The 72,089-nt window shown below is 34.6% G+C and overlaps 3 long non-coding RNA genes across 10 annotated transcripts; 1 reads left to right on the forward strand and 2 right to left on the reverse strand.

The window, feature by feature from the left end:
• Positions 1 to 32,225: 32,225 nt before the first annotated feature.
• Positions 32,226 to 37,191, forward strand: LOC132630646 (uncharacterized). 5 transcript variants are annotated; one of them, XR_009578642.1, is made up of 3 exons: positions 32,248 to 33,315; positions 33,601 to 35,926; positions 36,839 to 37,191. It is a non-coding gene; the product is annotated as an uncharacterized LOC132630646 (long non-coding RNA). The 5 variants fall into 5 exon arrangements; XR_009578644.1 differs by having other exon boundaries at positions 32,249 to 32,668; positions 33,826 to 35,926; XR_009578641.1 differs by having other exon boundaries at positions 32,283 to 32,393; positions 35,718 to 35,926.
• A 15,172-nt stretch (positions 37,192 to 52,363) lies between these two features.
• On the reverse strand, positions 52,364 to 59,873 carry LOC132630647 (uncharacterized). 4 transcript variants are annotated; one of them, XR_009578648.1, is made up of 4 exons: positions 59,158 to 59,645; positions 56,371 to 56,512; positions 52,706 to 52,798; positions 52,364 to 52,620 (listed from the first exon to the last, which is right to left on the reverse strand). It is a non-coding gene; the product is annotated as an uncharacterized LOC132630647 (long non-coding RNA). The 4 variants fall into 4 exon arrangements; XR_009578646.1 differs by lacking the exons at positions 52,364 to 52,620; positions 52,706 to 52,798 and adding an exon at positions 59,652 to 59,873 and having other exon boundaries at positions 56,240 to 56,512; positions 59,158 to 59,198; XR_009578647.1 differs by lacking the exons at positions 52,364 to 52,620; positions 52,706 to 52,798 and adding an exon at positions 59,703 to 59,871 and having other exon boundaries at positions 56,240 to 56,512; positions 59,158 to 59,198.
• Positions 59,874 to 64,009: 4,136 nt separating this feature from the next.
• Positions 64,010 to 67,760, reverse strand: LOC132633789 (uncharacterized). The gene is made up of 3 exons (XR_009579812.1): positions 67,436 to 67,760; positions 65,044 to 67,042; positions 64,010 to 64,961 (listed from the first exon to the last, which is right to left on the reverse strand). It is a non-coding gene; the product is annotated as an uncharacterized LOC132633789 (long non-coding RNA).
• Between the last annotated feature and the right edge of the window lie 4,329 nt (positions 67,761 to 72,089).

Below are 72,089 nucleotides of genomic sequence, written 5' to 3' on the forward strand. Positions count from 1 at the left end.
TGATATTCGAAAGGTATTTGATACGACTATTGCCCTGATTTTCAAATGGCAATTCGTGTTGATTATTCTATTGAGTCTTCGAAAATGTTTTTAAATTACATATAATTGCTCACTACTCTGCTCGTGCGTGCCTCAATATGTCTTTCACTGAGTCCCGGGCCAGGACACGTTTTCGTGCACAGTTTCACTGCATTGTTCACCGAGTCCATCACTAGAGGGCCGGGACACGTTATATATATATATATATATATATATGATGTGATGATATGTTATGGCGGCCAAGAGGGCATATGATGACTTTATTCACCGAGTCCATCACTAGAGGGACGGGACACGTTATATATATGATATATGATATTGATATGCATGATTTTCATTTCATAAGGCAAGTATAATGATGTTTTAAAAGTCATACTTGTTTCTGGTAATCCCTATTTCAGTTATGATCCTTTTACTGTATTTCATGCATTATATACTCAGTACATATTCCGTACTGACCCCCTTTCTTCGGGGGGGCTGCGTTTCATGCCCGCAGGTACAGATAGTCGGTTTGGTGACCCTTCAGCATAGGACTTCTACTCAGCTATTTTGGAGAGCCCCGTTGTTCCAGAGTCTAGACTTTTGGTTCAGATCTTATAATGTATATGTATATGTTTATCCAGGGGTACGGCAGGGCCCTGTCCCGTCATATTTCACCGCTGATACTCTTAGAGGTCTGTAGACATATGTGTGGGTTATGTATGGGTTCTGTTCAGCTGTGTCTATACGATGTGCTGTGGTATGATGTTCGTCTCTAGTAGCAGCCTTGTCGGCTTGCATACGATATTGATATGTGATGGCAGCCTTGTCGGTTTGTGTATTATTTCATGATATGATTAGTTGTGACTCCTCAGGAGACCGTTGATCTGGAAGTATATACATATGATGATGTTACGAACTTTGGAGTTCCTTTATGAGTTTCCGTATGTCGTAGTTTCAGTTTGATGTTATATGTAACAGGTTGGTATACGGGTGCCCAGTTCGGGCACCAGTCACGATCTACGGATGCTGCTCTCTAGAAAGATCACGCATCTACTGTTCAAAGTTTTGAATAGCCGCTGAGTGAGAAACCACTGTCAAATAATGTCTTTTCAGTATTTGTCTGACTTACCAACACTTTTTCAAGCATTGACTCCAACCTCGAACTACCTTGATCATTAGACTTCCCTTTTGGTGGAATGTACGAGTTGCAACTTCTGTTTTCGATGTTACCATTATTTTTATTGTATCTAACCTTGGTTCGCTCCACCATAGTTGTTATTGTAGCTCCCTTGGTTATTGTTGTAGTTCCCCTGGTTGTTGTTGTATGCACCCTGCCCTTGTTGAGGTCTCCAGTATCTTTGATTTGGCCCAGGAGCATCCCCTTTTGCTACATAGTATGCATATTAAACATTCTCAACTGGCTGAGAAGGGCCCTCTTGATATAGACCCTCATGGCATTGGTACATTCCAGGCGGCATGCCTGAGATATCTTCACACAAGTTCACCTTTTTCGCCTCTCTATCATCCAATCTCTTCGTCAGTAAAGAGATATTAGTGGCCAGGTGTACCAATGTCTGTTGTGTCTCCTGGATATCCTTCAAAATATTTTGGATCAATGATGTCCCAAGTGATAACCTATCGGAATTACTCGAGTGCCATGCTTGACTGTGTGTAGTCAATCGATGAAGTATATCAGTAATATTACCATGGGACTTATTCATGAAACACCCGCTAGCAGCATTATTGGCTATTGCTTGGGTCATAGGATCCAACCCTCTGTAGAACTTCTCCTTTAGAATCTAATCAGGGAAACCATGGTTCGGACTCCAGTCCAAATATTCTTTGTACCTCTCCAAGCTTTAAAAATTTGTTCCCCATGACGTTATTTGAACTCGTAAATCTGATCACGAATTTCAGCTCTTTTACTCGAGGGGTACCACTTCCTGAGAAACACTTTGACCGCCTCTTCCTATATAGAAATAGAGTTTTGGGGCAGCTTTGTTAACTATTTCCTCGCTTCTTCAGCTAACAAATACTTGAAGTGTTTCATCCGAACAGCTTCTTGAGTCACACCCCGTTGGATATTTTGAGAGCATATCTCCAGAAAGTTTTTTATATGTAAGTGAGGGTCATCATCGACTGCATTCCGAAAGTATCCATCTTATTTGAGAATATGATAGTGGGATTGATCAAACTTAATAGTAGTAGCAGTCACCCTCGGATGAATTACTGCAGATGCAGAGTCTTCCCCTGCTTCTGACTCATCAGCAAAATTATTGTCCACTGGAAGTTCATTGTTAGCGATAATCACCTGGTTTACAAGATAGCATACAAGGTGTGTTGGAATATGACAAAGCCTTTAAGAAGAGTAAACACTATTTAGTAATTTCAAAATCGTATTCCCCGGCAACGGCGTCAAAATTTGATACGCTCAAATTACACCTTTTAATAGCGTAAAGGGGACGATGTCAAATATAGTAACCCAACAAGGTTGGGGTCCAATCCCACAGAGAATATGATGTGAAAAGTTTACTAAATAAGTATTATCCTAATCTTGTGGCCCTGGTGTATTCCAGAAAAAGGGTTTTTATAGGAGATTTGGTTTGTGAACTAATTTAAAGTGACTAGAAATTTAGAGTTGTAAATATATGATTAAAAAGAACCAAGGTTGTGTTCCCGTCAGATAAAGTGTATGATCATGGATATCGATCTTGATATACTTCTAATGGATCGTTTGTATAGATGCACTTAATCTCTATGTGAATACAAACTATTTCCCAATAAGAAAAGATTATTTCTTTCTATGTTTTTTCCAAAGATAAGAAAGTATGCATGAAGAACGGTTAATTATGCCAAGTAAATTTCTCTTATTCCTAAGTAAATTTATTGAAAAAGGTTTAAAGCCTTGAGTTCTTGTTATTTGTTCTTACTAACCCCTAGTTATTTTCCCAAATAAACTAAAGTTTATGGCGTTAGTTAATGTTTGCAACCACTATATGATGAAAACGAAGAACAAATAAACCCTAACAATCCATTATGCATCTATCAATCACAATCCCAATCACAAGACACCCATCCTTGGGTTCACAACCTTAGTAAAGGTATTTAGCTACTCAGGGCAACAAGAAAACAATAACAGATTGAAGATTTCATAATTGAATTTTGTATTGAACTTACGAATAAAACTTGAAAGTAAACGAAGGCAATTGTCTGGAAAATATTCAATTGTACTAAAAACTCAAAAGTAACTACTACAAGTCTAAAACTCCAGATGTCTGAAAAATAAAACCTAAACAGGTATTTATACAAGTTAAACTTGGAATAATTAATCCCAATCCTGTTCCAGGTCGGTTTGTAACCCGACGGGTCGACTTTGCGCTTCGACTGTCGTCAACATGTTGACGTGCATAACGATGACCTGATAACAGAATTTCACTTTCCAGGACTTCAACCGTCTTTGCACTTCGACGACCGTCGATCATGTGGACGGTGCAACTCGACGGTCTAATGACACTTTACACTTTGCAGGATCTATGTTCTCGAGGTAACTCAATGGACTGTCGAATATGTTGACGGCCCGTTAATCTTCTAGCTCTGCATGTTGTGGATCTTCTTTAGCTGTAGGAACTCTCCTTGCAATTCTACGACCAAAATGATGGACTATCGACATGTTGACGGTCCGTACTTAGTGCACACCAGTACAGAACACTTGATTTCCTTATTTTCACTTGCCGAGCATTCTAACTTCGAAATACCTGCATAACACACAAAACACATCAAACTAACATAAACTTACTCGAAAACAAGTAAAACTTAGAGTTAAAAACCATTAGATGTGCCATAATATCACGGCACATCACCTGGTGCCTTTTGATTAAGAATATGAAATAGACAAAGCATTACAACACTTATCTAATTTAGAAACTGAGAAATGATTTGGCAGTCGTCCTGACACATAAAGACCCTTGTCAGCTTTACCAAGGACCATGATGCTCTTCATGGAAGGGCCTTGCATGAAACAATGAGAAGAATTGAACAATGGCCAATAGTTGAACTATGGACATAGTTTATGAACTAAAAGAAGATTGCAATGGAAACTAGGAATGACCAAAACTATATGTATGATGACCTAAGTGAATAGTTTTACTGATCCTGCATGAGTTACTCCACTGATAATTTGGAAGCTTAACTGAGATAGGTTTAGGTAGATGATAGAAATATATTATTACACCTCGAAAACAAAAATTGCGTCGTTTGCGTTGTAAGTAAAATAACGTAAGCTCAGAGAGATCATGGAACCCTTATAAGGCTAATGAATACTCTTAACAAGTGTTAAGCAAGTATCTAAAGATTCCGGGATCAAGCGTTTGTCGAAAATTTGGAAAAAGTTGACAGAATATTGGGTCAAATTTGGAGGGGTATATCTCCTAGTATATTAGGAGTTATAAGGTGTTTCAAAAGCTAAAATGAAGTTTGTCGAGTCTAGTTTCCAACGCAACAAACCTCTTATCGATACGACATCGGAATAGAGAATTATAGACGTTACAAGTTAGGCTGACAGAGTAGAAACGCGCGCTACAGTAGTCGCGCTGCTACAGTGCCGCCAACTTTACCTACCTATAAAAGGGTCAAGACCCCAATTTTTTCACCAAAAATCCGATCAAAGGTTTAGCGCACACAAAGGACAATTATGTCATAAAAAGTTGAGGGTTTGAAGTGATTTTGGTTAACTGCGACTCAGGTAGCGTATAGTTATGGTTCTAGTGTTGTTTTTCAGTGGATTTTGGCGTGAATTCAAAGTGGATATTGAATATATTGTTGTCTTAACAAGAATAAGGTATGAATCTCCTCTTATTAATATTACTTTTGATTTATTCACGAAGATAGAGTGATTAAATAGTCGTATACTAAAGTTGTCGGTGAAGAAATCGGATAAAAATCATATAAGATGTCTTGTGGCGTATTTTGCTATTGATGATGCTATGGTTGATGTTAATATTGTTGTTGTTGTTGTTGGTTGTTGGATTGTGATTTTGAGCTAGGGATATAAACAGGCGAGATGCTGCCCAAATTTCGACAACTCTAGAAAGATTTATTTGAAGGATTAAGACAAGCGTATAAATTGGAGTTTAACAATAGTATAAATTTTCTTGAATATAGATTTACGAGCCGAAGAGAACAAGCGTTGAGTAGTTAAAGTTAAGGCGACCAAAAAGGTATGTTAAGGCCAGTCCGTTTCTTTCAAAAGGCATGATTCCTACATTATGATTCCATATATGTTTTCATAACCTTCTTACTTCCAAAAGTTAGAAGTTCATGAATCTTAAAGCTTCTTATGATGTTAAAGATGAGAATGTTTCTATGATGATTATGATGATTTTATGTTTAAAGGTCCCAAGCTTATGATTTTAATGTTATTATGAGATTATTGAGCTTATTTCCTTATTTCCTTGATTTTATTCATTATTGTTCATCTCAGCTTATGATAATTGTTACTTCAAGGTGGGATATAGCGATGATGATTGTTCCATAATATAATCGGAGGTTACTGATCTTATGTCACTCCGCTAGAGTTGTAGCTTTTAATTGGGCTCTCATGCATGCTTATTATTATGTATGATTACACTAGGCCTAATTGGTCGGGCAGACACCACTACGCTGGGCGTAGTGGGTGGCTTATAGATAATGATAACACCGTGTCTATATGGCACAGGCAGACACCACTAGTGGGCGGCGAGTGATGTTTACTCCGGACGCGGGCTAATGATTATGCTATGTATATGTATATGAGAATTGTTTCTTAAATTTAAGCATGCATGGTATCCGCCTTAAGAGGCAATCAGATGCACAGGTTATTCCCTTATCTCATGTTATGCTCTATATTTTTCATTATGTTATTTACCATGTTCGGTATCTCTTACTATATTACTATTCATTCCATATATGTTTTCATAACCTTCTTACTTCCAAAAGTTAGAAGTTCATGAATCTTAAAGCTTCTTATGATGTTAAAAATGAGAATATTTCTATGATTATTATGATGGTGATGATGATTTTATGTTTGAAAGTCCCAAGCTTATGATTTTAATGCTATTATGAGATTATTGAGCTTATTTCATGATTTCTTTGATTTTATTCATTATTGTTGATCTCACTTTATGATGATTGTTCCTTCAAGGTGGGATATAGCGATGATGATTGTTTCATAATATAATCGGAGGTTATCGATCTTACGTCACTCCGATAGAGTTGTAACTTTTAATTGGGCTCTCATGCATGCTTATTATTATGTATGATTACACTGGGCCTAGTTGGCTGGGCATAGTGGGTGGCTTATAGATAATGATAACACCGTGTCTATATAGCACGGGCAGACACCACTAGTGGGCGGCGAGTGATTTTTACCCCAGACGCAGGAGGCCGGACGTGGGCTAATGATTATGCTATGTATATGTATATGAGAATTGTTTCTTAAAGTTAAGCATGCATGGTATCTGCCTTAAGAGGCAATCAGATGCACAGGTTATTCCCTTATCTCATGTTATGCTCTATATTTTTCATTATGTTATTTTTAATGTTCGGTATTTCTTACTATGTTACTATTCATACCTTACATACACTGTTCGTAGTGACGTCCTTTCTTGTGGAAGTTGTGTTCATGCCCGCAGGTTCAGATAGCCAACCAAGTGAGCCAGACCTGTAAGACCTCTCCTCCGTGTCAGCCAGCGAGCTTCAGCCCCTTTTTGGTATGCTATCTTGCTATGTACATATATGGGTATGGCAGGGCCTTGTCATGTCCTTTCTACAGTCTGTATTCCATAGAGGTCTATAGACAGTTGTGTATAGTGCGGATGTCATGTGGCTTTGGTTGTTTCTCACTTTTAGGATACAGTGTAAATATTGAATGAGTCAGTCTGCGTCGCCATCTTTGTTTGTATGCTTATATATGTGGATATTCACATGCATGATTTATGGGACTCTGAGCTAAAGTTTATCGTATAAATGTTATAGCAGATGGTATCGATCGAATATCAGTTGAAATGGGCCACCATGTTACCTTATATGGAGTAAGAACGAGTTTAGGGGTGCTTGATCCGTAGTGGTCGGGCACTTGTCACGGTCCACGGGTTTGGGTCGTGACATATATGAAGAATTTATTGTTAAAACTCATGTGCTCAGTGCCACCTGATTCAATAATCCATGAATTGTTGTTTAAGAATTTATTTGGACTGTTAGAATTGAAAGAGAAGGATATAGATTTTATACCATCTCCATTAGGTTCGTTTGTTGTTTCATCATTCTGATCAATGACCTTCATTTGACTCGGCATTTGAGCAATTTGTTAAAACTGCTCCTGATTCAGTTGTTTGCTAGCATCACCATACTCATTGTCATAGAAGAACCGCTCAGTATCTCCTTCATTTTTCACTACTGCATTTCCTTATACAAGACTAGGATTATTTCTTCCTTTGGTAAACTTGAAGTTAGATGGGAAACCTTTGATCCTATAGCATTTTTCAATGGTGTGTTCATTCTTTTATCAGTATCTGCATCCAAGTGTTGACTTCTTGTTGACAAAATTTCCTTTAGGACCCTTGTCCTCATTGAAATAAGGTCTCTGAGTACCTTGTCCAGCAGCAAGGAATGATGATGAATCACCTAGAAACTTAGGGGTAGCATGCATATCTTTTTGTTTTTCCTCTTGCATTAGAAGTGCATAGGCATTAGCAACAAAAGGAAGAAGAGAGATCATCAAAATATTACCTCTAGCACCACAATAAATGTCATTAAGTCCCATGAGGAACTTCACCAGCTTCTCAAGAGATTCTCATCTTGCTTGGCCTTGACCATTTTTCCTTTTGCTTCACAGGTACACACATAGCCACAAGTGATGGATGAATCTAGGCTGTCAAGTTCATCCCAAAGCCTCTTCATCCTTGTGTAGTAAGTAGCTATGTCACTTGAACCCTATGTCAAATCATTTAGTTCCTTTTGGAGTTAGAACAACTTTGTTTCACTACTCTGATACCATATTAGAAAAAGACAAAGAATTTTATGTCTATTGATGGATATTTCCAATCTGTACAAGGGTTGCTATAAATAGCAAAGAATTGAAAATGACTCCTAACAAACTGTATACATGTCCTTTTATTATTTGTTTACTCGCTAACAAAGTCTAAATATCTGTACCTAGGAATATACACGTATACACATTCTAGATAGTACTATATATGGTATGTTATGTGTGTATATCCTTCTAGTATGAGCCAACATCATATGTTCTGAAAACTCTTTTGTGTGCTCTGGCCAAATAGTGTAGAAAAGGCCCAATGTTTCTGAATAAGGAGTTTGTCCCAATATGTGTTTAAGTCAAAGCTCATCAACCTTCTTTCATTTCTAGAAGAGTCTGTCAACTCTGCATCTTTATTCTTTGTTGTCACCGGTCGTTCACCGGAGAAATCATCAGATAAATCCTCTCCAACATATGTAGCTTTTCTTATAATTAAATTTGTTCAAGTTTGCATTTTTATTACAATTCTAAATCTGGTCATTGATCGTTACAATAGAAAGGATGGTTTCACGCGAATTATCTTGTGGAGGTTTTTAATCTTTTTCCCCTCGAATCACCGGTCTTTAATTTTTGCCCGTCGGTACTTTAAGTAACACAAAAGTGGTTGAAAATATTCCTTACATCATAAAAAAAATTGTTCTACCCTTATATATGACCTAATTTCGCAAGGTAAAGTTTCTATAAAATTATGCCGAGCAAATTAGTTACTAAACAATTTATGCTGGATAACTTCCTTTCTATAGAATTTATGTCAGATAAGGCAAAGTTTCCATGCCTGGAAAGGTAAAGTTTTCCTTTCGAATTTCTTTTTCCGATTCTGATGGGGTTCGAACCCAAAATCTCTAATTTCGTAGACCAACGAATAAAAGTATTTTGACCCAAAAATTTCATTAAATGAGAAGCAGGGAAAAAAAATTAAAGACCAGCGGATTAAGGGGCAAAATTAAATACCAGAGTCTCAGTCTATATGGAGGCCAATCCTTGCAAAAAATTGAACTTGAAAGTTGCGAGTTCGTGGTTCTTAATCTGGACTAGTTTGATGGGCCTAGCCCATGTAATTACTATAGGGCAATTTGTAGGATTGTCCTTCGTTGGGGGTGGTCTTTAATTTTTGCCCCTCAAATTGATGGTCCTTAATTTTTGTCCTTCGCTAAAAATTTCTTAGTTTCGGGTTCGAATCCTGCTCCGTCAAAAAAAATCGCAAGATAGAGTTTTAATTTGTAAGGCAGAGTTTTGCACCTTAAGGTAGAGTTTTGCATGCTTCAGGCAGAGTTTTGAAGGAAAAAGTTTGTCATGTGAATCCAAACCTCTGCCTTGCAAAATTTCTTCTTTTTATTACTGAGTTGAGGTTCGAGCCCAGAACTCGGGGTATTAGGTGAAGGGAAAATTAAAGACCACCCAAAAGAAGGTCAATCCGCGCAAAAAAAATGATTTCTACATAGGGATATCCCATTTTATGTGCAGATTCCTTCAAAGGCGATGGTCTTTAATTTTTGCCCCTCAAATTGTAGATCTTTGATTTTTGCCTTTTGCTTAAAAGATGACGGAAAATACCCTGAGGTTCCATATTCGAACTCCCGCTTAGTCAAAAATTAAAAAAATCTGCAAACTTAGCCTTGAGAACTTTTTTTAATTTTTGACTATGCGAGAATTCAAACTTGGAACCCAGGAATTTTTAGGCGAAGGGAAACAATTAAAGACCAGAAATTTGAGGGAAAAAATTAAAGACCACCCCTGAATAAGGCCAATCGTGCAAATTGCCCTAGATAACCCACTATTGGCCAATCATTTAGCTCCCGTTTGGCCATAGATTCTGGGAGCATATTTTGAAGATTTGTTTTCAAATCTTTGTTTGGTCATAAAATCTTGACAGATTTTGAAGACAAATCTTCAAACCTGTTTTTGGGTCAAGATCTATGTTTTGGCCTTTTCAAAACTTTTAAAAACTATCCCAAACTTTTATATTTTATATTAAAAAAAATTATAAAAAAAAATCTATTTATGATCCAACTAATTTTATCTACCATGTTCCTCTATTAAAGTTGTATCTACCATGTTTACCCAACAGTTTTTTTATAAAGTGAAGATTGTTCGTCGGGTGTACATGGACCAGGTTGGTTCAGATTTTGTATATACCAAACCAAACTGTGTCGGGTTTTTAAATTTGTACGCCAAACCAAACTAATAAAACTCAGGTTTTTCAACCTCGAATTTTCTCGGGTTATTCAATTTTTTCGGATTTTTTTTCAAAAAAGTTTTCATACAAAACATATAACTTTTAATTCAAATATTTCTTTAGTCCTAATAAGATACGAGAACAAGCGCACGATGACTCGATAAGCGACGATGAGAGGATAAGCAGCATTGAGATATGCGAAAGAAGTTAAGTGAATGGTGTTATTTTCCTTATTTTTACCAATCTTTCAACGGGGATGACTCTCCAAGATGGCCCTACCTTTCGATCATTACACCAATCATCGCTCAACAAATAGATCTGCACTTTCATAATGACGTCACCCATTATGAAAGCTTTGGGTTCTCAATTGAGCCAGAGATAGTTGGTGATGTCAAGCTTTGCAGCTACTCTGAGATGCAAAATATTACTGATTTCAAGCCCGCAAGCTTGATCCAGGAAACTCTTTCGGGAAGATTGTTCCATGGCACCATTCTTGAAGGATGTAAAACACGACCAGCGCTTGTAAAGACATGGGATTTTCTCCGTCCTGAAAATTATAATAGACATGCTCAACGTCCACGCAAATTCTGTGATGAGATCGAGTTGTTAACAGATGATAAAGCAAATACGCACCCAAATTTGGTAAGGCTGTATACGTTTTGTTGGGACACGAGGCTTGCAGCTGTCTATGATGAAAAATTCATCACTGTCTTGTCTGATATGCTTTTTGCTGATCACTTTATTGGGTGGGATAATCGGAGATATGTCGCAACTCAAATTGCAGATCTCTTGGCGTGGTTTCATGGAAAGAGGATTGCAACTGGGAGTGTTACCCCTTCATGCGTTATGACTTATGATTGGGAACTGAATACCAAATTAAAGTATTTGACTTGGGTTTCGTTTCTTATCATGTGAACGAGGATTGAGAAATTGAAGTTAAAGCTGAAGTTGGCAGTGATGCTCCAGAGGTAAGCGGACTATGAAATCTGAAATTTATATATTTGGTCTTCTACAGCTAGAGCTAATAACCAAAGAGAAGTTTAAGTTTCATAAAGGCCCTCGGTTTCTGAAATGCACAATTCAAGATGAGGCTAAACGTAGCAAAAAAGGCTTGGTTCACGAATGCTTCAAAGAAATTGATGATGGAACTGCGTTTGAGATCACACGTCTGACATTAGAGTGCATGGATTACGATACGAAAAAAAAAGGCCAAAGATGAAGGATATTTTAGATGCTTTGAGAGCGATGATGGGAGTGGGGGAGAAACGAAAAAGAGATGAAAAAGTGGCAGAATAAAAAAGCAGTTACCCTCTTGGCTTAGCTGCTTTTACCTTTGTATAAATTGAATTTGTAAGGTACTTAGTTCCAGGGCAGCTTCTTTTGTAAGCAGTGTTGTGATTGTGGGGTCCATCCCCATGATTGCACAGAAAAAATTTGGCACAAGCCAAATTGCAAGTTTTGTAAAAAATAGTTGCAAAAGTTGAATTTGGCATCGGCCAAATTAAATGCAAGGATGAAAAATGGCACATTTCATCCCTATAAATAGCAAGCTCTCTATCATCTTTAAACACACTAAAAAAAAAAAAAAAATTATAGAGAGCAAGGTATTCCATAGACTGTAAGAAAATAGTCTATGAAGAAAAATAGAGTGTGAGTGATATTGTAGTGAGGTGAGAAAATCAAAAGTGTGTTATTTCTTTTGAGGGTGTAGTGGTCTTAGGAGTATTTGTACTCGTTACTACACAGTGTAAAATTCCTTGCTATAGTGATATCAGTTGCTCCTCTTGACCGTAGTTTTTCCCTTTATTCAGAAGGGTTTTCACGTAAAATTCCGGTGTCATTATTGCTTCATTTTATTCTTGCTAACTTAACCATAACTTAGTGTTCCGCGTTTATCACTAATACTGTGAATATTATTTTTGCGGGGCTATTTTATTCCCAACAAGTGGTATCAGAGCCAAAGTTCTATCTGAGTATGCTATGTGGTTGCAGTACAGTCTGAACTTTCACATCAGAAAAGAATTACTTTGGTCTCCGAATAAATAGTATTTGTATTTGTGATAAACGATGGAAGCCAACACTAGTAGATGGTTACTTTGAGTGACGTAAATTATGCCATTTGGAAGGGCAAAATGGAAGATTTGCTATATGTCAAGAATTTTCATCAACCTGTCTTTGCCACTAAAAAGCCTGATAATAAATCAGATGAAGAGTGGAATTTGTTGCATCGGCAGGTTTGCAGCTTTATTAGACAGTGGGTTGACGATAATGTGTTGAACCATATTTCTGGGGAGACACATGCTCGGACCCTATGGGAGCATCTTGAAAGTTTGTATGTTCGGAAAACTGGTAACAATAAGATGTTTTTGATAAAGCAAATGTTGGGTTTAAAATACCACGATGGTTCCGCAATGACAGATCATCTGAATATTTTTTAGGGGATCATGAACCAGTTATCTGGTATGGGCATTAATTTTGATGAAGAAATTCAAGGGTTGTTTCTACTTGGTTCCTTACCAGATTCTTGGGAAATTATTAGAACTTCATTATCAAATTTTGCTCCTGATGGTGTGATCTCTATGGATCGTGCCAAGAGCAGTTTTTTAAATGAAGAGATGAGAAGAAAATCTCAAGGTTCCTCCTCATCAGATGTCTTGGTGACTGACACTAGGGGGAGAGGCAAGAATCGTGGTTCTCAAAATAAAGAACATCATAGAAGCAAATCCGGAAGCAGACTTAAAGATATTGAGTGCTATCATTGTGGGAAGAAAGGGCACACAAAGAAGTTCTGCCGGATTTTGAAAAAGGAGAATAGAGATAAGGAGGAAAAGAAAGAAGATGGAAATCGTGTGGCCACCGTTACTACAGAAGATCTTGTTACTGTCCTTGATGCGGATCTGATAAATATTGCATGTGATGAGTCAAGCTGGGTTATGGACAGTGGTGCCGCATCTCATGTGACATCAATGAAGGAATTTTTCTCATCCTATACTCCGGGTGACTTTGGAACTTTGAGTATGGGTAATGAGACTGTATCTAGGGTGGCTGGTGTTGGAACGATTTGTCTGGAAACTAGTATTGGAACTAAACTAGTTTTAAACAATGTAAGCATGCACCCAATATTCGTTTGCACTTGATCTCTGTTGGTGTTTTGGATGATGAGGGATATGTCAGTACCAATGGTGCTGGAAAGTGGAAGCTTACTAAAGGTTCCATGATTGTGGCTCGTGGCAAAAAGCGTCGTGGTCTATACTGGACTACGTCCTCTACCTGTGTTGATATGGTGAATGCAATTGAGAGCAATAGCTCTTCAACATTATGGCATAAGAGGCTTAGCCACTTTAGCGAGAAAGGACTAAATGTTCTAGCCAAAAAGAAATTATTGTCAAATTTTGAAAGTGCTAAATTAGAAAAGTGTGAGCACTGCTTGGCTGGAAAACAAAAGAGAGTTTCTTTCAAGTCTCATCCTCCTTCAAAAAAGACAGAGTTGCTTGAGTTGGTGCATTCATATTTATTTGGTCCAATGAAGACAAGGACTTTGGGTGGTGCATTTTACTTCGCTACCTTTATTGATGATTGCTCAAGGAAACTTTGGGTCTACGTCTTAAAGACTAAAGACCAAATGTTGGGTGTCTTTAAGCAGTTTCAGGCCTCAGTTGAAAGAGAAACTGGAAAGAAGCTGAAGTGTATTCGTACCGATAACGGTGGTGAATATTGTGGACCGTTTGACGAATACTGCAAGCAACAGGGTATTAGACACCAGAAGACTCCTCCTAAGACTCCTCAGCTTAATGGTTTAGCAGAGAGGATGAACAGAACCTTGATGGAAAGAGTTCGATGTTTGCTTTCTGAAGCAAAGTTGCTGAATTCCTTTTGGAGTGAGGCATTGTTGACCGCCGCACATGTTATTAATCTATCCCCTGCGGTTGCTTTGCAAAGTGATGTTCCAAACAGAGTTTGGTATGGCAAGGATGTTTCCTATGACCACTTGAAAGTGTTTGGTTGCAAAGCTTTTGTACATGTGCCTAAAGATGAGAGGTATGCAATGGTATGCACTCGACCGGATATTGCTCATGCAGTCGGTATTGTTAGCAGATTTCTTGAAAATCTAAGGAAAGAGCATTGGGAATCCGTGAAGTGGATACTCAGGTATCTAAGAGGAAGCTCAGATGAATGCTTGTGTTTTGGAGGATCAAATCCAATTTTGAAGGGCTATACATATTCTAATATGGCAGGTGACCTTGATAACAGAAAATACACTATTGGATATCTGTTTACTTTTTCAGGGGGAGCTATATCATGGCAGTCGAAGTTGCAGAAGTGTGTCGCACTGTCTACAACTGAAGCGGAGTATATTGCGGCTACTGAAGCTGGCAAAGAGATGATATAGCTCAAGAGATTCCTTCAAGAACTTGGATTGCAGCAAATGCAGTATGTTGTCTATTGTGACAGTCAGAGTGCAACAGACTTGAGCAAGAACTCCATGTACCATGCGAGAACAAAGCACATCGACGTCAGATATCATTGGATTCGTGATCAGGTAGAGAACGAATTGTTCCAGGTCAAGAAGATTCACACGAGTGAAAATCCTGCAGATATGTTAACCAAGGTGATTCCCAGAGACAAGTTCGAATTGAGTAAAGAACTTGTCAGCATTAACTCTATCTGAGAAGACGAAGATGCCTCCTTCAGTTGAATGGGTCTGGAGGGGGAGATTTGTGGGGTCCATCCCCATGATTGCAAAGAAAGAATTTGGCACAAGCCAAATTGCAAGTTTTGTCAAAAATAGTTGCAAAAGTTGAAGTTGGCACCGGCCAAATTAAATGCAAGGATGAAAAATGGCACATTTCATCCCTATAAATAGCAAGTTCTCCATCATCTTTAAACACACCAAAAAAAAAGAGAAAAAATTATAGAGAGCAAGGTATTCCATAGACTATAAGAAAATAGTCTGTGAAGAAAAATAGAGTATGAGTGATATTGTAGTGAGGTGAGAAAATCAAAACAGTGTTATTTCTTTTGAGGGTGTAGTGGTCTTAGGAGTATTTGTACTCGTTACTACACAATGTAAAATTTCTTGCTATAGTGATATCAGTTGCTCCTCTTGGCCGTGGTTTTTCCCTTATTCAGAAAGGTTTCCACGTAAAATTCTGGTGTCATTATTGCTTCATTTTATTCTTGCTGACCTTAACCATAACTTAGTGTTCCGCGTTTATCACTAATACCGTAAATATTATTTTTGCGGGGCTATTTTATTCCCAACAGTGATGGAGATGATATTTGTAGAGGTGCAATGTTACCTACCTGACCCTATCATAGCTATTCATATTGAATCGTGTTATTGGTTTAGAAAAAAAAAAAAAAAAGAATAACTGCACCCAAAGCAAGTTTTTCAAGATATTTTTGGGAATGTACAGCCAAACGATAGCTTAGAATATGTTTTCTACACCATGTAGCAAATTGCCGTAGTAGCATCTGTGGAGAGCTTTATCTTTACTTATTTCGAAATTTTGCCACAAATTATATCCACTTCTCTTGCCAAATTTGAAAAACTTCCATACAAAATTGTAATGAACAAATTGGAACGGATAACTTGGTAGAGAAGTTCAAAAGCCTTATAACTCAATTTATTCAAAATTAAGATTACAAGTACCAATCATGAAAATAATTACATCCAATGGTGTAATAACTACTGCTATGAACATGACTTTTCACAAGTCATTAACATATGTAGCATAGAGATGGATCAATTGATATTCTTTTTGCCCCCGAGTCTAGAATGCATCTTTTGCAATCACTTCATATATATATCCAAACCAAATCCACTGGGCTTAGGCTTCAGAACAATTTCTTATAAGAACTTTATAATTTTGGCCAATTGACGCAAGATTCCTTCAGCCGCTTAGCTATGCTTATTATACACTAATCATACCTAGAAAATGCTCCTAAAAAGAGACGGCCGGTGCACTAAGCTCCGGCTATGCGCGAGGTCCGAAAAAGGACCAGACTACAAAGGTCTTTTGTACGCATATGACAAGCATATACCTAGCTGTATATGATGTGTTCCACACACAATAATTTTGCTTTTTACCCTTTTCACTTGATTTTTGCTTCTACTTTTCTCTAATGTGAGATGGAATGGATATGTTAATTTATTAAAGAGGATATATATTCCACGCGTGAAATTCAGAATGCCTTAATATTTAGTTGGTTTTTGCTCGATATGACTATAAAATGCTAAGTCTTTTTGGCTTCACTTGCTAAATAAATTCTTTGGCAAAAAAAAGAAAATACTCATATCGGTTGGGAGATTGTATATAGGTGTCAACATCCTTTTAGAGAAGTGAGTTTATTTCCGTTTTGGGCTTATTTACGTGTTTATGTATGGCAAAAAGCTAAATTGTATACATTTGCGGTCGCTAGCCAAATATGCAAAAAAATGTACAGTAATTGTGTATAAAAATGTATCTTAATAAATTAATATACAAAAATTTATATGTATTTGTTACTCATTTAGTGTGGGCAGCTATATAATGTACAAATCCCTATTAGTTGAGCTTGACAGCCGTATTGGGCTGGGCTGATATGTTTCTGTTGGAAACCTAGGTTGTTTACAACTGAGTAAGTTACGCAAGTATGCACGCTTAAAATTTATTTTGCTAATAATTAGCATAAATTTAATTATATTAATTATAGCCCAAAGATATAATTAGGGGATTTATTCACATCCAATGCACTTTTACCTCTTTCTTTGTCTCCTCAATAATTTTCTGATATTCTTTTTTCAAATTTTTTATGCTGACAACTTTTAAAAAAAACAATATATTTCCGAATAATTTATGTTTTGTTTAGAATCTTATTTTTTGTCTTTTCCTTTTTTTTTTTACTTATTTTCTTTTGATATTAACACAACAATCTATTTGTTTCCTCTTTGAAATTCAAATATACATTACAAAAACTATATTAACATATTACAAGTTGAATAGGTTGTGCTTATGTATTATTCTCTTTCAATGATATATGCTACAAACCATATATTAGTGGTATATATTAATTATATTGCATACATTTAAATAATATGTATAATTATTTTGTTTGTTTAAATGTGTGTGTGTGTGTGTATATATATATATATATATATATATATATATATATATATATATTCTAAGCATTGTGCCCATCTTTTATTTTTCAAAAATACCCCTAACAGTATATTGCAACGTATTAAAAGAAAACGATCTTTTCGTCATTTCATAAATATTAAATCCAAAATATTTTGACCCCCATCACTCCCTTAAAACCCCTGCTCTCCCCAATAGCATCTCTTCGTTCTTGCAAGACCCACAGATCTAAGCTCATTCATCCCACAAACAAATTGAAAGAACCATTAAGGGTCTCAAGAGTGGCCCCCATTTTACCATAGTAGTTTACTAGTTTTCGTGGAGAAGTAATGAGGTAAAATGAGAAGCGAAATTAATGCTTAAATCTGTTCCTTTTGCTATAGTAGTTTCGTTTCCTACCAAAAGCTTTAGAAGCTGAAAAATTAAATGCTAATTTTTTTTTCACACTTTCACTATAATATGTTCATTTTGCATTCCTTTTTCCATTTTAATAAAAAGGCTCAGATTGGACTTTAATTTTTATCTATTGAAAGTTGCACGGCTACAAATAAAATGTGAGGAGAGATGACGTTTTTAGGAAAAGCAACAATTAACATGGAAGAAACTTTAATGTTGTGTTGAATCTTCAGAGAAGAAATAAAAAACCAGAGACCGGCACTTTTGTAACCACAAAAAAAAAAAAAAAAAAATTGGAACCAAACTAACCCGTTAAAAAAAAAAGAAAAAAAAATCAAAGTAGGCTTCACGCACAGACAGAATCTGTGCGTGAAACCCCTAACAAAAACCCCTCCCATTTCCACAATACTCTTCTCTTTCATTTCCTCCATTTTCACCCTTTCAACATACTTTTGCACTCTCAAAAACATGTCTCAAAGTTTTGAAACTTCAAAGTTTGCTATACAACCCGATATTTGTGAATGCGGTTATTACCGTAAACTAAAAACATCAAAGATACAAGATAATCCGGGTCGCCGTTTTTGGCGTTGTAAAGTGCCCAAAGTAAGTGTTTTTACATTTTTTAGTGTTTTTTTTTTTCACGTTATCCACATATTTTGCTTTAAAAAACTGATTTTCTTGTGATGTTTATATGATATAGGCGGTTGCAAACACTTTCGATGGGAAGGTAGCATTCACGTGGATAAAACGGTTGGGGCGAAGTTTAAAAATCCACTTTTTGATAGAGATACCACGACTTCATATATTTCTAGAGATACCGCTAAGTTGGACTCGCAATTTAAGCTTGTGAAAGCTGAAGAAAAAATTGAACTTTTGGAGGTCTTGCTCACAGGTTCCGGAAAAAAAAAAAAAATTTTGCTGAAGGCTAAACTTAGAGACGCTCAACACGAGAAAATAGCTTTGAAAGAAAAACTTAAATTGTGAAAAATTATTTGTGCTATCTTGTTGTTGTTCATTATTTATATGTATTTTGTTTATTAAGTTTAATATTTCTATGGATTATATTTTTTACTAGTTGTACTGTTTCCCCTATAATGTAATCAACACCCTTTATGTACTAATTTATTTGTGTTTTTCTTTGTTAAATTGTCAATTAATAATAAAATTTAACAATAAAAGCAAATTAAAAACATGCCAAACTAATTCAAATTGATGACTTCATCATAAAATAAAAATACAAATTAACAGCCTTAGTCCAAAACTTAAATGACACATAATCTAAGACAGTGAGTCTAAATAGACTCTAATCGTCGTCAGAACGATATTGACGGTCTCTTAACACACATCTTTTTTCAGGAGATGTTAGTTCTCTACCAATTGATGATGCTTGTTCTTTGGCTAACTTTAGCTTGTAAAATCTACAATATCTTGCCAGCATTCTGTTGTTTTCTTTTCTAATCCTTTGTACGGCAAGCTCGCAAGTTTCTGCACCTACTCGAGGCATGGTTATTGAGTACCTTGTTGGGATTGGAGCGTTGAGATTTTTCAAGTCACGAACAAGACATTCTGATTCGGCAATCCGATGTGACCATTCTCAGCGTAAACCGCAATAATATTCTCGCGGATCTGAATATTTTACACTGCATAAATCATCATTACGCTCTATAAGAAGGTGGGGATTTAGCTCGTCTAGTTTGAAATCACTGGTATCACTCAAAAAACTGCTATGATTTGAACTCTCATCATCACTCTATCTGGTTCTTTTGGAAGGAGTAAAGACCAAGCTGAGTTTAAGCTGAGTTTCTATTACTTGACATTGAATACGTTGTAGTCTAATAACAAAAAAAAAGCTACTTATATAGTTGCAAACCCCCAAGTACCCTAGGGGAAGAGGTCGGGTGTCTTCATTCAAGCGACGGTACAGAAGAAGAACGAAACGAAGTGAGAGGCCAGGGGGTAGGGAAAAGAGTCAAGTCGATCAGGCTCAACGATCGGGAGAAGCAAAACGAAATTCGAATTTGGCCGAAAAGAAGCAAGGCTATGGATACCATGACCGATCACCATCGATAAAGAAGAATCTTTCTAAATCACTTCGTGTCAGCGGGGCCTTCAAGCATCCGAAATATGCCGGGATTGAAAATGACTTAGCGTTCCTGATAGAAAATGACGACTCCTTCAGAAAAACAAACTTATTCAAGTTCTTTTTCCCAAAGAAGTCCCGCTTCGACCGCCCGACGAGTCATCTACTTAAAAGGACCCTCCCCGCAGTCCTCCCTTCCTAACCCTACCTACTTACCTTATTATAAGAAAAATATTAATCTTCATTGGACATTTCACAGTCCAAATCCCACTTGGATTTAAATCTTGTGCTACCATGTATACCATATTCTACCCTATGGTAACGTATTTGCATCCGATTGTTCTCTTCGTGAAAATGATTAAGAGCAAAATTAAACTCTTGTGGAGTTCCACGAGGCGTTGGAATAGCATGTTTTTTTGGGCGTTTAAGCCCTACTGAAGCTAACTTTTGCTCCAGTGCTTCAGCCTTCCTAACACGCCAATTTCACTCCTCTCTCGTTGTTTTATTGTATTCTAGATTGAATCTTTTGTTAAGGTTATTTGAGTAATGAAAATCATCATCATCATCATCATCTAGTTCCCATGTCCCACCCATTGCTTCAAATATGTTTGTTGGGGTAAAACATGTAATAGAATCAAGATTACCAAATTGGGTGTAGAATGTCATGATAACTCATTTTAAAGTGAATACTAGTTGTTTGTCAATCATGTTATATATAGTATTGCATTTCTTACCGTTTTATTTGAATTTAGTTCATATTGCGCAATATAACATAATTTGACAACACATCATGGTTGAAAATTATAGGTTTTTTATGACACCCATGCTTGATTTGACAACACATCATGCATGCCAATTTCAGCTTTTTTATGACACATAAAGGACCAATTTGACAATACAATGCTGCATTTTTTGACCGTTTATTTGAATTTAATTCATATTACGCAACATTTCAATGCGCAATATAACATGATTTGACAACACATCATGCATGCCAATTTTAGCTTTTTTATGACACATAAAGGACCGATTTGACAATACAATGCTGCATTATTGACCGTTTATTTGAATTTAATTCATATTACGCAATATTTCAATGCGCAATATAACATGACTTGACAACACGTCATGCATGCCAATTTCAGCTTTTTTATGACAAATAAAGGACCGATTTGACAATACAATGCTGCATTATTGACCGTTTATTTGAATTTAATTCATATTACGCAACATTTCAATGCGCAATATAACATGATTTGACAACACATCATGCATGTCAATTTCAGCTTTTTTATGACACATAAAGGATCGATTTGACAATAGAATGTTGCATTTTTTGACCGTTTAGAGACTATTGCGCAACATCTCAATGCGCAATAGGGGCCAATATGAATCTATTTAAGAAGAATGTTAGACGAGGTAAAAACTCATCCATTTTATAAGTTTAAGTCTCTTAAGTCATTCAAAAAAAACCTCTCTTAAGTCATTCAAAAAAAAAAAATCAAACTTCCTACAAAAAATGGCTCAAGATATTCCACCAGTTAAGGTTTCACTACATTGGGATGGTATTATCCTTGATGACAATAGTACAGTTCGTTACAATAAAAGACCAAACGTTCATGTTAAATGTCCACTTGAAATGTCTTATGAATCACTAGTCACTTACATATATGAAAAAATGAACATTAGTCCAGATGAGTATGAAATCTCTATAACAGGCAGATATCCACAATCAGTTTCCCATGGTATAGTGCTTTATGGTAGGCATTATATCAATGATGATGATTCTTTGAGGGATTATTTGAATATGCCAGAAAAATTAAAACATTTAGTCGCCCTTAATATTCTTGAGATGTATGTTGACAAGATACCCTGAGAGGTCCCGCAAGAACAGCTCAGTCAAGTTAACACGAATGGAGATATTAGTTCTTACGGGGACATTTTGAGTGGCGAGGTGCTGCTGGAAAATTTTACCTAATAATTTAATCAAACTTGGTAAATATGCATTCTTATATTATTATTTTGTGCAGTAGCACGTGTTTATTGTATGTATTGGTAAATAACCATTTTTAAATCTTTGTAGGGGTTATAGACCTGATACGAGCAATATTTGGCAATCATATCAATTTAGTGGAACAGTTCATTATTATCAAAATTCTCAGTTCAGTGGAGCTGATTATTATAATAATTCTCAGTTCGGTGCAGCTGATTATTATCAAAACTCGCTAGTGGTACCAACTGTGGATGAAAGGCAGTCCTCTCAGTTTGGTGGAGTTGATCATTCTCCACACCATGCTCATTCTCAATATGTGTAGGTTCATCACCTTGATGTTAAATAATTAATATATATATATATATATATATATATATATATATATATTTGAATTTGAAATTTAACATATGCTTTTTATCGTGTAGTAGGAGGCCTTTCTTAGATGGCGCTGATTGTCCAAGTTATGTAAATATATCAGAGAGTGATGGCGATGAACCAGCTAATAATGCAGAGGTAACAGATGATGAAGATAGTGAAGGGGATGAAGAAGATACGCATTTTAGTCCCCAAAACCATTCAGAACCAACTCACCACGATGTACCACCTCCGACGGCGGAAAACCCAGATCCTGACAGCCCAATGTAGTGGCATTCTGACTATATTCCATATCTGGTCGTAAGGATGCATTTGTCTTCACAGGAGATGCTGATCAAAGTCGCCAAAAAACGTGGATTGAACCAAAAAATCTCATGACTGATGAATGCGTCCTTGCAAAGGGAATGATGTTCATATCAAAAAAGTTGTTGCAACGGGTGGTCAGAATGTATTGTACACAGGATATGAGGGATTTTAAGGTTGATGACTTAAACAAATCGGTATGGAGGCTGGTTTGTAAGTAAAAGACTCAAGGCTGTCGTGGTTGCTTCGAGGAATTGTTAAGCCTGATGGCCTGTGGGAAATCACAAAATTTCACCCAAAGCACACTTGTGATATGGGACAAAGTCGAGCAGATCATTTTAATTTAGATATAAACATGATTGCTCATGTGTTACTTAAAGACATTGAGGAAACTCCAAGGTAACTTATTTGACCTCGTACATTATATATCTTATAGCAATTAAAATATCATTGCTAAATGTTGTTTGTTTAAACTTATGCAGGATGCCCATCAAAACTTGTATTAGCATGGTCCACTCCAAATATGGTAAAATCATAAGCAAGAGAAAAGGATTTCTCTGGCGTAGACATGCTTTTGAGATGATCTTTGAAACTTAGGAATCCTCTTTTCGGGCATTGCCAGGGTATATGGCGGCTCTACAACATGCTAATCCTGGCATTGTTGTACAGTGGCCACTTTTAGAGGGCAAAATTTTTGACTTCGTCTTTTGGGCATTCAAACTAAGTATTGATGGTTTTTCTCACTGTCGGAATGTGATATCGGTAGATGGGACGCATGTATTTGGCCGATATGATATTAAGCTCCTAATTGCAGTAGGTATGGATGCCAATAGGTCAATATTCCCTCTTGCTTTCGCAATTGCTGCCAATGAGAGCAACGAGACATGGGGGATGTTCTTGCTCATCTAAAAACTCATGTTATTAAGGGTCATCAGGGCATATGTGTCCTATCGGATCGTCATAAAGGCATATTGCACAATATGCGTACTCTGGAAGGGTGGCAGCCTTTACATGCTTACCATCGATATTGTTTAAGGCACTTAAAGGCAAATTTGCAAACAAAGTTTGGAAATGGCACTGTAAACAAATTGATGTGGGGGCTGCGATGCACATCAACAAAGAAAATAGGCCGCAAAAATGGAGCTGCTAAGGGAAGTGAGTAAAAAGGCATGTTTTTGGTTGATGAAATTAGAAGTTGAAAAATGGCCGTTTTATGCTGATGGAGGAAGGAGATGAGGCATGCTCACAACGAACAACTTAGAGTCTTTCAATGGACTCCTCAAATGTACTCGAGGACTACCTGTCACCGCAATGGTAAGACTAACTTTCAAGGAGGGCGTGGAGCGATTTGTGGATAGGACAAGGTAGGCCAGAGCCATATTAGCCGAGGACGGAACATGGATGCCAAAGCCTTACAAAAATATAGAGCACCATAGAAGAAAGGCAGACGGTCACCAAATGACCCAGTATGATGTCGTTCAACGAGTGTATGATGTTAGAACAGGTTATTACTGTTATACTCCATTTTAAACGGGTTAAAGTAGGGTACAACATATTGGTGATTCCTATATTATTTAAACTTAAGGAGTCGCCACCTAATTAATTTTAAGGTGAATTAGGGCACCTAATTATTAACTAAGATAAAGCTAACTAAACCTCCGTTAATAGTCTGCTTAATCAGTGTGATTCTAGGTAAGGGTTCTATATTATTCTAAAGGAAAGGGGTTAGGCATCCTTTAGAATCTGTTAACTACGGTTATCCGGCCAACTTAGGTTAATTAATTAATGCTAAATAAGGTACTTCAAATTTTAAGAAAAGGGCTAAGAAATGTTGCTAAGGTTTTAAGAAAAATATAAGAATGTTGCTTAAAATAAGATTTAGAGAAAATATAATAATTTACATAAAAGAAGATTTTAAATGCTATTTAAAATAAGATTTATAAATGTTGTTAAGGCTGTAATGAAAATGTAATAGTACTATTTAAGATAATACCTGTAGAAAAATACAATAATTTGCCTATAAATGATAGCTTTTAAGAGAAGGTTTAGCAAACATGAACTTTAGATAAAATTATATCGCGATGTAGCAAAAGCTTAGACTTATTTGTTAAATAATGATGAAAAGGGCGTGAGTCTTCTTTCTTTTTCTTATCAAATATATGTATAATCGGATTAATCTAAAATGTTCATGAAATATACTTGGATTAATATTTACATATTAGGGGCGTTTTGAAATTTTAAGATAGTAAAATAAAACATAATTCCTTTGATGCAAAATATGTGATCATGCTATTTTGAAAATCAATTATTCGAAGAAAGATAAATGTTACAAGTATTATAAATAATTTTATCGTAGAATAACAACAAGAATGAGGCCTATGGAATTAATTGTTAATTTTCCTTAAATTAACTACCCATTACTAAAACTAAGTCACATAATTTTGTTAAGGTTCCTCTAAATTAAGAAAATAAAAACAAGATAAGGGTTAGTTGCATGATACAAATTAAATACACAAAAATAAAATGAAAGGGCAAATAATATCAAATAGGCCAGCCCGTTTTGGGACCGCTGGACCTATTTGCTGTTGGGCTTTGGCCCAGCAAATTCCTTTATATAATGTTGCGGATTGGCTGCTGCTGTATGGGCTTTGGCCCAATAATAATTTTTTATATGCTGTTGCGGATGGACTGATGGCAAATGGGTTGTAAGTGATGCTTCAGTAAATATATGGCCTTGGACAGTGTCAACATTCAAAAGAACCATAAGCAGGCTAGCGACTAGGTAGAATGCCACCCTAGAGTTTACTAACATATTGAATTGTCACAACAAAATGTATTATCAGAAGGAGAAACGTCAAACCAGAATAGGTATATGTTAAAGTACACTCATCAATATCGGATAGCCACATTTAATCAACTACAGTAGCCACAGTATTTATTCTATACGAAGGCCGAACATGCCATATTGTCATTTTTAAACTAATCTGATTTATCATGTTACTAACAATTAATCTTTCTATCAAGTAGTCACACTATATTTTCTTAATAGGTAGGTATGAATCAGTTGTCAAAGAAACAATAAGGTCAAACCAATAAGGGTGCATACAAGACAAAGCCTTCAAACTTGATTGTGTAAAACTCACACAAAGGGAAACAGGGCATCTATCAACCTTCTAACTATGGGAGTTAGAAGGGACAGCCTAAACTTACACTATGACTCAGCATATCGAAACTTAAAAGCAAGATAATCCTAGTTAGACATTCCAGCATGGTAGACTGAAATTAACAGCTAAACATAGACAATGCGAATTGAACAATACTAGTTTGTTAAGCCAAGCATAACTATTAAACACCTAACTGGATTAATCTAACACGGAATAAGAGGCAACACAAACACTAGAAAATAGGCAAACTTGCACAACTGCATTCACTAGCCTTGCATTTAGAATTTCCAAGTTCCATTTTAACAGGTAAACACCCATAGCTTCCCTTTTTTATGCTTACTAAGACCAAGCAAACACTTAAACTTTTAAACTCCTAATCTGTTGAGAACAATAACATCCCCTCAGAACGGGAATAGGTCTCAAGTTCAAAATTATTATTGTCTCTTATCCTTACTACACTTAATGTGGCAGAACAGCCTAGGCCAGCACATAGTCACACAGATCATGTCATGGGAGGTCACAATCTTGGTTAACCACCCCTAAAGAATTGCAAGTCAAAACAGTCTTTACAGTTCCAATCGAATTTATACATCTAATACAAACCAATGCATAGTAAAAACATGGAACTAAGGCACACTAACAGTCATACCAAGCAGTGTGCAAGGATTAGTTACTGGATTATACTTAACAAATTCGAACTAAATATATGTGTATCATCAAGGCTGCCAAACACCACTTTGAAATACTATCTCTATTGGATAACATACTGGCTCATATATGCTTGAAATGAGTTTATGCTACTAAATACCAAACAGCCCTTTACAACATCCTACAGAGATCTGGTAAGCTATCAAACATGCTATATAAAAGTATTTTAACAATTTTGACAAAAACAGATATCCTAGCTAGCATAATATAATCATACTGTGAATAGGCAAATTTCTAATGGGTAGTATGCTCAGGCCAGGGTAGAAACAACATACTCTTTTATACTACACATTACTCCAACATATGTAATTGCATAAACCGAATTAACTCAACAACTAAACCATCACGCAAACTGATTAAATTCGGATTAATATCAACATATAAACAGGCTTATCCATTGAGCTAAACTAATCTAGCTAATCGGTCTGTTTTAAACTACATACTAATTAAAGAAACGTAGAGAAGGCAAAAAAATAAAAAAAATAAAAAAGGAGAATTACCTTCTTCGGGTTCAAAATCTGGTCCCTCTCCTCTCAGCTAGCAACTATATTTATAGGAGGGAAGGAATCAATTAGGGTTTGCTGTAGTTTTGTCATTTTCACGCTAAGGGGAAAGGGAGCGAGGAGAGAGAGATCAAAAGGAGGAGAGAGCCGTTGGGGAGACAAACGGCGGTGGTGGGGATAAAGGAATGATGAAGGGAGAAGAGAGAGAAGAGAAGCGCAGGGGAGGGGGGGGGGGTGAGTGCGGTGGAAGAGAAAAATGAGGGAAACCCTTTTAGGGTTTCCTTTGTTAAATGAAAAGCCGGGTCGGGTAAATTCGGGTAGTGGGTTGATTAATTGGGTCATTTATTTGGCTGAAATTGTTGATCCTTCCTCCTCTATTTAATTATCTTTTGGGCTTCTAATTTTAATAACTAGTACAACATATACTATGATAATTAGTGATCAATATGTAGAAAATAAAAGGCTTGATAAATTATAATTATTTTTAACGAGTACAAAAATCCAAAATAAAATGATGATGAACCCTTTTGAAATTTGTGACAGAGTAGTGCTAGTAATGTTGATAGTAAAAAATAGTGAAAAATGAAAGTATCGATATTAATAGTAGTAGCAATAAAAAAATAATAGTGAAAATAAAGTGTTTAACTCGTCAATAAATTAGAAGCTCCAGGAAATAAATTGAAATAAAGGAGGGACAAAATTGGGTGTCAACAATTACGACGGGTACGCAAAACATACCTCGCATGTACGTGTGATAGTGTGAATTTCCAGATGTGGAGAAAAGTGAAACGGAATGATAATTTATGTCAAAGCAAGTAACACATAAACAATTTATATCAAACAACATAATATATCTCGTAAACAATTTATATCAAACAAAGAATATATCACGCAAAAAATTTATAGCATGTGAAAAAATTTAAAGCAAGTAAGTAATTAAGTTAGCACATAAAGCCTAATTAAACTAAGTCTGTTATGGTTAGAACCTAAATGTCCCCAGCGGAGTCGCCAAGCTGTAATACCCATTTTAACCAAGTCAAAATGGTTTATAACATCCGGTAATTCCGGAGCTAATTCAAGTTAAGGAGTCGCCACCTAATTATTTATGGTGAATTAGGGCACCTAAGGTTAATTAAAGTTATTTTCTAAAGTTAAGTCTGTTTTAAAGTCTACGAAATCAAAAGATTCTAGGTAAGGACTCAATTAATCTAAAGGGAAGGTATTAAACCTCCTTTAAGATCCGTTAAAAGACGGTTACCCGACCGGACTTAATACTAATTAAAGGGCCTTGTAAAGTATTGAGTATTAACTTTTAAAGTACTAGCTGATTTTAATGTTTGAAGTAGAAAAAAAATGACCTGTTATTTGAACATATTTGAAAATAATGTGGAGTTTAATATATTTCCCACCAGGACTCAAACTTAGGAAAAGACTCCAAAGTGACCGGTGCATTTGAAAATTTGATTTGTATTCGAATACGGGGAGATAGATTCTTTTCCAATTGGATTAAAAAAAAATGATGAATTACCTAAAAGACGAAATAAGCTAAACCATATGACTTAAACCAAACTTAAAAATTATGTTGACCTCTAATGGATGACTTGAAAAATAAAATAAGTTTAAAACATCTTAAGGAATTTAGTCCATGTGCTAAAGTAACGAAAACAGGGGGTATACTACTATCAGATAAAATAAAGTACTCTCTTAGCTACTAGCTGTAGGTGAAACTTAGTATGACCAAATAAACCTAAATGTTAGTCATGTTATTCACACAAATGACAGTCAAATATCACACAAGGTTAGGATACTTCAAGTCTATGATGAGTAACCAAAAGCAAATGCAATATCCAAAATAAGTAGCTGAAGAAGTATTTGCGACAAGATGTCCGCCATTTCTAGCCCCTCCTAAATTCTGTTCGGATATATTTGGGTGAGTGAGAGGCCCCGGAGGAAATGTAGATGTATGTTTCAAGCCTTGCGGTGACGTCGAGCCCCAAAGTGGAACTCTTCGGCTCCGGTGTGTCATGCAACAAATAAAAAGTAACGAAAGATTAGAACAATTATATGATTATTTTTATGAAGAAAAATGAGTAAAACAAAGTAAATCAACATTATCATTCAATTCACATCAACATGTAAGTCCAAGGAAGACACTGCAAATATATACATGACTAAGTACATAAAGATGAGAACAATTAGTTCAGTTTCACACTAAAAAGGACAGGTGAATAAACAAAGAAAACATAATCTATGCCCTCTCGGAAATCACTTTTAATTTTAACAAATGATGTCATTTTCTATAAAAGATCCCTAAGTATACACCAGATAAGCAAAAAGAATTAAATATGATTCTTTAATAACTAAACTACCGATGCAGATCCACGTCTCGGACCTAAGCAACCCCAAAAATCAAAAGAGAAGCAAGTTGAGTATCAATTTCCTTGATTTCTAAACACAATCTGTAATTTCTCTAATGAGGCAAGAATAACTGAATATTCTCACTTAGCTAAACATCTTGAAATCATCACGAAAATGTCATGGCTACACTTGCTACATATTTATAGATAACGTACGACATAATATAGATTCAATTAGAGACATACCTTCTCTAATAGGGGAATGGATATCCCGAAGTCATATTGCAATAATGCTACTAGGTATTAAACTAACAAACTTGAATCCTAACAGTATCCGCAACTAACGGAAAGCTGAGCAAAATATCTCTTTCATGATTTTCCAATGAAGACTAAAGAACAAAATTTGTAAGACTTAAAGTTTATATCAAAACAAGTAGTCATTTCATAAGAGCTATCTCAAACAGAGCTTTAAAAATTCGGAAGAACACTATTAGATAAAGAAAATGCCGAAGCATGATTCCTAAACGAGAGAAACTCTAACTCAAGATTTTATCTAAAATAGGAACATTTATTTCACATTAGCAGTAAAAGAAAAAAAAATTAAAATTTAAGATTCACGAACCTTTTGTTAGTGCAGTGAACGGGACGTCGACGGCCTCGAATCTACTTTGTCTTTATGAAACAGATTCGAAACTTGAGTCAAAAAAATTAGAATACCTTTGTTGCGGTTAAAGTCTATCGAGGAAGAAAGAAATTTTTTGTAATAATATTTTAGAGCTTTTGAGAGACACTAACAATGGTGAGAGTGACGAAGTATCAATGTTATTTTCTCAAGGTATGGAAAGGCGGCTCATATCTCTTTTTTTTTCCCTGTAAGGTGGTGTTCTTGTGAGTATTTATAGAGTGAGGCTAGGGTTTTTACAATGTTTTTGGGCGGGATTTTGAAATTCGGATTTTGAACATTTAGTCAAAAACTCTGAATCCGAACGTTGAGGGGTTTTGGATGGTCTTGACAACCTTCACGTGACTGAGACGAGCAAAGCAAGGTAGAGACAAAACCATAGCATGAAAATAGAGTGGGCAACTTCTGTCCATGGTTGATAGAGCTTTGTTATTTTGCTGAAAATGGAAGGGAAGAAAAGGAGTGCCGATGCGGCTGCTGAGGAAAGTGAAAACCTAGTTGTTTATATCTATTTAAGGGTAGTTTGGTCATTTGGGGTGGTTAAAGAAGGGGTAGTTTGGTCTGTTCAAGGACCTGGCGGGTTCGGGCCTATTTGGGCTACTAACTTGACCGAAAATTGGGCCATCCGAACAGAATTTTAAGCTAAAGTATGGTATGTTGATTGGTCTTGTAATGGCTAAGATGTTAAGGCCTATTTTAGGACTTAAACTCCTTTTTTCTTGCATTTTTTTGAGCTTCTTATTATCAATAACTTGGGAAATATATGGAATAATCATGCAATTAGTAATTAATAGTAATAAGCTATAATTTAATGATACTAGGTTACTAATAATAGCAAAACCAAAAATATATAGGTAATGTAATAATAGAGTAAGAAATATTATCTATCTTAACTTTATGATTAATAAGTAATAAATAGGTAGTAATGTGAGGGTAATAATAGTAATAATGAAGTAACGATACTTTAAATAATTGCAGTAATAGTAATAACGTAGTAGTGAATAGAAAGTATTTAGTTTATCAATAAAATTAGCAGCCCGAGAAAATAAATTGAAATAAAGGAGGGACAAAATTGGGTATCAACAATCACAATCAAATGGATGTTAGCGAAAAGACTTACTCTTGCAAGTGCTCGACATGTAAGCAATTTCGGCATGATAAGCGTTCATGTGGGCAAAACTCTCGTGCTGGCAGCACATTTGGAAATAGAAGACTGTCTAGAACTTGATTATTTTTTTTTAAGTCTATTGTAATTTAATGATGTATTTTTCAATTATTATGAACCTCTCGCATTGGATGATTTATTTTTATATATTATATTTATTTTTGCGTATTCAAAAGGTGCGAATTACACAATACAATAACAAAATAAAAAAGACATAAAAGGAAAAAAAAAACACTAATACAAAGCAGAGTAACTTTTTCTTTTCTATCTTTCTTGAACCAAAAAAGTACTTTCATAGCTTTGGGAGTAAAACAAAAGAGATTAATCAAAACCTTATAAAATATGACACTTAAACCTAAATATAGCAAGTTTTCAAACGTACTTCAGAGCACTTTACAACCCCTAAAACGACGATTCAAATGTATATGTATACTTGATGTAATGAGCGGATATTATTGTACACTAAAAAAAATATTAAGTTCTATATAAAATATTTATATTCCGGTGTTTTGAAACGTGACTAATCTTCAGTCAAAGTACGGGAAAAAACTTAATTTTGAGTTTGATTTCCAAATAATAAAGGTTGGTATCAGGGGGAAAAGAGGCTTCACGCACAGATTCTGTACGTGAAGGCTACTTTGGTTCTTTTTTTTTTTAACGAGTTAGTTTGGTTCCAAAAAAAAAAAATTGGGTTAAAAAAGCTCCGGACCCAAAACCAGAAGAGAGAAGGGGCATTTTTGGGGCAAAAGGATTTTGGGTTTAACATTTATGAAATGACAAAAAGACCTTTCTCTTTTAATGAGTTGCAATACATTGTTAGGGGCATTTTTGAAAAACAAAAGATGGGTACAATGCTAACCTATAACCTTCATGTTGTAGGTTAGCAAAACCCATATATATATATATATATATATATATAAGTGAACAAGCTGTGGACGATCACAGCTTTAACAAATTGTACAAAAGGTAGTCTTGATTGTACCCTTTTTCGCTGGATAATGGACACGCGTACTACACATTTACCGTATTTATACCAATATACCGACGTACCATATTTATAAGTGAAACAAGCTGTGGACGATCACAGCTAACAAATTGTACAAAACGTAGTCTTGATTGTACCCTTTTTCACTGGATAATGGACACGTGTACCGCACATTTTTCTTTTGCCAAACCACGTGTCCAGTTCAGATGCACAAAATATTCTGTACTCCAATTTTCCATCCCTCCAAATTCTCTCTCCTTCGGTGCTCTCCACACCTCTTCAGCTTTCTTTGAGTAAGTTTCTCAAATCTTCTGAACTTCTATTTTTCTTTTCTGATTTTTCATTCCAGTTGCAAAATGAGCAATAGCACCTGTGAAGTTAGATGATGAGCAGTTGGATGAACTGCGACAAAATTCCCGATCAGCCGACAAAAACGATGATGGTAGTCTGACCCAACTCGAGCTTGGCGCACTATTGGGGTCCCTAGGTTTAAAATCAGTACTGATCAGCTAGAAACTTTGATTGAAAAGGATGATAAAGACGACAATGGCCTTGTTGAATTCTCAAAGTTTGTTTGCCAATTACATTTCATTTATGTCTTAAACACTGTGAACATTCTTGGAAACTGCATGTTCTTGTGTTAGTTTTGCCTGTTTTCTGTTCTTATTGCATTCATTCCCTTGATTTATTCAATCCCTAAATTGGGAAGGTCGATTACAGTATCATCGCTTTGAATATGTTCCATGTATTAAGTATTGTTTAAACCTATAACATATGTGTACATTGGACGAACTTAAAAGGTATATAAAATTGAAATCTTTACTGCACAATTGTGCAAAGAAAGTCTTTTTTAATGGTGACATCTTTTCAAACACCTGGTGTGCGTTAAAAATGTATTTACAAGATCAATGCAAAAGGATAATTATAATAATATACAATCAGCGTTATCTATAATTAGGGATTAGGCCAAGCAGAGGAAAAAAGAAAATTGAAATCAAAACTAACTAAAAATAGTAATAGTATATTGAAGGCAAGAGCGGAACTCTAAACAACAGTAGTGGTAGTAGATTGAAGACCTCACATGCAAAACTTGCGGGGAAGAGGAATTAAGTTAGTCTACCTCCTACTTTGCTTTCTTTAAACACTGTCAAGTCATTGCTTCATTTCAGATGGTGCTATTAGTTAGAAGTCGAAGAAAAAGTTAATCACTAAGTGGTCGTTTGGTTTGAGGTATAAAATGGGTTATGCCAGTACTAATTTTTATACCACGTTTGGTATAAGGTATAGATTTATCCCGGGATTATTTTATACCTTGCACCAAACGTGGTATAAAAATTAGTGCTGCATTAACTCAACTTATACCTTCTTAACCCACTTATACTGGGATTATTTTATACCATCTTTCAGATGGTATAAAATAATACCAACTGATGGGATAAATTAGTCCCGGGATTGTAATCCCGGAACTATTTTGACTAGCAACCAAACGACCACTAAGAGTAAACAAATGTAGCACATTTACTTTTGAGTACAAAACCCGTGTTCTACACCTCATACTCTGAAATTGCTAAAACAGCTTCTGAGACAGATTTTTACGGTTAGATTGATTGTCCAGTTCTAGGTTTTGAGAAAGGGCAAACCATCGATACAAGATTAAGTGAATGTCATTTTCTGCTCTTTGATAAGTTCATCCCCTCTTCTAATTTTCTTCAAAATGTTTCCCAGGGTCTTTCGGAAACAGCCTAGAAAGGTGAGGGTAAGGACTGCGTACTCTCTACCCTCCCCAGACCGTACATTGTGGGAATGTACTGGGTATGTTGTTGCTGTTATTGTTGAGACTCATGTCACCATAGTGTATTCTATAGTTCTATATGACCACAAGCCTTAGATATCCTTCACTATTTTTAATTATTTCTTGGTATAGACAATTGTGTAGGATTCCTTTTTCTTCAGCACTATGCAGGATTCGTCGGTATTGGGCCATTGGCACAACTGGGTGGCCTGATATGCGTTTGCCCATCCTTTACACTTTATCCTAGATCCCCTAGCCTTGATCTTTTCAAGTAAAAACATTCTTTCTTTGTGAATGCATTTTATTTTGCTTATTGCTTTAAGCTCACTAGATATCTATGTTTGCTTGCTGCTTCATTGAGTTAATTTCAAATATAAGTAAAACTTCGGCATTTTCTTTCGACTTAGTATTTGTAATTCTGAGCGTAATAGTATAGGCTTGGATCATTGGCATTTAAAGCCATGATTATGTAAAATACTCATCCAAATCAGGCTTACGCTGTCGGGCAAGCTGGAGGGACCATGACTGGAGTTCTGAGTGTAACAAATGAAAGGGTTGTGGAATTATTTATTAGTGAGCGATATGCAGTATGAATTCTTACATTCGACTTCTATACATGTAATATGTTTCAAATATTTAGTTTGCTAATAATTCAAGACGAATATGTCCTCATCAGAAAGGGAAGTTTCAGGTACTTCTCAGGAAGAAAGAAACTCATTTAGACTGTGTGTTGTCTTATTTTTAACTACTTATATTCTTACTGCTCTATTTCTAGGAAAATCTCAGATGATTGGTTGTAACCTTACAAGTTGTTCTTGATAATTTTGAGAAGACATAGGATATATAAGGACTTGGCCCAACACTTATCACATTGTCTTCCACAGTAGGTGTCTTTCCAATTTGGAGGAAAGATGAATGCGCTTAGTAAAAGTCAGGAAGTGCAGTCATGCAGAGAATAAGTAGGCGTTTGGCCATGAAAATCAAATATATTTCACTTTTTTAAAATTTTGAAGTTGGAGTTGTGCTTGATTATAGTTTTTGCAAAGAATATTTAGTTGCTTGAATGTAATGAAAGTGAAAAAAAGTGAAAACAATGTTTTAGTTGTTTTCCAAATTCCAAACATAACTTCAAGTTGTATTTGGAATTTTCATGGCCAAATGCTGATTTCCAAATAAAGTGAAAAAAAAAATCGGAAAAAGTGAAATTTCTCATGGCCAAACGGATCTAGGAATCTACAGGATCATGGCTAAAGTGCTGCAGGAAGGCCCCAACAATATTCTATGATCTGCTTCAATTGGATGACATCTAATCTTAGTGGACATGTATTGCATAGAACTATTTAATTTCCATACTCAAGTTTTGTAATTATGACCAAAGTAAGGGTACTTAAATACTTTTTGCATATGCTGCTAAAATAACTCATGCATAAATTAATTATGTTGGGATGTGTATAGACAGGACGAAAAAAGAAAGTTGTGCAAATAGAGTGGAGAACAGTTTAGTATTTGCAATATATGTAGTAGATATTTCAATTAGTGCAGTGATACTGAGAGAAACTCAGTTAAAGAGAACTTTGCAGAAAATGAATTTTAAAGATAATGAGCTTTTCTCGGATACGGTAGATAAACAATTTCAATTTTAATATGCCTCCCGCTTTTTTTTTTTTTTCAAGTAATATGGAGATAGGCAACACTCCTTTGTTGGTATCAAGTTTTGTAGCATTCTTATCCATAGTTTCTTTGGGATATGTAATTCGTAAGAGATTATCTGCTTATGTCCTTGAAAACTTTTCTTCTTTCTAATTTTCTTTTGTACTGAAAACAGGTGCGACTTGAACCAAATTTTTGTGTCTCTGAGAGACGAAAAATGGGAGTGTTTTCTGGGGTGTCCGTCTTGTGACTTCACAGACACTCATCAGATTTTACTTTTGGGAGATTTGGGAATTGGTCAAGACAAACTTACATGTTGATGGGTGTAAAATCAGATGAGGAGGCCAACCAAGACGTATTGGGATGGTTCGTGAAGCATTTCAAGTAAGTTGCTCTTAATGTGTTTATCTTCTGTTTTGCTATAGCATTGTGGCTTTGTTGTTAGTGATTTAGCACATTTATTGTTTTGCAAATTCAATTCATCTTGGCCTTAAAACTCTGGACATTTACACATTTTTCAAATCCTTACTTGCTTTCGCGTGTGCAAAATCAGCTTGACCACCGATAATAATTATTTGACCAAGATGGTTATTGCTACATGCTTTACAGGACCTATGCGCTAAGATAAAATGACTTCTTAGTAGAAGCCAATTTACAAGTGCTACTTCAAACGTGCATCAAATTATCAAACTAATCTTCAAGTGTGTTTGTTTTCAATGTTAAGAAAATGTACTTTTCATTTCTTTTCCCTATTTCCTTCTTACGGAGATTTTTGAATGTTAAGACCCTACAATAGGGAAAAGTGGCCTAAAAGTATTCGGAAAACCAAGGTACATTTTGTAAATCTTGTGATGTGGATTTGCAGAATAATTTTGATCCAACTTAAGGATTGTATAGTTTCATGTTGATCTAAATCATAGAGATAAACTGCTATTGTTAAAGAGGAGATCGCCAAACATTTGATGCAATCTAACTTCATAAGCTATATGCTAGGTACTGCTAGGGGATTCAACATACTTTATACCCTTAAATTAGTAGAAGTAGTAACCTTATCCGAAAAACATTGAAGGAATAGTAATTCAACTTGTGACAAATGATTATCTCTGAAGCTAAATTCACTGTTTTCCACCCAGTGAAAGGAATGAGGGGAAAAAGTTTACAGAGCTCAACATAGCAGTTGTAGATAAATTATAAAGTCTGTAGAAAGCATTATATTTGTTTCTGCTTCGTGTATGAACCGGTTGTGTTGTCATGTATGGATGTTGAACTGAAAGCGTTGGAGGTTTTCTATCTCAGGATATATAAAGTACTGCCATGTTGCAAAACTTTGTTGTGGTGTGGCTCTGAAGCTGCTAAGAAAATTGGGCAATAGCTGACTAAACCTCTAAGCTCTTTTTCTGTAAAGATCCTTTTCTTAAAGGGACATTTCCCCACTCATTTCAGATCATAGAGGCCGGGTTTCAGTCTTTGCTTGTTCTTTCTTTTATTTTGCAGATTAACAACTTCAATCTTTATTAGAATGTAATAGTGCTCATGACGTGAAACCAGATGAAGTGTGAGGGTGGCTCATGTATCTAAATGAGTGGTATAAATGCTGCAAATTTGAGCTTTCTTTCCAAACTATGAATAAGATAGGTTGTAATAGCCTAGGATACTTTCTACTTTAACTTTAATCCTTTTGCACTCTTTATACGTAAAAAAACCTCTGTTTTATTACTTTACTACTAGTATATAGAAGCATGGGTAAACCCATGCTTCACCGTCAGTCCACCCTTAAAAAAACAATAATACTAATAAAATAAGATGGGTCTCATACTAAAAACACAAAGCAATATTTTTAAACGAAAAAAAGTGGATCCCACCATCTCCAAACTCATGTAAAAAAGAAAGTGAACCTCATATTAAAACAAATCAAGCAATATCAAAAAAAAAAAAAAAAAAAGGGGTGGACCTTATATTAAAAAAAAAAAAGCAATGTCAAAAAAACAATATGCATCCCATATTAAAAAATCAAACAAAATTTATGTAATTTTTAAAGTATTTTCATTAAGTCAAGGCTAAATGCATCAAATGACACTTAAACTATACTAAAAAAGTCGAGTTCATACTCAAACTATGCAGGTGACATACACACTTCAACATCTAAAAAGTGAATTTAAATATCACCTGATATGCACATAACCAGTTGCACAAGGGGAGGTGTCACACACTTGCCGCCACGTCAGCGCCACTTGATATGCACATAACCAGTTGCACAAAGGGAGGTGTCACACACTTGCCGTCACGTCAGCGCCACGCTAGCGCCACGTGGAAATCTTCTAAATTTTGTTATATTCTTTTCCTTTTCTTTTGTTAATTAAATTTATACTAATTAATCCCTAATTAACTATTAAAATGCTCTAATAATTATCTCTTCTTCATCACTAAATCATCCCATCATTAAACCACCACTATTGCTGCCAACCCCCCACCAACCAAATCCACCACCCCATTATCATCAACTCCAAACCCAACCATTAATTTCATCACCACCATCAATTTTACTAGCTATCAAATCCAAATCAATGATAATCTTTCAAATTCAATAAAAAAAATGATTACAAAGGAAAAAGTTTGGAAGAAGACAAAACTAATATAAAAAATCCACAAAGAAAACTATCTATAAAGAATAAAAGAAGAATATGGAAAATGGGTTGGAAAAATTGGACAATCCAAATCTTAAGCTCACCAGTGAAAAAATAGGGGAATGATGGTGGTTCAACAGTAGGTTTATCAGAGAAATGGTGGTGCTACAGTGGCTATGGAAGAAGAAGAGGAAAATGGAGGAAGTCCATTTGAAGGGCAGTTCATGCAATTTTTTCATTGTTTATCAACAATAAAGAAATTTTGATTTAGCTAGTCCATTTGAAGGGCAGTTCGTGCAATTTCTTCATTGGCAATTCGTGCAATTTCTTCATTATAGTTACGTATTGTTTCCGAAACTAGGATGAATTTGAGTGTAAGTGGGACGAAATTGAGAAGGAATTGGATGATTTGTTCCTCAATTCAATTTTTTCGGTGGGGTGGTGGTGAGTGTTGCTTTGGTTGGTTGGAGAAATCAGTGGGTGGTTTTTGGAGAAGAAGAAATGGGTTATATTTCAGATTTTTTGTTTGTGAATTTGAAATGAAGGGGGTGGCGTGAAGGTGGAGAAGAAGAGGGAGTGGGGTGACGTGGAGGTGGACGGCAGCTGTGGGGGGGGGGGGGGGCGTGGAGGAGAAGAGGGGGCGGGGCGGAGTAGGGGTATTTAGCAAAAAAAAAACATAAAAAGATAAAAAAAATCAACAAAACGCGCCTATTTTTTAATCATAATTTTTTTTGTGCCACATCAGCTTCTGGGGGTATTAAATTCACTTTTTAGATGTTGAGGTGTGTAATAGGTCGCCTACATAGTTTGAGTGTGAACTCGACTTTTTGGGTATAATTTAAGTGTCATTTGATGTATTTTGCCTTAATCAATAATGGTGAATTCATTGGCACATGCGTATCAATCAATTAGTGGGAGCAAATGAAATTATTGTACAGCAAAAAACATGGACTCTATATTATTGTTTTTCTTTAAAAGGTTAAGTAGTCAAATCATACAATTTTCTTTCATTTCGTATATTAGCCTGAGATCTAATTTAGATATTTAACTGTTGTATGTGCTATTCCGCATGTTATTTATTTGTTATGTTTACTAAATAAATATACTTAAAATATTTATATTTTAAAATAAGATAGAATTTAATTACTTTTTAATTTTTATTCTTACTCTAATAAATATAAAAATAAATTAATGTCATAAAAGAAAAAATAATGTTAAATGGAGATCAAATAATTAATAAGGTAAATTAGTCAAATTATAATTCTAATTGACGTTTCCTTAAAAAATCGTACAAAAGACAACATGACAAGTAAAATGATTTAAACTAAGAATATTTACCAAAAATTAAAAAAAAAAATAGTTATTCGTTTAAATAGAAAATTAAATTTCTACTTTGTTTCGTTTTAAACATGTAAAATTAATATAATAATTTGAATTAGAATTATTTAACTCAAAATTTGACAAAAAATAATAAGTATTGTTTAGGTCCAATCTACATGCATTAACAGTAGAATATTTTACACCTTTAAATTAATCGAATTAAAATTCAAAGTATCAATTGATGCTTAAATATTGCTATTGTTTTACCTCAAAGAGAGGAAAATAGTTTTCTTTTAAACAAGTCTTCTCTTTTAAAAAGTATTAATAAATTTTTGCCAACTTTGTATTCGTAGCAAACACTAATATAATAAAATTTTGGATACGGAGTATAAACTACAATATTATATTAATCGTATTTTGAACATTGTGTGTGTGTGTATGTGTGTGTGCGCGCATGAAAACAGTGCAAACTTGTGCATGTTTATTAGCAATATAAAATAAGGAAAATTACATAGTAATACTTGTTAAGATCCTATATTACAAAATATGAGGATATTTTTCCTTATTTACAAAATATACCAACTTAATTACAAAACATACCAGATCTGAAAATATTAAAAGCCACTATATTATGGGCATAAATTCAGTACACAGAGCTGATATCTAAAAGCTACTCTCAGACACCTAAAAATCCATAACAGAGAAGACTATACATAAACGAAGAACTTCCTAATATATCATATTCATCATATACATCATATACATGCTACAGAATTACACAAAAGATCTAGGAAACTAAAATGCAAACGGTGAAACCAAATCATCTCCGTCTCTAATTGTCAAAACTTCAGTTCCTGAGAGCAGATCCGATGAGGAAAGCAACGACAGTAACGGCAAAATCGGCGGTGAATGACGGTGAGATAGATCTGGCGGATGAAGCAGACACCGGTGTTGGTGCGTCGGCGGCCATCGTAGCTCCAGTGAGAGAACAAACTATGAAAATAACATAGAGTTGGGGGATAATTAATGAATCTGTTGAATAATTAGTTGGTGTTTATGTTTTTAGGTTTTACATGATTAGGCATTTGAATTAGTTTCTGCAAAGTTTTCTAATTATTGTTGCTGTTAATAATTTAGTTCTTAGGAGATTGGGTAATGAATTGTATGAATAATGATAGAATCGTGAATTATGTAAAGCATAAAACCGTATGAATGATGGTAGAATCATGACTTATGTTTCAGAAAGGAGTTTTTTAAGTTTTCTATGTTGTTGTTGTATTAAATTTGTATAAGTACTGTATGAAAGTTGTATATAATGTTGTTGTAGTTGTATTAAATTTTCATTTACCTAACATGCTGATCCTTGAGCGAGATATACATATTTCAAACCCGTTTCACTTTTCATACATGAAAATTTGAGTAAAATTTTTAAGTCTTGAGTGAGATATACATATTTCATATATTTTTCATACACAAAATTCTGAGCAGAAATTTTATGTTTTGAGCGAGATATACACATTTCATACAGTTTTCATACACAAAATTTGAGCGAAAATTTTAGTATATATTTTGTAAGAAATTTATTGATATGTTTTGTAAACTGAAAAGTATCGTCATATTTTGTAAATATACCCTATTCTTATGTATATATAGGTTATTCTCCCTATAAAATATATATATTATTACTACCTAAACACAACTACATACACACAGATACACCATAATTCAAAGTATTGGGCTAGCAAAAATTAAATACCAGCCCATTTGAAGGGCAATTTGGTCAAAGCACTTGCCATTGAATAATTCCATTAGTTAAAAGTAGAATCTTACTGTAGCTTAGTATTAAATATATTCGTACTTTTCCTATTTTGCCCCTGCTTATAAAAATTGCATCAGAACATATGATGTCATTTCAAGTGGTAGGTATTAATTATGTTTTTGGCTACGTGTCATTTTTACACTCCTTTTATTTTTCTGTTTTATCATGGTCACATAATTTCACTTAATAAACAAATAACATTTGTATATATGTATTAATGTTCATCTATATATATGCATCAATAGTGCAGATTTAGGTATATTTATTAGTATGTGTGTGTATATATGTATATATATGTATGTATATATACACACTATCACTATCCAATACATAAATTTTTACAATTGTACACAACTATATACATATAGATACACTATATAATCCAAAGTGTTGGGCGCATACGCCGTCTAGTTTTATTATTTATAAGAGTCAATATGAGACTTTTTGTAATCCTCACATTATGCTTTGCCCTGTGATACTGCACTACGTGGCTGCTTACTTTTGCTTTCTTGCATAGCCATGCCCACTTGGGCCTATGTAATTGGACCATATGTCTTTCTTTTCTTTTTTTTTCTTTTTTTTTTGGATCTGTTGTTGTCCCTTATTAAATAACTCCTTCCATTTGTTTTCACCTCATACTAAACATATATTTTTTACTTGTCTATTTTAACAAATCATGCAAGATTTATTAATTCTTCCTATACTACCCTTATCATTAAATGACTACATAGAGTATTAGTAATCAAACTTAAATTTTCAAAGCATAATTAATAAGGGCAATTAGTATATTTTACTCCTAATAAATAATTTCTTAAGAGAAGTGTCAAATCAACGAGAGACAAGTAAAAAAGAATCAAGGGAGTACCTATTACATTATTGTTATTACATATTTTACTAAAATGTATGCAACTTTGGAGTCACTGCTTCATTTTCAATCGGAGCATTTATTAGATCGTACTACTTAGTACCCCAATTCTTTTCTTTAGGTGTGTTTCTGAAGGAAAATATTATTTTAAAACTATTTTTCAGCAAAAATAAGTGTGTTCTTACTTATTTGACTTCGTTGCACTACATAATTTAGACACTTAAAAAAAAAAGTAATCATGATAGCCAAAGACAAAAGAAAATGTCACGACCCAATTTCACAAAGTCCGGGCACCTACCTATCCCACCTCGATAGGAAAACCCTTAATTCGACATTCACAAACTCAATATACATATAGCAGAAGAAAATAAAGCAACGAAGCTTGTCATTTGAATATATAATAAATGCGGAAGCAATCATAAACCACCCCAGTATCTGGTCTGGTCATACTAGAGTACTAACTAAATACCTGTAGATGAAAAAGTCTCATAATACACTTGTCTTGAAATAAGAGTAAGACAAGTAAGCAAGGGAAAGAACATCCGGGCAGCGGCCGTCGTCGTGCTCACCCTGGAATAACTCTACAGCAGCCTCGTCGATCAGCCGCGAGGGAAAAGAGTGGACCTGTCTAATACTGTGCATCCATAAAAGAATGCAGCAAGCATAGGTCAGTACAAAACAACGGTACTGATAGGTATCATAGGCCGACTAAGACTAGTCGACGTATATAAAGACAATAAGGTAAAAGAAAATAAGTAAACGATAGTGTACAAGTCATGCTTTTCCACATAATCACCGTTCATATACTACCTTATGTTATACCAACTAATCTCAATTGTCCCAACTGTTTACATATATCAAACAAGTCTACTAGTACGATCCAACCACCATAGTCTAACTCATAAACAGCCAAGAAACATAACCAACACCATAACCAAGTCATAATCAACCAAGAAGTATAATCAAGCCATGAAATATGAGGTATGAATGCAATGCGATGCAATGCAATGCCTGTACTCTTATACTTCGACGGCGGAATACCTCCACGCCTCGGCAGCACAACCCATGGGGGAATCGCAAAGTCCAAACACCGTCACTCCACACACAGCTCAGAGGACCAAATATTCAAAAGTCTTATAATATTAGTGTTCCATATCAGTCACTCTACACACAGCCGAGAGATGACTCAATATCAAATATATCTGAGAAGAATATCGGTCACTCCGCACACAGCCCAGAGATAACTCAGTATCTAATGCAATAATGTATGGAGTATGAATATGATGCAAGTACAATGTCAATGAATCATATCAACCAACCTTGTCACGCAGGGCGCACAAGTAATATCATCATCAAAGCAACAAGATATACCACAATGGAGTCATAACTCTCAATTCTACTAATAATCAAGTCTCACCATATCATAGTCATCAATGTTTCCTTCTCATTTCTATGATCAGTATTTCCATCTAGGTCATTCCGTATCACACAGCCTAGAATGACCTATCATCCCGTGTCACAAGCCTAGGATGACTCAATAATCTATATGCTATGAATATAAGTATGACTATGGGACCATGCAAGTACAATCCGTGAATAATATCAAGTTCAAGCCGTGCAAAACATAGTGCATCAATATCACAATGATACACAACTGTGCCATAAAAAGCGCACCAATATCATCAACAATGATCCACCGAGTAATCATAATGAATCTCCAATTTCCATAACAATGAGGATCAAATACCCCAAGATTTCTATACTAATAACAAGATGTACACTAAGTACTTATATCAATATCAAGTAATTTCGTTCTTCCGTTTGACTCCCAATTCACAAACAATCCACCAATTTATACATAACGTACCAAACAAGGTCCTATGGGGTCTATAGGCCACGAGCCCGATCAAACAAGTCACAAGCAATACCAAACCTAAGGTAACATCCAACCCAAACTCCATACCCGAATTTACATGAATCTCCGGCAATATTATCTAAATATACGCTTCACCACTCGAAGTCTCACCACAAAGGTAAGCCATAACCTACCTGGAATGCCGAACAGCAAATCACGGACCACAAGCTAATTCCTTGCCCTTACGGTGAGTCTCCACACAATAAAACTCTGATCAAATAAAGATTCTATGTAAGAATACGAGAAGACCAACATCCATATTGGTTATATTTTATTCGGGCCAAACCCGCTCTTTAATTTAGAAAAATGGGACTTAAGGGCAAAACGGAATTTTATGATCAAAATAACATTTCAACACCAATTAACCCAGACCCATCATTAAAAATCAAAGGAATGCTTAACCAACCCTCAAAATTCTTTTTATATGACAAATTTGGGTCTAAGAACCCTAATTTTGATTCCAGAATTTCTTTGAAATAGTCATCGGTTATTGGGTACTAAGCATGGAAACATGATAATCCATCATAAGCATCAACAATTTCATCATTAAACTGCATTTACTCATTAATTTCGTTTTTAACACTTTTTCTCCAAAGCCCATGAAAACCCTCTTTAATTCTTTCTAGTTTTTACTAGGTTAGAATCATGTTTAGGAGACTATAATAACAAGATATAGGGCCAAGGCACTTACTCTGGGAAGAAAATGGCCTTTTAGAGCTCCAATACGCCTTCAATATTGCTCTCAACTAATATGGAACTTATGAGAAGGACTAAGGGTTTTATAAAACCCTTCTAGTTCAGTGGCACCGCTTCAGCGGTCGCGTCACCGCTCTAGCGCTCATACTGACTGCCCCAGCGGCTAAGGAAATTTGGCAGGATCTTCGCTCCAGCGGCATCTTTACCGCCCCATCGGTGCCTCTATAGTGGTACTGGTGCCGCTGCAATCGACACCAGTAACTGGTACACCGGAAACCAGTTTCCTGTTTTCGCTATTTTAACCGCGAAACTTGACTATTATACGGAATCCAAATTATACAACCAAATATACAGATACAAAAAAACGTGCTATTGATGCACTCATGACCTCGGAATTCCCATTGGAGGTCTCGTTGACCGAGTCAAGCCCCCATACCTCAAAATTAACTTTCCAACCCAAGTCTCAAAATGCACCCGAATGCATTGGGAACCGAACCAAATATGCACACAAGTTCTAAATGACCATCCAGACCTCTCGGAATCAACGGATTTTCGAAAAAGGTCTGTTTACCCAGAAGTTAACTTTGAGTCAATCATTTTTCGCTTTAAGCCTAATTTTCACAAAAGCCACCCGAATCAAATCTAAATACCTCGGGAAGCGTGTCAACGGTCCTCTCGAATCAAAAGTGAGCTGACCAAGCTCGGGAAAGGGTCAAAAGTGTCTAATATACAATAACGACCAAATGGCTCGTTACAGGAAAAAAGATTCGTTGAAAAAAGCAACAATGGCTAGAAGACATTTCAGATAAAGTAACTTTATTAAAGTAAGGTTGAATAAAGTAGCCACAGTGAGGGACAGATCAACAGAAGGACAATAATATAAAGTTTCTTTTGAAAAGTTTCACGTGACGATGAGACCCAAAGAGCACTCGGCTGAACTCAAAAGATTCTTTATTATTTTGAAGTCCGAAGTTGAAGTCCGTCAGACGCCTATAAATAAGAGCATTTGTGGAGAAGCAAAGACATCATCAACAACACCTCTCAAGAAAAAACTCCATATTCCTCTTTTCTTTTATCAAATGCCTCAATCCCCTTTTCAGTCCAAAACTCCTGTAATATAAACTTCTATTGTAAAATAGTATTAATTTTCAATAATTTTCTCCTAGTGTAAAGTAGTTTTTGGTGTTCCCCGAAAGGGAAACCTCCCTCTATCTTCGAGTCATGTAGGTTTTATTAACTATATTTCTGTACTATTCTCCCTATTATGTAAATTATGTCCATGTTTATATAAATATTATGTTTTAAGTAATTACTCGTCATTATGAATCTGTTACTCTTAGTATATGGTTATTCTCTTAATTTGTTAATAAACTCGATTTCCTAGGTGCTAAGAGGCCGTTAAAATTTCCAAAAATGATAAAGGATTGTTGGCCGTGTCCCGGATGTGGTTAAAGAAGAAGGTTATTAAAACAAAGGTTAAGAGAAAGAGATGAACAGTGTAACAAGATTCATGACTGGACAGAGTCCAGATTATTAAAAAAAAACGTAAAAAATGGGAGATAAACAGAAACTTAGAAATATAACTGCTTGGTAAGAGGACTTCTAGGATTGAGGAAGTACCGAGTAGGATTGTTTAAACATTTGATATAAACCAAATCATATTTGTTACTAATTTCTTTGAAATTCTAAAATATCTAAAAAATATCACCCCCCCCCCCCCCCCTCTCATTTCGGTATCACAGCAAGAAGATTTTTGGACCTTAAGACTATATTTTATGACACGACCTTTCACTGCTAGACAACAAAGACCATCAACTACTATTAGACAAATTTCTATGAGACAACATAGTTTTAGTAAATGCATAAGTTTCCATTATCGTATGATACACCTTACCCGACAAAAACTAGGAAAAACTAGAAGAATAAGAAGATTTCTTACTAATTAAGTTAATTACCTAGAAACAGTACACCGAGAAGCTCTAGAAACTAACACAGACATTCTAAGTTTTAGGAATAATCTACTCTCGGAAAAACAGTTTACAAACGATGAAATATTTAGAGTAGAAGAATATATTAGATATATAGAAAGGAAAGTGAAGTTTATTCCTTTAGGTTAATATATGCAAGATCATTCTTTAGAGGTTAAAAAAAATTAAATAGGTTATACCCAGAATATATCAGATTAAGTAATTCTAAAGAAAATCGGCCAAGATTACACGAATTAATAGATATAATATTAGGGTTAGAATATAGACTACTAGGATACATAAGATCTACAGAATCCTCTCACAAACAAAGACAAAGACGATTCAAACCGTACTAGTCCCCTATACATGAAAACACAGCCTTTTGCTAGACAAATAGCTATTAACTGTTGGTATTTATATAGGGATACAGAAAGAAGACGAGAATTAAGAGAGGTAGAAAACGCTTTAAGCCCATACTTAGAAGTAATATATATAGAAGCACTGTCATCAATAATAGAAAATAGATTTTTACAAAGTTTTATTAACCAAGAAATTATATTTGCAGTAATTTGAGAATTACAAGGCATAAGAAACAACATAGAACAATTTACGCAAAGGATAAAGCATCAAAAGAAAGTTTGTAAGATAAGAATTCCATTAGGATAATAAACAAAGTCAGACAAAATAGATACATTAAAAAAATTAGAATATTTAGACTTAAGAATACATCCAGAAAAGAAATACTGAATATTAAAAGATCAGAGCATTATAAAGTGTAATTTTAGTAACGTAAAATATATTTTACATAGTGAAGACAAACAATTTAATACATTAATAGACTTGATCATAAACATTAGCGAAAAGTCTCAGGCAAATAATAAAGATATAATTAGAATATTAGACGTAGTAGAATCGTCACAAATTAAACAGAAGAAAATGTTAGAAAAATTAGAATAGAATTTTGATTTCTTAAAATCACAAGAATCAGAACTTGATAGAAAAGTTCAGTTTTTAAATAATAAATTTAAGTTAGAAAAGATACCTACAAAAACCGAAATAGAAAAATTAGTCAAAGCTATTACAAAAAAGCCAAATGAAATAGAAATAAAGACAATCCAGATAGTAACCCAAATAACACAACATGTAGAAGTTTTAACCAGTGACATTAAGGACTTAAAAAAGACAATAGAAGAGTTAAAAGAAATCTCTCTTTCATGGGTGGACCTAGTACAAGTAGTAGCTTCAAAATTAATAGAAAAATTTCTGCCTTTACGACAAGACTATATAGAATATATACCTAACGCTAAATCTGATCAAATAATACTAAGACCGAATATTGCTATAATTTCATTATTATTAGAAATAAATACGAAATTAGACAAAATAGTCTTACCAAAGTTAGAATTGATAAAAGAACATCAAAAAGAGAAAATTCATATAGAAACCCCAAAGCATAAAGAAGTAGACGAATTAATAGAACAATTAAAAAGGTAAAAAGGTAGAAATAACACCTCAGAGAGAAAAGGATAAAATAACCAGAAAACCACAAAAATGGACCTTTTTCCAATTAGATCGAGAAACGAAGGAGGATCAGAAAGACAAGAAAGACCAAGAGTAAGTTTTTCTGATAATAGAATAGGTAATAATTTGTTATAAAGAATTTTAAATAGAAGAAGACCAGAAGAAAATAATCAACAGCTAAGCGAAGTAATAGACATAGGTAGAGATATACAAATTTTCCAACAAAATTAATTAAAACTATTAAATCTAAAGGCTTTATACAGTATAAGACAGCTCTCAAGTACTGCAAAATTATATAGACATTATAGAGAAGAACAGTTATTAGCCATAGGAACTAAAGTTACAACTATAAATTTAATGAACCAGAGGCTGTAAGACAAATAAAAAATACCAGAAAAAGCTTAATGCATATGGGATTAATAGTAATAGGATTAAAAGGATTAACTAGAAAAAACCTTAGATCTAAAGTATTAATAGTAATCTACGATGATAGGTGGTCAAACATGAAGAAGTCAATAATAGGAATAACAGAGGTAGATATGACAAATAATGGAGAAATTGTTTATATTAGCCCAGACTTTATAATGAATTTAGCAGAATTTGGAAAACACATTAAAATAGGAATACAGACGAAAGGATATGAAGAAATGTGTGACGGTAATAATTTATTAATGTGTGTAGACGACCAACAATGGTAATACAAAATTTAAAATTAAGGTAGAAGATGTAGTAGAAGTAATGGGAAATAGAGGAATAAAATTAATAAAACCCATAAAAATAAATCCTGAAGAATATGCAGGGTTAGAATGGAATTTAGAGGACTTTAATAGGAAAAAGATTCTGCAGCCAGAGTCTCACCTAATGTACACTAACTCTAAAGGAGAGACATCAATAAGATTTACCAATTATAGTCACACACCACACAGAGGCATAGAACAAGAAAGTAGTTTAGAAGAAAATGAAACTACTGAATCAAATTTCATGAATATAGAACTAATACAAGAAGATTTTGAAGTAGATATAGCCATAGAAAAAGCAAAATAAATCTATAAGAAAGACAAAAAAATAAAAATTTTAAATGTAAATGATGTAATTTAGGAAATCTAGTATTAAAAGAAGTAATAAGTCATTTTAAAATATGTGAATTTAGAACTGATAATTGGGGATATAGAGTAGAAAGTATGTCCCAAAAGAAATTGGACGAATTTGATAAAATATTAAGAGACATACAAGAGAGTGATGAAGAACTAGAATTAGACTCAATACTAAGCCAAAATGAGTTAATGGAATCTAGTGCATTTAGTTCTAGTCCATTCCAAAGAACAACTCCTGAACAATACACAGTAGACACAAGTATAGGAAATGTAACTAGAAGAAGAGTTTTTAGAACAATAGGAGAACCCATAGAAAATGTAAAACAATCAGGAAAAAGAATGCCTATTGAAGAACATATTACTCTCCAAGAAGGAGGTAATAAAGGTAAAATATTAAACATAGCGGCTCATGATCCACATAGATGGAAAGAAGAATAGACCTTTGGAAAGGAATAGTAGTAGCAGACTACATAAAAACTTATAATGACACAGATGTAAAAAACAAATGTATAAATATTTAGAGACATTTTTAGGAGAATCAATAAAGGCTTTATGGGAAGCATACAAGGAAAATTTCCCAATGGAATTTCAACACTTAGTATCCATGGGAGCAGATCCATATAACTTTACCAACAAAATACATACTTTAATAACAAGCGAAGACCCAAATAGTGAATTACTAGTATTACAAAGAAATGCAGTAATAAAACTAGAACATTTAAGTATAGTACTTGGTTTCATATTAAAAAAAAATTGAATGATTATTTTTACTATTGTACTACAACAACAACAACAGCCCAGTGAAATCCCACATCTTGGGGTCTGGGGAGGGTATCAAGAGTTAGGTAAAAAATTATTTAATAAATTACCCGAAGCCTTAGGAAGAGGAATAGAAGACATATGGAATAACAGAGATGAAGTAGTACAAAATCCTAATTTAAAATAGTCAATAGGACACATAATACAACATATAATGGATATACTGCAAGAAAAATTTATACATATACAAATACAAACAATTAAAACAAAATGAAATGAATTTCTGTAAAAGTGTGGTTTACACTGCTCGGAGCTATGATAAAGACAATTATAAAAGGAAGAAGCATAGAAAGTATAGAACTCAATATAATAGAAATTATACTCGATATGATAAAAAGAAATATTATCTCAGAAAGTCAGCAGCTAGAAAGCCTTATTTAGACATAAATAGACATGTAAGAAAATATAGAATCAAAAGAAATTATAAAAATAGACTGGAATGTTTTACTTGTGGAAGTATAGAACACTTAGCAAATACATGTCCAAAAAGAATAAATAATAAGACAAGAAATTCACAACTGATTGAAGATTTTCAAGAAACTTTAATAAATGTAGATGAATACATGTCAGACATAGAAAGTATATATTTCATAGTAAGTGTAGATACTGAGGAAAAAATCAAAGCAGACTCATCAGACTCAGAAGCAGAAGATTTAATTAATGAAATAGGATTAGAAAAATTAGATTTAGATCAATACATGTAGATAATCTAGCAAATATATCTAAAGACTGTAATCATGAGTTCGAAAAAAAATAAAGAATTAGATAGTAATTCATGTTTCTTTTGTAAATGGTACCCTAGTGGAGAAAAAAGAGCTAAATGTAAAATTGTTATATAGAAGGATGTATAATGTGTATAGAAAAAAAATTGAAACAAAAATAAATAAAGAGGAAAAACATAAGAAAATAGAAGAGCCTACTATCAACCTAAGAATAATAACATTAGAAACAAGAATAAAACTATGTATTGTTCAGGAGTTGTTCTTTGGAATGAACTAGAACTAGATGCACTAGATTCCATTAACTCTTTTTGTCTTATTATTGAGTCTAATTCTAGTTCTTCATATTTAGAATTTCAAAGAAATTAGTAACAAATATGATTTGGTTTTTATCAATTATTTAAACAATCCTACTTAGTACTTTTTCACTCCTAAAAGTCCTCTTATCAAGCAGTTATATTTCTAAGTTTCTGTCTATCTCCCATTCCCCCCCCCCCCCCCCCCCCCCCCAAAACCCATTTTTTTAATAATCTAAACTCTGTACAGTCATGAATCTTGTTATACTGTTCATCTCTTTCTCTTAACCTTTGTTCTTAATAATCCGTTGATGGTTGTCACTTTGCCAAAAGGGGATTGAGGCATTTGATGAAAGAGAAGCGGAATATGGAGTTTTTTCTTGAGAGGTAATGTTGATGATGTCTTTGCTTCTCCACAAATGCTCTTATATATATATAGCGTGTGTGTGCATAAACAATCTATGTATATTTATAATATTAATAAAATATTAACATAATATAAAATAGTAATATATATATATATATATTTGAACTATATTAATTGTATTTTTTTTAAATCTATCAACATAAAAAAGTTGAAGAAACAATATCAAAAAATTATGAGGGAGAGAGAAAATATGGAAGAGAGAAAAAAGAAAAAATGCAATAAAAATGCATTAATGGAGATAGACCCCTTAATTAATGGAGATGACATTTGAATGGGATTTATTATCATTTTATTTTTTTTCTCAAAATGCTACTTTAGTTATAGAATATGCTATATTTGTTACTTTTAAAAGATATGTTATTCTTGTAAATAAAGTTTACTAATTGCTTTAATAGGTAAAAATCTCTTTTTTCTTTTCTGAAAATCATCTGAAATTATCTTAACTATTTTTGTGGGCTTGGCCCAAAATGGTTTAATGATTTTCTAAAGGGCCCTTTTCTGAATGCAGGCTTCCTTTCTGGTTGCTGGGCTTAGCCCAATTTATTTAGCGATCTGATTTAGAGGAAAAACAGCGTTTTCGCCCTTAAAATCTTTTTGCCTTTTACAAATGGTTCTATCAATTATCTATTCCATTTTTAAGAAAATCGTCAGATTGAGCTCAGTTTTCTTTTTAAACAATTTGGGGGACTTAAGGTTAATATAAACGGCGTACCACCATTGTCCTAAGACGACTAGTTCATACATAAGGATTTCAATAAATATTTATGAGTTCTTACAAGGAATTTCAAATACAACCTAACTTTACACATGAAAGAAAATGTACAAAATAAAAGAGAAGGGAAGCGTAAGGGCGTACCAAGCCCCTAGTTGGCCATTTTCACCCATGACTGGGCCTTCTATGCATTTATATATTAACTTCTATGCAGGCAGACGATTTTTCATGCTTTGGTCTCATTATCTCACCTAGCGAGATCGCCCCACCACAGAGAGCTAGGCCTGGGTGCAAGTCAACATATTAGAATATCAGACTAATATTTAGTACAGTAGCATTTGACTTTAGGAAAGAGAATCGATCGCATACCTTGCTTTGGCATGCCAGAAGCATTTCATTGTGGTTCTCATTGATTGAGTCAATCCCGAGACAAAGCAAAGGGAGTTCCGTGGGTTCAGTTGGCTGGACTCGGCCCAAGTGGCCATGCAGTGGAGGAGAGGAAAAAGAAAAGGGACCCGGTTAGTTTTTGATTTACTGAACATATCACACACATAAGTATATATATATATATATATATATATATATATATATATATATATATATATATATATACACATATACAATTCATAAGCAGAAACAGTGTATACACGCAAATATACAAGATTGGGCCTTTGCAGCCCAAGACCAAATATAAGAAGAAAAGTACCTAAGTCTCCTTTCTTCCTTACTAAAAATTGAATTGAGCCAGGCCCATCTAGGACTCTAAGATGAACAATATGTTGAAATTGAGGCTTAATAAGATTTCCCTCCTCCCTTTTTATGTACTTAATATGTAGGACTTATGCATTGCTAGCCTGTTCCACCCATATGCATGATATACCCCAAGATATACGATGTGTATATCAAATGTATATTAGGTGTATATTAACTGTATGCCTTCCCTGTTCTGAGGACCTAATGTATATTTTCTGTCTATCTATCCAGCCTTAACACATGTTCTAGAGCTCACATTTTAATTAGTTGACCAGATTTTTACCCTTTACTTATACCCAGGATGATTCCTATCTCATACAGATATCAAATTTGGATAAGATTAGTTAAACCATTACTTAAGATCAAATAAGCTATACAATCAGACATTGGCACCATAGTGCACATAGTAGAGAGAAATGAATATTCAGTTTAAACGCATGGATTGCTTCACAGTTTCAAATAACACAAGAATGGAAAAAATAGGTATCTACTTAACTTTCTCAGACACAGAATGGGGAAACCATGGGAAACAATTAACATGTCAGTCAAGAATGAGATATATAAACTACAAGGCTCCTGGCATAAGCAAGCGGACACATATAGGCAGAACACTTGATGGTGGTGATGTCCATGGTCGACGCGTGAAACAACGATTGTAATTGAAGTTGTAACTGCCAAATTGTGATCCTCAATAGGATAGGAACATATTTGATGATGCAGGCTGTAGTTTGACATAGATCTAAATTTGGGTCTGTCAATGTCATTGATATTGTTGTAAACATCTATATAATATGTTTTTCCGAGTAATGTGTATTTGTGTATGGTTCTCGCTACTTAAGGCTCTTGATACATTTCCCTAGATACAACTTCTAAGCTAGGGAACCATTTTGCATATATAGCTTGAATTATCTTCCTTCGTGTCTTATAAAAGTGTATTCTGGTAGACTTATAAAAAGAAAATGTATTCGAGCCCATTTTTAGGCTTCTATGGACTTATGATTTGTTCAGTATATGATTTGAAGTATAAGTGCTCAGTTAATATTCCTTCAATATGTCCTAACGTTTTAGCTTGTTATATGGCACAAATCTGATCATATCAAAATGTCCTAACGTTTTAGCTTGTTCTATGGCTAAATAAGTGACCACATCATGTATTTTAATAACACAAGAAATAATTCTTGTAAAACCTTTTCCTTTGTTGGAACATCCAATTAGTTGTCCGTATGGTTCTCTTCAAAAATCCAATCCTCAAACGGAACACAGTAAACAAAAAACAAAGAGTAAGAAAGAGTATTTTGTGGGTGTGGGCCGGGCAGGTTTCTGCGGGTTTAGAGGTTGTACGGGGCGGGGCGGGTTACAATTTTGCAGGTTTAGACAAAACCCGCACCACACCCGCACCGCACCACTGCCATCCCTGTGTAGAATCCGTCCATACTTCACGTCCAAATCCAACTGAGTCTCAAATCTGATCCAATAGAGCAGTTCCATTTTATTTTATTTTGGAATTTTTACTCATTGTAGCTTCTTTTAAGACCTAATTATTAATATTATCTACCCTTTTATTTAATTAATTTAGTAGCTAATTAACTTTTCTAAATTACAAATGGATATAAAAAATACATACTCAAACACGTATATCTTTCTTTTTTCCCAATCACTATTCATTTCAGATTTTTTATTTCTCAAAACCCTAAAAAATCTCTCTTCCCTTCTCTCGACCACCACACCATGGTCGCGCCTCTCTCTCTTCTCCCACTATGCTCAACCCTCTCTCTCTCTTCTCCCTCTGTGCTCACCCCTCTCTCTCTCTCTCTCTCTTTTCACTCTATCCGGTGAGACGATGGCACAGATCTGGCCGTTTGTATTGTTGGTGGTGGCGGTAATGGCACTGGTTTTGAGATAGCGGCGGAGAAGATGACGTGGAGGTGGAGAGATTAGGATTTTACTGGTGGTGGAAAGATTAGGGATTTTTTTGTGGTGGTGGTGTCTCAGATTTGGATTTTTGGTGGTGGTGGTGTCTCAGATTAGGATTTTGATGGTGGTGGAGAGATTAGGGTTTTTGGTGGTGATAGTGTCTCAGATCTAACCGTGTGTATTTGTTAAAAGCTAAATACAAATACATTCAAAAATCTACATCTCACACTATGTTTGAATGTATTTGTCTTTGAATTTTTTGAGTGTATTTTGTTAATAACCAAACACACTGTTTTTGAATGTATTTGTCATGCATTTGAATTTTTTTCTCTTGTATCTGAATGTATTTGTTAAAATCCATTCACATACATGAAAACTTGAATATATTTGACTTCATATGTAGTTGAAATGTACACAATGTATTTGAAATACATCAAAAAAAAAACCACTGAAATACATCAAAAAAAAAATAATCAGTAAAATACATTAAAAAAAATAATCAATGAAATACATTAAAAAAAAAAAAAGACACGAAAATACATTATAGCAAAAAACAAAAAAATCACTGAAATACATCAAAGCAAAAAAAAAATCACTAAAATACATCATAAAAATATATTAATATCTAATTTAATAGCTCCACCGTTAAAGGCTAAAATCAAAAATCCTGTTTTTTTTTTTCATGTTCTCATGTATTTGTTGGCAACAAATACAAGCGAAAACATATACTATTTTGCTAAAATGTAACTACAAATGCTAATATTTAAAAGGATAGCTACAAATGGTAAGAAGCTACAATAAGGTAGTCATTTGCATAAGTTTGCCTTTTTTTTTTTTAAATCATTTTCGGTCCAAATGCAACTTTTGGGCTTCCAGGACCAGAATCTCATTTTTTCAGAAATAGGTATCCAAGTTCCAACGGTCCAATTTCTCACATCAAAGTCCATAATATTCAGATTTGAAAGTCATTTCTCAGTTCCAGAGCATACTTCTTGAAGCCCATTTTTTGCCAGAAACGAATACAGAACAATTTCCTTTTTTAAGGTGAAATGATTATTTGATCATTTTAAAAGAAGCATTCACTTTGTTATCTTTAGACTTAAAAACCATTTAGTTTAAGTAAATCCTCATTTCTTTATTGTTTCTTCAACCACGACATTTTGAAAGAACAGTTCTGAACCATTAAGTTTAAAGGACGTTCGTTAACCGAATTTGGAAAATCATGTTTGTAGCGACTTACCTAAATTACTAGGCATTTCCTAAGTCCTAACATACGTATGGGTTCCAATAATTTCAAGCGTTTTTTACAAATACAATTTTACACATATGAATCAAAAATAAAGAGGAGTTTAGGCTGGTAGGCCTACCTAAGCCCGCCAGTTACTTTTTCCACCCATAGTTGGGCCTTCGAGTTATTTCACCCATGACCGGGCCTTCAATATATTTGCTTCCCTTTCATATCACCCATACTCGATCAAACAAATGGTGTTGGGCCTTTGGCTCAACCAACTTTAATGCAAGAGACGGCCAGAATGACCCAAAAGTGGTTTGCATGGAGCATATTAAGGATTAGTATACATCGAAGCACTTATGCTAGGCATAAATAATTTATTTTTAAGAATAAACAAGCATACGAGTTGAGCAGATAAGTCACCAAGTGACAACACAATATAAAAAGGAGACAATCAGGACCCAAAATATACAATGACAAAGAAATCAAAACCCAAACGAAGTCTAATATAGATCAAGCTTAATATATAAAGAAGGCCCAATAATTAGATGAAAAGTAAACAGCCCAAAAGGCCCCAGAGGACATAATGTCAGTCAATACTACTAGATTTGTAAGGGTGATACACACGATGAATACCAAATATACTTACTTTTACACATTTGGGAATGTATAGAAATAAATATACCATGTATACCTAGTACATTACTTGGTATATCATGCAGAAAATCAACAAAGTTGAGGGAAGAACAACAGGACAAACATGCTGAAGGCACTCACCACTTAAGATTTCATGTGGACAGAAGCAAACAAAAAGCAATACGAGGCACATAAGATTAATATGCATAATATATGAGTCCTAAAATTTATTAGAACTAGAGTGGCCTAAGGTGCAAAATAGGACATCAATTTTTTCACCCCCAAAAGAGAAAATTCAAAACACCAACACACATGCTACTTGTCATTCTTAATATGAGGAGGTTTCCATACTTAGATTCATACTATATTTAATCCCATGAATTTTACACTCATTTCTCCATTTTTTGACAGACACAAACAGGGCAAACACACATACAAAGTCACAAACATGGGATAGTTTCCACATAAATATAAACAGACCCTTCTACATGTTTCCTTGCTCATGTTAAATCCTTTTTAACAGTTATACAGAGTGGGATGCAAACAGACAGTGTTCTAGCTAACAGCCATGAACAACTTTGAGCATAAAACAATCAGCATTTGATCATGTAAACAGGACTGTGACATTCTCTTTAGGCATACTAGTGAGACACATCTACTATCTCCTTTATACAGATTTAAAACAATTATTCCACAAGAGTATGCACTCATCCAGGTCAACTGATATTCTCAGATGAGCACAAACAGACCCAAACTTAGTAAAAATGACCAGACAACACACAACTGCATGTTTCCTCAATAAAGAGTTTCAACTATTGATCACAAGCTTCAACAGAATGACAACACAGTTTTAAATAGCCAGGATTGAATTTAAAAGCTTTTGACCAAAAAAGAAAAATATTCTGAGATTATAGATACTAAAACAAACAAGAAGTTGATAACATAGGCCACATGGTTTAAACAGAGTCATTTAAGGGAGCATACAAAGGTCTTGGTTACTTTAATCACTCAAGTCACATGACATTTCAGCCTCAAAAGGTGCAGTTTTAAGTTTAGCAGGCATAAAGGTGCTGTCCTAGAGTCAACCACGCACTTTGCAAGCAATAATGGGTTCAAACAACATATCTCAGAGAAATTACTCTAGCATATTACACACCATAAGCCATAAATAACCTTGAAGATGACTTAAACAAGTATAGGCATGCTTTAAATGTCCATTCCAGCTTATACATTAGTCTAAGTCAGATAGCAGGGTAAGCAAATATATGAGCTTATGTACTGCATAGCATGTTCACATCAGGTTGAGCAGTTACAATACACATTAGTGAAAATTAAGCATAAACAGGCAACAAGATAGCCAATCACAGGGAAACTAACCATATTAACATGCTTTTCATATTTCTAGACCATAGCAAAGTGTGACATTAAACCAGTGCCATAGTAGAGAACTACGCAACCCATGTTTTAGCTAATATGCAAGGATCAACCATGGCTTTCTTGGTAGTGCTTAAGTCAACAAAACAAGCATGATGAGGTTCAGACTAATTGGTAGTGTTATAAGGCAGGGATTACACATTCAAACATAGTCAGCTTGGCAAAGGAGAGTCCAAACAGGCACTTAACAACAGCATACTTGAGTTATTTATAGCATCTCTTTATCATTTAACCAAAACTATATTTCTATATTTAGCACAATAAATGAGCTAACAAGATTCTAAACAGGATTATATCATATGCTTGGGAAAGTGGCAGGCAGAAAATAGACTAAGATACACATAACAGCCTGATTCAGGATCAATAATACTTAGATCTTACTACACAGCAGTTAACTAATCTATTCTAACCAGAACAACACATAAATCAACTAAACTAACATACCATACATGCCTACCTTAAATAGACCAGACCAACATAATACTTAAGACATATTCAATTAAAACAAGCTAAACTAACACCTAAACCATGCTCAACAGACCTTGCTCATACGTTTCAGGTTAAACTAAGTCATTCCCATGCATAAAACTACATAAATCACATAAGATAGGCTTAACTACATAACTGACATTATTTAACTAATTTACTAACATATCAACATGCTTTAACTACTGATCTAGCATAAAAAGAGCATGGCTAGTAAATTACATAAGAGCTAAACAAGTCCAAAACTAATACATAAACAGATTATCCTACCAACTTAAACTAATCAACATGCTTAAGCTAAACACATAACACATAACAAGTAAAGAAACAAGAAAATGCAGAAAGAATAAAAGAGAAGGAAGATTACCTTTCTTAAGTGCAGCGTAGGTCCAGATTCCAACTTGAAGACTTTGGTTGTTCCCCCAAAAAATCAGAATCACATAGCAAGACCACACAAACAAAGAAACAAAATTTTAAACTCAAACCGAAAAATTGAAGAATTTAAGGAAATAATGCTAAAAACCTAAGTATTCAGTTTTTGCAAGTGAATATCAGATGCAAGGTGTCTCAAATAGTGAAAATTAGGGCTGTATTTATAGAATCCCCAAAACTCTCAAAACCCTAAATTGATCGATGTGGGATAAATCCCCAAAATTGGGATTTCCTCCTTACATCTTTGAATCGTAGGTCAATAACATATCAAAGGTCGGATTTCGACCAACAGAGACCGATCTCAAAAGGGTCTTCATGAACCAATAAAAACTCAAGATTTAAAATCGCAAACAAACAAGAACCATTAAGGAATTTCAGTGTTTGACCGTTTAAAATGCAGAAAAGAAATAGAAAAAATCGAATTAATACCTTGTTTGGTGGTGTATTGACGGAGAGAGAGTAATGCATTAATTGTATTACCTCAAATGGTCGAACAATACTGTGTAAAGCAAAATGCACACTGTGCCATAGCCCTTTTTGGCATGATGACGCAGAGAGAGACGGATATGGGTCATGGCGGCTAGGGTCCGGGCTGAGAGGAAGAGAGAAAAAGGGGTAAGGGGGTGTTTGGCGTCAAATGGGAAGATTATGGGGGTATTACCCCTTTGTTATGTTGCTGTCTGGGTTGGGTCATGCCTTGTATTGGGCTGACTCGGTCCAGAATAAAAATGGAAACAATAAGTTGCCCGTCTTATGTATACATGTATATACATTTGATATACGTGTATACACGCGTATATCAGAGAGAGAGAGAGAGAGTGTGTGTGTGTGTGTGTATATATATATATACTAGTTGCATGATTTAAAAATAGAACTTCTATCACATTTTTCTATTGTACAATTAATTTAATTTAGTGGCACGTTAATCATGTCTTGTTGGTAAGTCTTCATAATTATTAAAGTTTCTTTGTCTTAATTGAATAATTTTTAAAGAACAAATTATTTATGAGGAATGAAGTTTTGAAGGAGAATTAGCAAATGCAAAGGGACACAATATCTGATATTCACTAAAGAAGCAAAATTTTGGAGGTTTAAAATAAATAAAGGACGTGTTTGGCACGCATAAGAATATTTTTCAGAAAATGTTTTTCAATTTTTCCATGTTGGGTTGGTCAAAATTTTAGCAAAAACATTTTCTCTAGAAAAATAAGGTCCTTAAAAGTGAGGAAAATGACTTCCTTAGTGGTGGAAGCAGGAAAATCAAGTTCCACAAATGACATTCCACATTTATTGTGTCTTCCCCGCCCTTCAATACACCTCATCTTCAGTAGCCACACCCCTGTAGCCCCCATCCCCACCACCCACGACAACCCCACCTCCCATAGTACTTGTCTAGATTATATACAAGTAATTTTAGGATAATATTTTTTGCTCACTTACCGAACACAAGAAAATTAGCAAGAACACACTTATTTCTTGAAATATATTTTTAAAATAATATTTTTCTTCATACCAAACACTCCCAAAAAGAAGAATATGGGGTAGTAAGATTTAATAAATGCTCTTAGTGAAAATGAAATAGTGACTACAAAGTTGCATAAATTTTAGCAAAATGTATAATAATAAATAATGTAAAAGGTATTCCCTCGGTTCTTTTTACTTATCTTTTGTTGACTTGGCACATCCCTTATTATTTATTAGGAGTAAAATATACTAATTATCTTTATTAATTATACTTTGAAAATTTAAGTTTGATTACTAATACTCTATGTAGTTACTTAAGATAAGGGTAGTATACGAATAACTAATAAATCTTTCGTGATTTGCTAATATATACAAGTAATTTGTTTTTTTTAGTGTGAAGTAAAACGAATGGAAGGAGTAATTTAATAAGGACATAGATTACTAATACTCTATGTAGTTACTTAAGATAAGGGTAGTATACGAATAACTAATAAATCTTTCGTGATTTCATAATATATAGAAGTAATTTTTTTTTTTTAGTGTGAGATAAAACGAATGAAAGGAGTAATTTAATAAGGACAAATCAACAAAAAGAAAAAAAAAAGAAAAAAAGATATATGGTCCAATTACAAAGGCCCAATTGGGCATGACTATGAAAGAGAGAATTAGGGCAATTTGCATGATTGCCCTTATTCGGGGTGGTCTTTAAGTTTTTCCCGTCAAATTGCTGGTCTTTAGTTTTTTCTGTTTGCCTAAAATATCCCGAAGTTCTGGGTTTGAACTCCGGCTCAGTAAAAAAAAACGCAAGGCATAGTTTCGTAGAAAAATTAGACCTATTTAGGCAAAAGTTAGGTAGAATTCCAGCATAGTAAAAAAATTTTGTCTTGCAAAATTCGCAAGGCAAAATTTTTTAAGATATAACTAAATTCTGCCTTATAAGGCAGACTTTTCGCGAAACCTTACCTTGCGAAATTTTTTTATTGTTTTACCAAAAATTAAAGACAAGTAATTTGACGGATAAAAATTAAAGACCAACGCCTTTGAAGGGTCAATCCGTGCAACCAAAAAAAAAGGTTTTGAGGGAGTATAAAGGATGAGGCTACTGTGACTCTGTGAGGTTTAAATTGATGGGCTGGATGTAGTTGATTCAATAACGGCCCATTTGGTTTAGTAACTTGTAACAAGGCTTGACCAAAAGTAAAAATATGTAGGGTCAAAAACAGCTACGTGGTGCAGCATCATAGGACAAATCTTCATGTGAGGATGACAAAAAGCCTATTGGCTCTTATATATATATTAGTAATAGGAAAATTTACTTATCATAGCTATTTCTAATACCTATTTATGAATAGTAATTACATTTTATTTTATTTATTGTTCATGACTAAAATATTTTCTTAAATTACACATCATAACTAGTGTCCTGTATTTCACAAATTCCTCTTTTAAATTGGTTTTCTCTCACTTCTCAAATCTATTTCTCTCTCACCCTTCTTTTTCTCTCTCTCCGTTCCCTCTCCTCCCCCTATCACAGTTTGCTGATTCCAAGCAGTACCAAAATTCCAAGTTTTTCCTTCCATTAGTTTGCTGATTCCAAGTAGTACCAAAAGTAGTGGAGGATCTCCAGCCAATGGTTTATCAGCAAACTTGTAGGACGATCTGTGAGATCTACTTCCATTCCAAATTCACTTTTATTCTTTGACGAACTGAATGCCCCATAACCGTTTGCTGATTCCAAGCACTACCAAAACTATTTTATTCTCCATTTTCTTTAACATGATCATCTGCTTTCTTCTTGATTTTCATTGAGCCAAAAGAAGCAAAGGAAGTAGAAGAATTTGATGAAAAAGAAGAACTGTTCTCAAAATTGTTAACTTTTTCTTCTTCTTGGATTTTTGGTGAATCTGTGATTAGTGTGGAAGTTGTAGAAACACCATTGATGAGAGTTGTGGAGCTTCAAGCCCATCAAGTGTTTGATAAAATGTTTCGGTATATTTCAGTATATTATTTCACTGTATTTATCTTTTTGTTTGTGTAGAGCTTATTTTTGCTCCACTTTTTTTTCACGATTTTTGTATTTCACTGTATCTCAATGTAATTCTGCATTTTGTATTTCTAATTTATGAAATAGTTTCTGATATATTTCATTGTATTCCATTATATATCCATTATATATACGCATATTACAAGTTTATATTTCTTAAACAATCAATCATATTTCATTGCATTCCAGCGTATATTTTTCTATATTTGGAAGTTTTCAGATCTTTAGTGGTTTTTGAATTCAAAAAGTTTTGATTGTGATAAAAGTGATAAAAGTTGAGAGAGATTCGTGATGGAATGCGTGAAATATGATTGATTTAATTTAACTTACCATTTAAAAAGAAAAAGAAGAATTTGTTCCAAAAATATAGCCTATTTTTACTCAACCCGATTTTGTATTTCCCTGTATTTCAAAACATCTATTCCATAAATAGCTCCTGATTTCACTGGAGCGTGTTTACTGTTCACTGTATTTCTCTATATTTCGAAAAAATAGAAATACAAACGTTTTTAAAGAAAAATAGCTACGCTTGATAATTTTGCATTTTATAGTTATATATAGTTAGAAGCCAATAAAAGGTAGCTATTTATATAAGTTGTCCTTAGTAATATGTGAGGGTTCAACGCGTACTTAAACAAATGATTGTATTTAAGAAAAAGTCCATTTGGATTAGACTCTTATTTATAACTAAACAAAACTACTTGACCAAATGAATGCTAGTTTTTTTGCAAATATGGCCTTCCATTAACTTGATCTTAAGACTAAGCTATAACAATTATGGCCTTTTGGTCCAATTACCCGTCCCATGGTGACATTTGAAAAAATGACCCTAATTAATTAGACCAATGATTTTGACCCTTTCATATGAGGTCACAATTAGATTAAATAACAAGTAAAGGCTAATTTCGCAATCATAACCTCAATTATGAAAAATGACTTTCAATTGGGCCATAATTGGGCTACTGATTGATTATTTCAATTATGGCCATTTAATCAGCAATTTACAGAATTAATCACAATTAAACACTTAATTAATTATGATAAAATTCTAATAAATTGAGGGGCAAAATGATTAATTATTTTAATTAACCAAATTCCTTGAATTTAATAGAGTAAAATACTTGCAAATTATTATTTTAACAATTTAGACAATTAAGTAAATAATTGGTAAATTTATAAAATATGTAAATTAATTTATAAAGGATTTATAATATTATAGAAATTATTACACCAAATAAGAAATGGTAAAATATCATCTAAATATGTTTTTTTGTAAAATCATTTTGACTTCTAAAAAATGCATATTTCACTCGGTTTGGCATCCAAGGGCTCTGAGTGACTAAAGTAAATTATGGGAGGTCAAAAATTAGGTGTCAACAACCGCCCCTTTGGTGTAGGCCATCCCCGAGCAACGAAATTTGACTAGACCTGATTTTTGATTGACCCAACTCATTCTTCCTCTCATTTTTATGCAATTTTCAAATATATGGCCAGACCCTAGTTTTTGGGTTTCCTATATATCTCAGACTTCATGAGAATTCAGGCTACCTATAGTTCGACTCAATTATGACTTCTAAAAATACAAATTAAACAAATTCTTGACTTTCCTGGCTATCAAACTGGGAGGCCGGTGTGATGGGTAGGAGTGTGACTGAATCTCTGGTATTGAAATGGCCCTCACGGCAGAGTAGACTTGCAATGGCCCTCATGAAAATATGAAAGTAGACGTGCAATGGCCCTCATGGCAGCAGGAAAGTAAACGTACAATGGCCTTAGCGGCAGCAGAAGAGTAGACGTGCAATGGCCCTCATGGAAGCAGGAGAGTAGACGTGCAATGGCCCTCATGGTAGATAAGAAGATATGATGGCAATGATAGATATGGCCCTTTTGACCAAATCGTCTTTCTTTCATCCTTCATGTCGGCTGTGACCCTCGTGGTCAGATGTGTCGTTTGTTCATGTCGCGATCCTTTTGGCCTAATTCTTGCCATCATGGAAATTTTAGTCATTGTAGCCTTTGTGGCTTGATATTCGCCCTCGTGGCATTTCGCTCTTTCATAGTTCTCATGGCCGGATATTCGCCCTTATGGCGCTTTCGTTCTTTTATAGCCCTCGTGGCCAAATATTCATCCTCATGGTGTTTTTTCATCCTTTCATAGCCCCCATGGCCAAATATTTGTTTTGAAGCTTGGTTTCTATGATAATTCGAGCCTTCTTTTGGTGAACCATTCCCTGCACATGAAACAAAGTTAGAAAAAATGGATCGTCCTCCCGACGCCCTGGAGACCTGTATCAGAAATAAGTTAGTTTTTACCTATTCTAAGTTGATCCAATTCTAAGTTGATTCGTGTTGCTGGCGCCTTTGCATCTTCTACTTCTGGACCTAGAACCCTTTGACTCCGATATCGAAAGGTGAATTTGTTATGTAGCAAAATCATTGTTATATCCCATTTCAACCGGGTCAAAGCAGAGTACTACATATTAGTGATTCCTAGTTATCTAACTTAAGGAGTCGCCACCTAATTATTTTTAGAGGAGAATTAGGATACCTATTTTAATTAAGTAAATGCTAAAAATTAACTTCAATTAATGGTCTACTTAACTAATGTGATTCTAGGTAAGAATTCTTAGTTATCCTAAAAAGAAGGGTTAAGCATCCTTTAAGATCCGTTAACTACGGTTAACCGGCTAAACTTAGGTTGATTAAAACTTATTAAGAAATGTGTTGTTTTGAGCATAAATGTAACTGAAAAGAATATATTGAAAGTATTTTAAGAAAAGTACTACATCATAAAATAATTTATATTTCAAAATTTAGTAAGTAGATAAATACCATATGTAAGAATCCTTACGCAATAGAATAGTAAAGATGAAACAAAAGCATCAAGCTGGACATATATGCGTATCTAAACATAGGAGTAAATAAATCAGTTTAAATCTTTTCACAAGGTTAGATGAATATTTTGGAAATCAAATTTCAACTACTATTGATTTGGGTATTTAACTAAACAAGATGTCCTAGATAATTAACTAGAATTTTACTAATATACTATGTTAAGCAGTACGTCAAACCAAAATGAACCCAAATCTCATAAGCAAAAACAACCGGAAGAAAAACAACAGAGTGAACGCTAAAAGAGAAAAGAAAAGTAGTCATAAGGGGGTCTCTAGCGAGTTTCGCCTGTCCGATGTGATTTAAGAATTGCGAAACGGGATGACTCCATGAACGGATATGTTGAGTCTCATCTTGAGACTCCGTTTTGAGAGAGTCCTGAATTAAGACTCCATTTGCTCCAAAGTGTACATGCAAAAGAAGGAAATAAAGAAATTAGAGGAAGGGATGTAGTTCTCACAAAAAAAGAATAAGATACATAAAACAATAATAGCACTGATGTATTAACTTTGTAGCTTAACAGATACTTAAGATAACATATATAACATTAAACACAACAGACGTAAATAGGATTGCTATCAGGTACAGTATTTGAAGTCAAAACGAATTTAAAACAATGAGAGATCATCACTTCATACAATGTTGTTTCCATTTTAATCTATGAGCAGGCAAAATATGTTTCACTTCTTTCTAATGTCACCTTAGATTAATAACAATAGTCACTTATATTAACATAAGCGTGCATTATGTTAGGCACAATCTGTTTTTCTTATGAGGTATTTAATATCATTAAACATTATTTCTAAATGAGAGTAAAATATAATGGATAAGAATATCACTTTCATAAAGTAAACACTTTTTGCTCTGTTAAATATTTTGACACACAAAAAGTTTTAAAGGGCATAGTTCCTTACTTTAACTATTAGTTAGACATAACTGAAGGAAATATTACTCGCGAGACAAATAGGGGCTTTAAGTCCAACTACATTGGTATGCAGATTGTGAAGAAAAGGAAATCTTGAACAAAGCTTGGAAACAAGCATCCTGAATTAGCCATGAATGGAAACTAAATAACAGTTTACTACAACCAAATAAGGAAATAGGATGCTAGCACATGATTTCCAACACATATACAGCTATAAAAAAAATAACTAACTCATGATTCCTAACGACGCAATGAACACAGAATGACAAATCCGAATTAAACGGCCCAAAGATCGACAATAAGCATGCTGAGTATCTTAAACATGGTAGGAAACTAACAACACTTTCACAATATGTACAGTTTCATAAACGTGTTTAAAACCACAGAATCACAAGAAAGAAAAATCACTTATCTTTTTGTGGTGCAGTGGACTAGGGTGCGGGGTCTTAGATCTATGCTTGAACACGAACAAATCCGAGCTTGAACACTCAGAACCTGAAATAGTGGCAGATGCAAAAGATATTAAGAAAGAGCTATTGCTTTTAAGGGGCTAAAGGTAATGAAAGTAAAGAAGTACTCTAAAGTGTGTCGAATGGCAAGCAATAATAATATTAAGGCTAGAAGGAGGCAACTTAAAAAAAAACTCCCCTGAAAATGGACTTGAAGCAAGTATTTATAGGGAAAAGAAATAGCTAGGTTTTATTGGGCGGGAATAATAGAGTTCAAAATAGCCCTTTGAATATTGATCAAGACCCTGACAAAAGATGAAGAAAATTCAGAGGATCTCTGCTAGTTTTTTTTTTTTTTTAAATATGGACGTTGTAAGATAGAAAAGAGTCTTATCAATGTTGAAAGAAGTCAAGATTGCACGAAAATGGGGAAACCAACCTCTGTTCATGTCTGAGAAATGTGAAATTTTTTCTATCAAAGAGGAAAGGGGTGAGGTAGGACTATTTTCAAGAGAGGTACGGCTATGAGAGGAAAAGAAGGTAAACCCTAGACACTGTTAGGGATTTAAGGGTATAACTGGTATTTAGGGTGGATTAAGTGAGGATAAGATAGGTATCTCAAGACAATAAATTAAATATGGAAGAGGAGGGTGTTGGGCGTGTGCTGGGCATGTGTGAGGAGAGGAGGGTGTTGGGCGTGTGCTGGGCATGTGTGAGGTGTGTGAAACGTGTGTATGGCGTGTATTTATGACTGTTTAGTGCTTATATGGCGCTTGCGTGGCATCCACGTGGAAAGGAGGTACGGAAATGGGTTGTGTGGATTGGGCTTTTCTTTGGGCTAATGTTGGCCTAATTAAGAATGAGATATTATATGGATTGGGCTAATATGAAGTCTTGTGATCTTTCGCTGAAATTACCTTCTTTCTTATATTTTTTGGGCTTTTAAATTTAAATGAAAGACGCTCTTTAATTAATTATATATTAACGCGTGCTAAAATATTACTTAATATAAAAATATATTTATTAGTACTTAAATAAAAAAATTATATGATATCGTAATAGTTGCATGATAATATTTATAAAGTTTAAAAGCAAGTAAATTTTATCGTTTGATTGCATATAATAAATGTAATTCCCTTTTGCAAAGGACGATTAAAATGTTAAAACGACATCATGATTATGATACCAAAATGACGATGATAATAACAATAATAGTAATAGTAGTAATAATAATAATAGTGGTAGTAGTAGTAGTAATAGTAGAAAATCCCTTACTTGTAACGAAATAAAGAATAACTGCTCTTAAGTTATATTAGAAGCACAAATAAATAATTTGGAAGAAGGCGGGACAAAATTGGGTGTCAACAATCATTTTTTGTGAACAATGTATAGATGCATATTTGTGAGGAAATAATGCATTATTTTTTAGAATTATAAAGGTCGATGTCATGACATGCGCTTTCAGATGAGGGGAATCCCTTTTCGGAGATCCAGGTTTTAGCTTTCTCATGCAGAATATTTGAGACCTTTCTCAAAAATTCCGACCCAGTTTAAATCTTGACCGACGAACTCTCGCCAAATCTTTTTTATTAAGGAAATTTTGAGGTCCCCTCAAAATTTCTGCTCGAATTTACAGTATGGTGATACGTGAGAAATTTTGAGATCTTTCTCAAAATTTTTGCCCCAGTTTGGAACTTTGGGTTGGCTGACTCCTTGTAGTGTACTGACGACATAAATATTTGAGATCTCTTCAAAAATTCTCCCCCAGTTGGGCATAGAGCAATCTTGATGTTCTTTGTGGCATCTCAATCTTTGAGGCTTCCTAGGGGTTTCTTGGGTTTTTCTTTTGGTGCGATCGAGCTCAAAGAGCGCCCACGTATCCTCACACAGCAGGAATCAGGTCGAACATAATTCGGGATAAAAGTAAATGAGTTTTTGTTTTTTTACTAATAATGTGGCCGGGTCCCAAACGGACTGCCTACGTATCCCACTGTGGGGAAGTCCGGTCATTGCGTAGTTCATATTATAAAAGTTGTTTTGTTTTTCCTGTCTATTACAAAATGATTACAAGCAAAAGGAAATAACTAGTACAAGCAAATAATCATAACAATTACAAATAAAAGGTACTATTACAAATTGAGAAACTTTGTCTTCATGCATAGTAGCACTTGGTTGCGTCTGAATTGATTGGCTCCGGCCACTTTTGTCCATCCATTTCTGCTAGTACTACTACTCCTCCGGAGAATACTTTGCGGATCACGTAAAGACCTTGCTAGTTGGGAGCAGTGTTTTAAAAGGCGGTTCTGAGACTCGCCCCGGGGCGGGGCACTAGCAAAATGCCCCAGGGCTCACGTGCGGGACTTAATTCCTGCGTGGCTTACTCCCTAAGCGTCCGATTGTACGCCCTAAACGCGCCTAACGCCCAATGCTCGGGGCTCGCCTAACAGTTCTTACACAATTATATGTTAAATTCCTTGATTAAAACCGTTGGCCCTCATAATTCTTTAACAAATTATTGATACTTAATAATTTTTCATTTACCGAAATAAGAAGATTGGGTATAACTCAAATAACAAGTCGTAGTATTGCATATTTATTCTATGAGAACATCGTGAGGGTGAATATCACTTAATATTTCTTTTAAGAATTCATAACCGAATTGTGAATTTTCACTTGTCATTGGTCTTTTGTCATATGTATCAAAATTATCATATTTTATTATTTCTCTATTTGAAAGTAATTTTATTTTTATTCATGAAGGAGTTACGTTTCAATTATAATACTGATAAAGTTGTTTATAGGGAGATACAATGAATAGTATGTTAGTAATATTGTTTTAACAAATTGTGATTTTTTCATTGTTTGAAAGTTAAGATGTTAGAGTTGATTTGCATTTCATAATAGCTTTTATTTCATTGTATTGTTTATACTTGTAAGGTTATATATATATATATATATATATATATATATATATATATATATATATATATATATACTTTTCTTTTATTTTTTATGTAATTTTACCTATTTAAAAATATTTATTATAATTATATTATTTTATGAAATAAAAAGAATTAAATAACCATGGGGCTTACACCCTGTGCCTCGGGGCTTACGCCTCACCGAGGCATATGTAAAACACACTGCCTTACGCCCCTGCCTTTTTAAACACTGGTTGGGAGCAAATGTCCCCTTGTATTCATCTTGATGTGGAAAAATCCTCTTGAGCACCATTTGCCTGATCCGAAAAAATCGAGTCCTGACTTATTTGTTGAAGGCTCTTGCTATTCTCTAGTGGTATAGTTGACTGTGACATACGACAACAATTATTTTCTCGTCAATCAGGGCTAACTGCTTATATCGTGCTCGGACCAATTCAGCATCATCCAACACTGCTTCTTGAATGATTCTTAAAGAAGGTATCTCGACGTCGGCAGGTATGACTGCTTCAGTACTGTAGACCAGTAGGTATAGAGTTGCTCCTATTGAAGTTCTGGCCGTAGTATGGTATTCCAGTAGAGCATAAGGAAACTGCTCGTGCCAACCTTTATAATTATCAGTCATTTTCCTCAATATTCTCTTGATATTCTTGTTGGCTACTTTTACGGCTCCATTCATTTGTGGCTGGTAAGCTGTCGAGTTCGGATGAGTAATCTTTGAATTGCTCACATATATCTTTCATCAGATGGATTTTCAGATTTGCTTCATTTTCAGTTATGATGGAATCGGTTATACCGAACCAAGTTCCATACGAAGTCGGCTACCACTTTCTTTGTCACTGACTTGTCTGACGCTGCTTCCACCTATTTGGTGAAGTAATCAATAGCGACTAAAATGAATCGGTTCCGTTTGATGTTGCAGGTTTAATGGGTCCAATGACATCCATGCCCCAAGCAACGAAGGACCATGTGAAACTCATAGCATTAAGCTCACTTGGCGGGACTCTGATTAGATCACTATGGATTTGGCATTGATGGTATTTTTGCACATATTTGCAAAAATCACTCTCATTGTCATCCAATAATACCCGGTCCTAAGAATCTTCTTGGCCAATACGAATCCATTCATATGGGTCCACAAGTCCCTAAGTGTATTTCTTCCAGTAATCTGGTGGCCTCGCCAACATCTACGCATCGTAGCAATCCCAAATCCGGTGTTTGTTTGTAGAGCAATTCCTTGTTCAAAAAGAAACTATTTTCCATTATTCTGATGGTCTTCTTTTGTCCGCTTGTGATGCCTCCGGGTTATTCCCGTCTTTTCAAGTACATTTTGATGTCATTGTACCATGGTTTTCTATCTGGCTCAGCCTTTACGTGGCAACACTGGACATGTTTTTCTTTCAAGCTTATCCTTAGCAAGTTGATGTGACTGCTTTCAGGATGTTAGATCATTGACGCTATTGTGGTCAACGCATCAGCAAATTCATTTTGAGCTCGTGGCGTATGCTGGAATTCAATCTTTCTGAATTTCCTGCATAATTTTATGCCAAGTTCACATATGGCAAGATCTTTTCGTTTTTGGTGGCCCACCCGCCTTGTACCTGATAACTCAGTAGATCGAAATCTCTTATGACCAGTAACTCGTCGATGTTCATATCTAGTGCCATTTTGAGGCCTAGAATGTAGGCCTCATATTCTGCCATGTTGTTGGTACAACAAAATTTGAGCTTAGCTGAAATAGGGTAATGTTGCCCACTTTCTTATATTAGAACTGCTCCTATTTCAAAACCTTTGTAATTTACCACTCCGTTAAAGAATAGTCTCCAACTAGTTTAAGATTCTTTCACATCTTCTTCTATGGCCAACACTAATTTGTCTAGAAAATGTGTGCGAAGTGGTTCAAGTTCTCCATCCACCGGACTTGCAGCTAGTAGGTCGGCCAAAGTTTGTCCTTTAATGGCCTTTTGAGCTACGTATACGATATCGAATTCACTTAATAGCATTTGCCATTTTGTCAACTTCCTAATGAGCATAAGCTGCCGGAATATGTACCTCAGCGGATCCATCTTGGATATGAGGTGAGTCGTGTACAAAGACAAATAATGCCTCAATTTTTGAGCCACCCAGGTTAAAGCACAACATATCTTTTTTACC

The sequence above is a fragment of the Lycium barbarum genome, chromosome 3 (assembly GCF_019175385.1).
Source record: "Lycium barbarum isolate Lr01 chromosome 3, ASM1917538v2, whole genome shotgun sequence".
NCBI lineage: Eukaryota > Viridiplantae > Streptophyta > Magnoliopsida > Solanales > Solanaceae > Lycium > Lycium barbarum.